This window comes from Drosophila bipectinata, chromosome XL (genome assembly GCF_030179905.1).
Source record: "Drosophila bipectinata strain 14024-0381.07 chromosome XL, DbipHiC1v2, whole genome shotgun sequence".
Lineage (NCBI taxonomy): Eukaryota > Metazoa > Arthropoda > Insecta > Diptera > Drosophilidae > Drosophila > Drosophila bipectinata.
Genome location: NC_091734.1, coordinates 5113210 through 5174524, shown reverse-complemented (window position 1 = coordinate 5174524; position 61315 = coordinate 5113210). Strand labels below are relative to the sequence as shown.

The window sequence follows — 61315 nt, the reverse complement described above, 5'->3', positions numbered from 1 at the left end:
AATCTTTGTAAGTATATCTATATTTATAGTAATATTGACCTTGATATGGGTCATATGTAGTTCAAGTCTGTAATTTGTCTAAAAGATACTCTTTATCTAAAAAATACCTTGCATGTTTGAGATACCCGGTACTTAACTCAAATACTGAGACATTATTAAATACTAGATACCAAAAAAATACTTTCACTTATTGTGAACTTGAATAAATGATGATTTTGGTAAGTATTTGTGTAAAAAATAACCTCATTTTTTATAAAAACTAACCTTAAATGAATAAATTAATTTTAAAACTATAAACTATAAATATTTCGAGTTATAGACTATCTGGTAGGGTCATAAGCTTCAAAGAGAGACCCCATTAAACCCCATACTTCTTCATCTTTGTCTGTAATTTTCGGTTTTTTTTTTTTTTTCTTTTTGCGAGTCGTGTGCCACCGTGTGTCTAGCTTTTAGTTGATGTAATTGTGTGGCACTCGGGCCCCTGCCTGTTGCATAATCCACAGGCAGCCAAGGTCACACCTGCCACGTCGATCGAGTTATAATTTCGCCGATTTGCGACTTGTGCGAGACGCCCAGTAATTGGCAGCAAATTGCCAGAGATCTAATCCATCCACCGCCCATGGTAAAAGTTTGGCCCAGAAAGCCCCAAATATCATAAATAACCACAAAGAGCCGACTCGGTGGGCGAGTAGTCATCATCATAGCGGCATTACACGGTCTAGACTTTGGGGCATTGGGTCTTGAATTCCCAGACCCCCCAGTCGGTGGTAATGGAGGAGAGTGTGTGGGAAGACCTTTCCAATATTAGCAAGTTAAGTATATATTATAATTTTATAAAAAAAAAATATATAAATGTTGTTTTATTTCTGAGGTTTCAAACCTTAAACTCTTGAAAGTAAGTACAAAAAAAAAATAAAATAAGAACTATGATTAAGACTTAGTCTTTAGACCTTTAAGACCTTACTAGATTATAGATATTACTTGGCGATAGATAGACATAACCCAGAGGAGTATTTCCTGATCCTGATCCTGATCCTGATCTCTCAGGCTGAACCCCTCTAGGACTTTGCTCCGATCTCTCTGCCACTCTGTAAGGATGGGCATGGAAAGGAGGTTCTAGCTGTTGTGGATGTTGCTGCTGTTCGGGACTCTCCTGGACTTCGTTGTCCACCTCATCGTCCGTGTAGCCGGCAAAGGGTGATGGCCGGAAGGGCAGAGTAAAGTGTCCTGCCTGGGGTGGAGCGGCCAGAGGATGAACTTGCAACTGCGGTGCAAATAGGCCAAAGAGGACAGGTTGCTGAGGATATTGCTGTTGCTGCTGCTGTGGATATTGCTGCTGATACTGCTCTGAATACTGCGGTTTCTGTTGTCCTTGTTGCTGATCCTGCGGCGCTGAAGGAAACGTCTGTGGACCTGTATAACCCGGACTTAGTTGTGAAACACCACTGGCCACTGGCGTAGGAACTGGTCTAGGCAGGATCAGAGGACGCCAAGGCATCGGATACAGCCAGGCAGGATGCTGGGCCTCCGGGCAACAGAAACAACAGACCAGGATCAAGACGTGGAGGTGGACAACCTTGAACATGTTGCCCAAGATTGTTGGCTTTTGCAAATGTTGGCCCCGACACTGCCGACCCACGACTATATAAGAAAGTAACTCTGATATCCGATATCCCTGGTTCCGCTGTAACTGATATCCAGTTGCCACTTCCTTTCCAGCCTCTTTCTTTTGGTTACGCAACTTGCCAATTTTCATATCACTTTTAGTTTTCAATACTATATAGTCATATTTCTTATAAGCTTAGTATTTTGAAAATTATTTAATGATTTGTTGGAAAATGAAGTTGCAATGTTGCAAGTTTGAAAATTACCATTAATGCTGGAAGAAGTCAACAAGCCATGTAACCGAACCCCAAGTTGACTGCTCTTGGTTGCCCTTCGAAGGTAATATTTTACAGTTGAGGGGGTTTTTATACTCTTCCAAGAGGTATATGGGGTTTTAGGAGTATTTTGTTAAAACTTGTCCTAATTTTTAAAGCTCATGACTTGCTTATCTTTTAAATAGAACTTTAATTTTAGCTCTTGTACTATTTGTAACTTTTGAAAGTGTATTGTAGCTTCGGTTTCTAAGAGATGTGTCTCTTTCTCTTTCATAGACTTTTATACCATCTTATAGCGGCTCTTTTGGTGTGGTTTGGTATTAAATGGTGTTAACCTTAAGTCATTGATACTATATATAGCTTACAATTGTATGACATTATATGGTATTTGATGGTATTGCTTAATCCAAAGGGGGGTTTGACTTTAGGAGAGATTTCTTGAGGAAGTCATTAATATTTGTAGTTCTTTTAAAGACCTCCTTTATAAGCGATATTTTGATAAAGATTTCTTGAGGAAACTGTCATTATAAAGCTATGGATATAAAACTTATAATTCCTAATCATTTTGGTAGACATTTCTTGAGGGAACTGGCATTATAAAGTTTTGGATTCTTCCTAATAATTTCTTATTATTTTGGTAAAGATTTCTTAAGGGAACTCGTTTTACAAGAGCGTTTTTGATAGAGATTTCTTGTGGAAACTCGCTATAAAATAAAGTAATGAATTCTTCTTAAGAATTCTATATAATTTTGATGGAGATTTCTTCAGAAAGCTCTCTTTATAAGGTCATAGATTCTTCTGAACTACCAAAAACTGCACTTTATACGTAATCTCTTCAAAGCTTATAAATTTCATAAAAATAAATACTTAAATTTTAGATTTTAACTGTATGATCCATTCCTAATCCAAAGCTAATATTAAGTACTTAAGTGAAGCTCTTTATAAAGTCTATTGATTCTCCTTGATAACTATTCTATACTAATGTATATCCTTAACCTTTTAATAGTCTTTAAAGCCTTTAGATCTTTTAAATATACATTTTTAAATGGTAGATAGTTATTTTATGAAATTATATACAATACTACTAACAATTTCTTAAAAAAACATGCTTAATATTATAAAGAAATAGCAATTCTCTCTATCAAATACCATACTAGATAATCCTCTTCTCTTTAAAGTATTCAATCTTAAGTTGCAGAATCTATAACTTTTACAAAGATGTCTTTTAAAGTTTAGATCTTTCGTTATAGTCTTTACTATATAACCCTATATATATAGTATAACCCCTGCTAGCTTTCAAGTCTCATAATTTATTAAAAAGCCCATTGACTTCCGTGTTAAAAAATTCGCCCAATGAAAATGAAAGTGGCGCCTCCATAACAATCGGCTATAACAGTTGCCCTCAGCTGTGGGCAGTTGTTGCTGATGTTGCTACTATAGTTGCTGGTTGCTGGTTGTTCGTTGCTGGTTGCTGGCTTTCGAACGACAGCTACATTTCAATTTCGATGACTCGACTTGACTTGGAAACGACTTGGATTGAAGCTTGTGATCATGACAAATAGTGTGCCAAAAAGAGAGCATAGCCGTCTGAATGTGAATGCAATATTTATTTTAATGTTGCTTCCTGCTACTGCTACTGCAGCTGCAATGAAAGTTACTGCTGTTTGTTATCATTTCAGTAAGGTATTGTTTCTGTTTTTTTTTTTTTCTTTTGGTATTTGGTTTGTTGGTTTTACCTTCACTTGTGGGGAGAGGAAGCCAAGTCAAGAACCGAAACGTCTTTAATTTGGGTCTCTAATCGCATTTAATTTGAATCAAAAACACAACCAACAGCAAACCTCATGAGAAAATTACAAAATTCTCGCAATTATCCAACGAAATCGTAATCAAATTAGCTACGATCGCATTTTGGCCAAATTAATGATGGGATTAGAGACAAGGTCATCGCAACTTCCCGTTTTCAAATGATATCATCAAGAAAAGTCTGTTAGTTTTGGATTATTTTTTAAGATTTATTTTATTTTAAAAAAAAAACTTTATTTTTATAAAAATAGGGCTCAGTTTAGATGCTTTTCTCAAGAAATGCAAACTCTGAAAATGAATAATTTTGGATGTAAAAAAAAAAAGAATAAATAATAGTAGTTTGGAATGAAATATTTAGTAATATGGAGGCTGGAACTCCCGGCTGGGATGATTCAAGCTATTGGGAGAGGAGTGGGATTGGAACTCAGACGATGGGTTTTGGGAGTGAGATTGGAACTGAGAAGAAGGGTTTTGGGAGTGAGATTGGAACTCAGAAGATTGGGAGTGTTGGGAGTACGATGGGAACTGACCTGAAGGACTCAAAGAATGGGATTGGGATTGGGAACCATGAAGATACGAAGGCGATACAGCATAGGCATTGGCGGAGTACTGCCGATTACCGGAATGCTGCTGTTGCTGCTGCTCCTGGGGATACTCCCTGTGAGTGCTCTGGGTGGAGGGCAGCTGATACGAATGGGATTGCATTTGCAAGTAACCCGAGGATGTGGATCCTCCCAGTTGCTGTTCATGGCGCTGAGATGCCGGGCCAGAGGGCGAGGTAAAGGGCACTTTACGGTAGGCATCTGGCAGGGATTGGGACAACAGACGAGTGTCCAAGGAGTCCAGGCCAATGAAGCGATCGTGCTCGGCGTCACTGGATAGGGTATAGGCTGGCACTAGTTTCGAGTTCTTGCCGGGATTGGCAAAGGTTTTGTGGCTAGAAGCATGCGCCTCGGCAGAGGGCAGTTTCTCCAGGTCGTACTCTCGGATGGGCTGCCAGAGATCTCCACGATACTGGTTTTCCTGGCCATTGTGGTGACCTTGCCAGGATTCGCCACGCTGCGAGTTCCAGGACTCTCCGCCCTTCTGTCCTTCTTGTCTTTGGTGGCCTTGGTGTCCGGAATGGGAGCTGTAGGATTCTTCCTGGTGGTTGCCTTGGTGTCCGGAATGAGAGCCGTAAGAGTCACCACGAAGGTTGCCCTGATGTCCTTGGTTGGACTGCCAGGATTCTCCGCCCAGTTGGGAGTTCCAGGACTGTCCTTTTTGGTTATCATGTTGGCCAGAATGCGACTGCCAAGACTCTCCCCTTTGGCTGCCCTGATGACCTTGGTTGGTCTGCCACGACTCTCCTCGTTGGGTTTCATACTGGACCTGGTTCGAGGGCCAGGACTCTACCTTCTGGTGGCCTTGATGTCCAGACTGGGAGTGATGTCCATGCTGTCCCTGATGGGAGTTCCAGGATTCTCCTTCGAAATGGTGGGAAGACACAGGTTCATAGGAGTGTTCGTTGTTGTGATGATGTTGCTGCTGGTATTGTCCTCCCTGGATCTGATGACCTTCATGAATCTGATGATGTGACTGCTGTCCTCCGGATATCTGATGTCCCTGAGAGACACCCTGGGAGAAGACCGGCTGCCAGGCCTGCTCCTTGCCGCCCTGCTGCCTCTGTTCCTGGTAGTGCTGGGAGTTATAGGGTCCATTGTAACCATTCTGCTGATGATCCTGATGCTCCTGATGATGTTCTGGCTGCTCCACCGGCAAGTACTTGTGGGCGGGTCCATTGTATCGATAGCCATTCCGGTTATTGTTGTGCAACTGCTGATGTCCACCGCCGCCGGCAACAACTACCGCTTCCAGGGCGTGTATCCCCAAGAGGGCAACTAACACGAATATCTGTGAATAATAATTTAATATTTAAGATGAACTAGCCAAGGATTAGTTAGTAATGTAGTAGGCTTACCTGACAAGCTCTGAGCTTCATGGTTTGGCGTGTGATTGGAGGGCTGAGTGCTGAGTGAGCAATGGCTAGTTGTGGCCAAAACAAATAGTTTTTATACCCAAAACCCGGCCGAACGCCCGGGCAACGCCAACAATGATCTATGATCTTGAATAATCTGTGCGTGAGCGTTGATGGAATTGGAGCCACAAACAAAAAAAAAACTATATATAAGATATAAAATATATATAATTGTATGAAAAAAAAAGACAATGTTGCAGGTGTACTGGCGATAAATCGGCCAAATCTCACGTAACTCTTCATTTGAGGCGACTATTTTCTCTATTTACACACCATTTGTAAGTGAATCTTTAGTTAAATCAAGTTCACCGGAAATGTAATGAACTTGGCATTTAGTTTTGGCTTAGTTCTACTCTGGAAGAGACTTGGAATTAATTAAAATTAAAGTAAAATAAGGTTTTGGTTTATTTTTTTGTTAAAATTACACAATTCGAGGCTGAATCTGTGCATCTTTTTTTTGGGGATTTTTGGTAAGTGTGGGTGGTTTAACATATTTAATTATATCATTTATGTATTTATGAATTTTTTTTATTTTTTGTTTCAATGAAAGCGAAATACAAAGCAAAACAAAAGAGTAATGAGAGTAAAAAATGAAATATAAAATAAAAGAAAGAAAAGAAAACTATCATAATAATGGGCAGCACTTGTTTTTTGGGCCTATGTTATTTGTTTATTAAATTTTTAAAAAAGATTATTAATAGTTATTATATCTATTTTATGATAAATATTACAGGGCAAGTCCTTTCTAAAAGACCAAGGGACGCTTTTAGAGAGAGAGTTCTTACCTAGAAGAAGTATAGAAACTTCTTAATAAGAAGTTCTTATACAGAGATCCTTGCAGTCCCTACCATAAGACCCTAATGATATATTCCTAAAGATAAGGATTTAAATTAAGATTTTAGATCTAAAATTCTATTTTTTTTTGGGAAATAAGTTTCATTATTAAGCTTTATCGTTAAGTCTCTCTTTCCATTTTAAATATCCAACACAAGAACCTCTAATTAAAACTACTTTTTTTTAACTTTATTATTTATTAATTTATTTACTTGTTTAATTGCATAATTTGTTTTCGTTTTTCTATTAAATAAATAATCATACTTAGACTTAGAATTAGCTTCATAACTGACAACACACTGATTAACAACAACAACACAAAAAAAAAAACACAATAGCATATACATATTATAACCAAGCACTTGGACATGTGTGGCCTACAAAATCAGCTATTAGGGGGGGCTATGGGGTTAAGGGTTAATGACCAGGGAGGTCAACTATTTGGGTGGCGGTCTCAGGGCCAAGCTGGCTTCCAGATCCTTGACCTCCGATCCTCGCAGCTGCTTCTTGATAGCCTCCTGACGGGGATGAACGCCACCGCCGCGCTTACCCCGCTTCCCACCCACCACAGCAGTGGCCACGGCCACACTAGAACCTCCACCTCCTCCTCCTCCGCCTCCGCCTCCTTGACCCGATTGTCCTGGCCTTAGCTTATAGGTGTGTTGGTATCCATATCCCTCTGGATTATTATTAAACTTTGGACTATAGCTATCGTATTCCAGACTACTGCCGCCATGTTTGTGGGCGTGTGAGTGGGTGTGGCCGTGGCCATGATGCTGGCCATGGTGGGCGGCATGGTTGTGCGTGTGGGCGTGGTTTAGACGCAACGGTTGCTGTTGTTGTTGTTGCTGTTCCAGCCAAGGATCATGATCCTCTAGAGGTTCCTTTTTCAAAAGGTAATGATAGGGATAACCCTCCTCATTTAGGATTAGTTTCGATTCATTGGGATCCACTTCCTCGACTTCCGGTTCGGCAAAGTATCCGGAATAGCCCTTATAGTCCGGATGAAGATTTTCGTTGGAATTCTTCAACTTGTGACGATATTCCTGCAGAGCCGCCTCTTTGCTTTTGTAGGGCAGTGAGTTGATGTCATGATAGATTTCTGAATTGAAGTACAGCTTGTGGGGCTTCTGATCCTCTCGAGAATCTCGTTCCCTTTCCCTCTCCCTCTCCCTTTCTCTTTCTACTCTTTCGGGAGTGGGCACCACATGCGATAGATCGAATTCTTCGATATTCTTGAGGGCCGCTCCATGATCAAAGTGCTCGGCACTTTTTAGTGGCAAAGTATAGGGCTTGGAGACTGTTTTCACTGTAGCCGTTTGCAGCGGAGCTCTCGTCTTGATTTTATAGATGAATTCCACATTGGGTGATAGTTCATCGACTGGAAGATCTGGAGCCTGATAGGCGGTTTCCGTTTCCGATTGAAAATGTTGCAGGGGCTTCTGGCTGGAAACTGATGGGGAGTTCCTCAACTTCGCAGTAATACCCACATTCTGATGATGTACTGTCTGATGATGATGCTGGGGCTGGTGATAGACCTGCTGATGTTGATGTTGATGCTGATGTTGATGATGGGTCTGTGATTGCTGTTGTTTCTGGGGCGGTGGTGCTGTGTACTTGGGTCTCACTGTACTGCTGCTATAGCGCTTTTCTTCAGAGATTCCCCCAGAAATTCCACCTGAAATCCCATTGGATATCCCATTCGATTGCGTTTTGTAATAGGTCTTGGTTATTTGCTGAACTGGCGAGGGCGGTGGTGGTGGTGGCGGCGGTGGTGTGGCCGGTTCTTGGGGTGTACTGATTATTTTACCCTCCGCCTCCAGCTCTTTCATATACTTGATCACCGACTTCTCGATCTGTTTCATTATTTCCGACTTGGGGATCTCTGTGGAGGCGGAAACTCGTACCTTTTCTTCGGCCTCGGCCTCCAGGTTGCGGTAGATCGTGGGCGGTTGGTAGGGCTGGTAGTTGTAGCTGTTGTACTTGGGACGATAGTGCCGTTCGATGTCCTCCTGAACGGGTATATGTACGTCGCCTTCGGTGGAAGCCTCATATAGCTCGTAGCTCCGAGTCACAGGATCCTTTTCGTAGACGGGAGCCGGTGCCAGGGCGGGTGAGGGTGGCGAGGAATGAGGTGAACCCGGGGACGAGGATGATGCAGCAGCAGAGGCAGGAGCTCCTCCCAGGATCAGAGCCTGGTGTTCTAGGATTTCCCGCTCTCTCTCCCTGTGTTCGTTGTAGCTCCTTTGGGTGGAGGACGAGGGCAGGTCCTTTGGTGCTTGGAGGTGATTTGGCGCAGGACTCTTCACCGGAACCGGTGGCTGCTTGTAGGCCAGCTTGATGGCATTGGCCACGTACTCCGCCGCCGACTGAGAGTCCTCCAGGTTGACAGGACCTGCAGATCCTCCAGAACCCGAGGCTGCCGTCGTTGTGCTTAAGATCAGTTTCGGATGCGACTCATGCTCCGGTCTCACGAGATTCAGCTCCACATGGCCGTAGTTGAAATCTTAAAATAAATATATTAATTATTAAATATTTAACCATTTCATCACATACTTTTGGGCATTTCTGTTTTATATATTTATTAAAACGTGCTTTTAGTTTAAAGTTTTAAAATAAAATGTAGATCTACAAGGTTCTTTGGGGTAATCTGTGGAGTTCCCCATATACGCCCTCTTCGTGTCTATATCTCTGCCAATTCTAATCCGATTCTCAAGAGGAATACCTTAAACGATTTGTGACCTTAAACGATTCTACACTAATCTGCATCAGAATCTGGAGACGAAATATTTTTTGGATTTTTTTCCATTTTTTGTGGGGAGACCCCTGCAAAATCCAGGATTTCCACATAGGGCCCCTCCCGAAGGCTTTATCTCTGCCAATTCTCATCCGATTCTCAAGAGGAATACCTTAAACGATTTGTGGAGTGATTTTGCACTAATCTGCATCAAAAGCTGGAGACGAAATATTTTTTGGATTTTTTTCCATTTTTTGTGGGGAGACCCCTGCAAAATCCAGGATTTCCACATAGGGCCCCTCCCGAAGGCTATATCTCTGCCAATTCTCATTTGATTCTCAAGAGGAATACCTTAAACGATTTGTGGAGTGATTCTCCACTAATCTGCATCAAAATATGGAGACGAAATATTTTTTGGATTTTTTTCCATTTTTTGTGGGGAGACCCCTGCAAAATCCAGGATTTCCACATAGGGCCCCTCCCGAAGGCTATATCTCTGCCAATTCTTATCCGATTCTCAAGAGGAATACCTTAAACGATTTGTGGAGTGATTCTGCACTAATCTGCATCAAAATCTGGAGAAGAAATATTTTTTGGATTTTTTTCCATTTTTTGTGGGGAGACCCCTGCAAAATCCAGGATTTCCACATAGGGCCCCTCCCGAAGGCTATATCTCTGCCAATTCTCATTTGATTCTCAAGAGGAATACCTTAAACGATTTGTGGAGTGATTCTCCACTAATCTGCATCAAAATATGGAGACGAAATATTTTTTGGATTTTTTTCCATTTTTTGTGGGGAGACCCCTGCAAAATCCAGGATTTCCACATAGGGCCCCTCCCGAAGGCTATATCTCTGCCAATTCTCATCCGATTCTCAAGAGGAATACCTTAAACGATTTGTGGAGTGATTTTGCACTAATCTGCATCAAAAGCTGGAGACGAAATATTTTTTGGATTTTTTTCCATTTTTTATGGGGAGACCCCTGCGAAATCCCGGATTTCCACATAGGGCCCCTGCCGATGGGCATATCTTTGCCAATTCTTAACCGATTCTTAAAAGGAATACCCTAAACGATTTGTGGAGTGATTCTGCACTAAATTGCATAAAAATCTGAAGTGGAAATATTTTTTGGATTTTTTTCCATTTTTTATGGGGAGACCCCTGCAAAATCCCGGATTTCCACATAGGGCCCCTGCCGAAGGCTATATCTTTGCCAATTCTTATCCGATTCTCAAAAGGAATACCTTAAACGATTTGTGGAGTGATTCTGCACTAATCTGCATCAAAATCTGGAGACGAAATATTTTTTGGATTTTTTTCCATTTTTTGTGGGGAGACCCCTGCAAAATCCAGGATTTCCACATAGGGCCCCTCCCGAAGGCTTTATCTCTGCCAATTCTCATTTGATTCTCAAGAGGAATACCTTAAACGATTTGTGGAGTGATTCTCCACTAATCTGCATCAAAATATGGAGACGAAATATTTTTTGGATTTTTTTCCATTTTTTGTGGGGAGACCCCTGCAAAATCCAGGATTTCCACATAGGGCCCCTCCCGAAGGCTATATCTCTGCCAATTCTCATCCGATTCTCAAGAGGAATACCTTAAACGATTTGTGGAGTGATTTTGCACTAATCTGCATCAAAAGCTGGAGACGAAATATTTTTTGGATTTTTTTCCATTTTTTATGGGGAGACCCCTGCGAAATCCCGGATTTCCACATAGGGCCCCTGCCGATGGGCATATCTTTGCCAATTCTTAACCGATTCTTAAAAGGAATACCCTAAACGATTTGTGGAGTGATTCTGCACTAAATTGCATAAAAATCTGAAGTGGAAATATTTTTTGGATTTTTTTCCATTTTTTATGGGGAGACCCCTGCAAAATCCCGGATTTCCACATAGGGCCCCTGCCGAAGGCTATATCTTTGCCAATTCTTATCCGATTCTCAAAAGGAATACCTTAAACGATTTGTGGAGTGATTCTCCACTAATCTGCATCAAAATATGGAGACGAAATATTTTTTGGATTTTTTTCCATTTTTTGTGGGGAGACCCCTGCAAAATCCAGGATTTCCACATAGGGCCCCTCCCGAAGGCTATATCTCTGCCAATTCTCATCCGATTCTCAAGAGGAATACCTTAAACGATTTGTGGAGTGATTTTGCACTAATCTGCATCAAAAGCTGGAGACGAAATATTTTTTGGATTTTTTTCCATTTTTTATGGGGAGACCCCTGCGAAATCCCGGATTTCCACATAGGGCCCCTGCCGATGGGCATATCTTTGCCAATTCTTAACCGATTCTTAAAAGGAATACCCTAAACGATTTGTGGAGTGATTCTGCACTAAATTGCATAAAAATCTGAAGTGGAAATATTTTTTGGATTTTTTTCCATTTTTTATGGGGAGACCCCTGCAAAATCCCGGATTTCCACATAGAGCCCCTGCCGAAGGCTATATCTTTGCCAATTCTTAACCGATTCTCAAAAGGAATACCTTAAACGATTTGTGGAGTGATTTTGCACTAATCTGCATCAAAATCTGGAGACGAAATATTTTTTGGATTTTTTTCCATTTTTTATGGGGAGACCCCTGCGAAATCCCGGATTTCCACATAGGGCCCCTGCCGATGGGCATATCTTTGCCAATTCTTAACCGATTCTTAAAAGGAATACCCTAAACGATTTGTGGAGTGATTCTGCACTAAATTGCATAAAAATCTGAAGTGGAAATATTTTTTGGATTTTTTTCCATTTTTTATGGGGAGACCCCTGCAAAATCCCGGATTTCCACATAGGGCCCCTGCCGAAGGCTATATCTTTGCCAATTCTTATCCGATTCTCAAAAGGAATACCTTAAACGATTTGTGGAGTGATTCTGCACTAATCTGCATCAAAATCTGGAGACGAAATATTTTTTGGATTTTTTTCCATTTTTTGTGGGGAGACCCCTGCAAAATCCAGGATTTCCACATAGGGCCCCTCCCGAAGGCTTTATCTCTGCCAATTCTCATTTGATTCTCAAGAGGAATACCTTAAACGATTTGTGGAGTGATTCTCCACTAATCTGCATCAAAATATGGAGACGAAATATTTTTTGGATTTTTTTCCATTTTTTGTGGGGAGACCCCTGCAAAATCCAGGATTTCCACATAGGGCCCCTCCCGAAGGCTATATCTCTGCCAATTCTCATCCGATTCTCAAGAGGAATACCTTAAACGATTTGTGGAGTGATTTTGCACTAATCTGCATCAAAAGCTGGAGACGAAATATTTTTTGGATTTTTTTCCATTTTTTATGGGGAGACCCCTGCGAAATCCCGGATTTCCACATAGGGCCCCTGCCGATGGGCATATCTTTGCCAATTCTTAACCGATTCTTAAAAGGAATACCCTAAACGATTTGTGGAGTGATTCTGCACTAAATTGCATAAAAATCTGAAGTGGAAATATTTTTTGGATTTTTTTCCATTTTTTATGGGGAGACCCCTGCAAAATCCCGGATTTCCACATAGAGCCCCTGCCGAAGGCTATATCTTTGCCAATTCTTAACCGATTCTCAAAAGGAATACCTTAAACGATTTGTGGAGTGATTTTGCACTAATCTGCATCAAAATCTGGAGACGAAATATTTTTTGGATTTTTTTCCATTTTTTGTGGGGAGACCCCTGAAAAATCCCGGATTTCCACATATCGACCATGCCAGAGGCTATATCTCTGCCAATTCTCATCCGATTCTCAAGAGGAATACCTTTACTTAATCCTGAAGCCCAAAGGTATTCAATTCCTTCAAAATATTCCCGTATTTCTTACAAACCTTTGTTGGGAGCTTCTTTGGTTCTGCTTTGAAGTACGGATCCCCTCCTGGAGTAGGGCCTGTTATCATCGGATGCTCGTCGACTGGCAGCTAGGGCCAGTTGATCAGGAACGGATTTATCGCTGGTGTCCTCCAGGGAAGCTGCACTGGCTCCGCCAGCCCGACGCCGGTTGTGGCCCGAAGTGCCAGAGGTCACAGAGACGGCACTGCTCAGGGTCAGGATCTAAGAAACAAGGAGTGTTATGTTTTATAAACAATAATAAATATTTTTGTCTTAATCGGAGAGCCTATTGGCCAATGCTAATGACCACAGCTGGTAGCGCTCGGCCACTTGCTTTTAGGCCCATTTATTTGTACCCACTTTGCAATTAAACTAATTAAACTTAGCCAACTCACTTTCGCTTTTCGCGAGAGAGAGAGAAACGGGAGGGTAATGGGAGGGGATGGCAAGAGATGACTGACGGCTCGATTTTTGTTTGATTGAAGCTGGTGTTTAGTTGGCCAAGTTCAATGGCCCAAAATGGCCGAAAGAGGGCAATGAAACATCAGCATGGAATGCAGCAGAGACTCTGGCACGCAATCTTGTTGTTATAAGGGGAGGTGCAGAGAGGGTTGTTGTTTATTTTTATATAATATTTATAAAATATATATCACTTATACGATTTTTTAAGGTCTATTCTATAAAGTCTAAGCCATTTAATAGTTTTAATTGTGTTTCCCAAATTAATTTACTCCTTTCTGCATCCTTGATCGTTGATTTTATAAGAAAGTGTCCCAATTCTTAGTATATTAAGCTCGTTCTAATGATTTAAATGTTATATCTTGTTTTATTTAAGTTTAGTTGAGGAATATACTTGAATTTAAATTTTTTTAGACTAAATATTAGTTAAAAAATTATATTTTTTGTTAAAAAGTTTCGGTATTTAAGTTCTTAGTCTGAAAAAAATATTTCTCCTAGAGGGAAGTTTCTTGAAAAACGCTGGTTTTGAAAAGCTCTTGGAAAATATTTGGAGCCCAAAATGCAATTTTGAAAAATATTTTTAATATTATATTTTACCATATCTTCTTGAATGAGTAGCTGATTTTTATTATATTTTTCTATATATTGAATTATTGAATATAAGATTAATTTTAGAAAACTCATAGACATTATATTGAGGTAACTTGAAGAGTTGAAATAAAAGTTAAGAAAGAATATTTCTATTCACTTTTGGATCTTAAAACACATCTTATGTGTTTTTTATTATTAGAAGTGGTCTTTAAATGATTTCTTTATATTATTTTAAATTTTCAAAGCAATTTTTTAAATATTAAGTGTTTTAGAAGCACATCTTGGTAGGTTTTGGTTTATTCCTTCAAACTTTAGTTCCCTTATAGCTTAAAAGAATATTTTCAGAATTTCAAAGAAAAGGTTTTTCAAAATAGTAACACTCAAAAAAATAACAGAATATTATTTCCTCTTTTCATATTTTGGAAAATCACTTCACTTGATCACAAATACACAGTAAAAAAACAAACATAAGAAGTAATCCTTTTTTTTTGGGAGCTTTATCCTTTCGGTTTTGAAAGATACTTACGGCTAGCACTAGACAGATGCCCCATTGCAGCCGGTATTGCAAGAGGGGATGTGGCAGCTGGCATCGGGGGGGACGTGATGCTGTTGGTGCGGCATGGTGATGCTGCGGCTTTTTTTTGTGGCAAGACGCGGACATGGTGGCGCGTCAGAGACTCGGATGGAATTGTTGGCGGCCAGCTGGCGAGGTGCGGCTTTTATAATGATGCGGACCGTTGCAGCGGAAAATTTATGCGAATTTGCGGCCCAAAGAAAAGCACCAACACAGAAAGAGAAAGAAAGAGGTAGAAAGAAATAGAAAGAGTGGAGGGGCAATGTGGCAGATCGCTTCACTTTCGATGACAATTCAAATCGTAATAAGACAACACTGCGTATGCGTGATAAGTTTACAAAAAGAGACAGCAACAGACTGAGAGAAAGAGAAAGATGTGGCTAATGTGGAGGGAGGGGACAGGAGGGGTGGACAACTGGTTTAGTTGGCTTTAGTGGCTCTCAGTTTCGATTTTAGCCACTTTGATGGCCAATTAAGCCAACAGCCAGGCCAAACAAACGAACAAATACACACGGCTTATGGTTCAATGAAATGGTTTTTGGCGAGGAGGCCGGAGAGGAGAGGAGCTGGCTGGCAGGTGGTAGGGGTTTACCCGGGCTCGTAACACCCGTAATTGACTTGTAAAATCCTCAATAGCCTCAAAGCATTTATTGTTATAAACGACAAATTAAAATTATGCCCCCAAGGGGCTTCAAGCAGTGAACTAACCCAGTATCGCCACTAATAATTGGGGAAATGTTTATCGAAATGCTTTCTTTTGTGTTACTTTGTTGAGAGTTTGTAGGGGACTAGTGCTTTAAATGTTTTATATTTGGTTTTATTTTGGAGGGTAAGATGAGTAAGATGGTTAGGTTCTGTATAGGCAGGATCTAGATCTCTGTAATTAAGATATACGTAGATAGGAAAAATCTAGTTTTCTAGGATCTAGATTCTAGAAGGTTATAGATCTGAATAGTTAGGATCTGTATATTTGGGATCTGGGTATTTAGAGATCAAGATAGTTAGGATTTGAATAGATAGGATCTATATGGTAAGGATCTAGATTAGGATCTGATAGTTAGGATCTTTATAAATAAGGTTTAGACATTTAGGATCTAGATAGTTAAAATCTTGATAACAAAGATGTAAATAGTAAGGATCTGGAAGGTTATAGATCTAAACAATTAGGATTAGGACTTGGGATCTGGATAGTTAGAGATCAAGATAGATAGGATCTAGATGATTCAAACTTAGAGTTATTTAAGATCTATTGGGATTGGAAGTATCTAAAGTTTTAGGATCTAGATAGTTAAGATCTGGAACATTAAAATCTAGATAATTAGGATCTAACTTCTATAATATGAAAGGTTATATAGATTTTATCAGTTTATTGTTTAGATTATTTTACATATATTATTTTGTTTTCATTATAGAGTTACTAGAAAGAGTTTGTTTAGTGCCTAAAAGAAAGATGATACTTTTAGAAAGATATAATCTATCATCTAGATGATAAAAAAATTCTTATAAAAGGTTTTAACTTATTTATATGTGGTTTATATTTAATTTATTATATTTACCTTATATTTTATGATTATAATCTTTTATAAAAAGCCAAATTAAATACTTTGAGGGCATTACCTGAAGTATTAGCCTGAAGCCCGGGCTAAATTAGCAAAAAACCACTAGAGAAATTCCCAAAACCGCCAAGGGAGATGGTTTTAAGATGAGATGATGATGTTTTTTTTTAGAGCCAGTGGTGGATTTTTTTTTCGGTGGTATCTGTTTCAAAGCCCGATGGTGTCTGTGGCTTCATGGTCACTGATTCAGTGCATAATAATTAACAAGGAGCCAAGCAGAGCTGTAAAAATAGCAAAAAAAAAAAGGAAAAATGTTCACTAGCCAAGATTTATGATCATTTTAAACAGAGTTGGAGTTTCTCAGTGCCAAAAAAAAGCCACAAAAAAACGGATTTTAATTTCGATAAAGAGATTCATACAAAAAACGGGAAAAAAGAAAGGGGGTATCCCTATTAATGGACTTGGAATTGCATTCGCCCATCTAATTAATTTTCTTGACGTGCTTTGGAAGAGATATCTTTATGGCAGACAGCCTGGCTCACAGGGCGTATGATTTATATTTTAATATTCGATACCGATACCCTGAATTGAAACTGAAACCGAAATTGAAACACAAACACTTGCCACACTTAACAAAGCTAACGATAATGGCCATAATAATAAAAGCGAAACAATTTTCTCAGTCCACAAAACAAAACAAAAGCCTATCACAAAACTGAAAAAAAACCTAAAAAAGCAGAAAAAACTAAAAAAGCAATAGCTGCCAAAGCGTTTCGGCCTCTCAAAACATGTATGAAGATCAACAACCTTGCCAAGCAGTCGAATGCGATTGCTATTTTTTGATATTTTTGTTACTGTTGGCTATTGCGATTCATGCCCCGTTATGTGGCAAAAACACTGATAACTGATGCCACCAAATCCACAACGAAATCCACTGAATTTTCAGCATTTCAATCAGATAACCAATGACATTTAATGATAAGCTATTTGAGCTTTAGTTTTAATGAAGTTTCAAAGTCAAAGAGGCGTAAATTATAGTTTTTAATAATATATGTTAAAAGTTTGAATAGTTTTACGAATTAGCGGACAAGAAGACTGGCGGACACACGGTCTCGCGGACAAGAAACCTTATGGAATAGGTTTCTAATAGCTCTAATAGATAAAAAGTCTTAAGGAAAAATATACTTATAGAAGGAACTCACGGTCTATTACATTTACAGAGGAATGGCAACCACAAACCTTTAAACAATTTCTTTACTTTATAAGAATTCCTTTATTTTAAAATATCACCCAAATTTATTTTATATAAATGTACCTAATATTACTCGTATTCATCCCACTGTAACTACAAATGTTACGTTTTGTGGTTCAGACTGTCTGCAGATCCCCCCTCCGCCTTTTGTTTTCCAAACAGTTTAAGTTATTAATTTTCTGGCACAGCAGTTGCAGTTGCAGTTGCCGCTCGTGGCATGTGGCATGTGGTGGTGGTTTATGGGTGCATTGTTGATGCAAGATCATCGTTTAGATCATAAAGCAGTCAGTTTTCACCACTTGATATTAGACGGAAGGGAAGTGAGCCCCAAAATGATTGATAAGATACCGGACAGGGAAGCTTTGTTTTACCTTTCTTTTAGGATGGTTTTTTTTTATTTTTTTTTATTAAGAAATAAACTTGGCAAATATCCAAAGTGACAACAATGGTACTTTCCAATTTCAACTCCAGGGCGGGGCCACAAAAAATAAAGAGTAATGTAATATGGAAAATATATTCCGGGCAGATCTCCAAGAAATTTCAGGTAATTTATTTTTTTTTTTTGGGTAAGACTTTGATAGGATCATGCAAATTGAAATGTGAATGCGAATGCATATCTTTTCAAAAAAAGAAAAAAACTTTGCGGAAGTTGGAGAGTCTCTTGTCTAAGAGACCACTTTTTTAATTCGAGTGGAAAGTCGAGAGAGACGCTGCCGCATTTCAAAATTATAGAAATTGGCACAATTTACCAGCCATTGCGGCAGCTGATTATGCTAATTGTTGGCCACAGTATCTTACTGGGATCTTTACGTAAACATTGCCCCAACATGTGGCAAGCGATGTGGCAAATGTGGCAAATGCGGCAAATACGGCAAAAGGAAGAGACAGCCGACAGCTGATTTGAAAGTGCCTTCTCCCATTGCTCGTTGAGGCTGATAATTTCCTAAATCGCTTTTGGATCACTGGAGCAATCCTAATGGTTAGGGGATTAAAATAACCTAATTTTCAAGGGGTTTGGTTTGGAATATGTTGGGGAGAAATAAAAATTATAGTATTTTTGTTTAAAAATGGATTGTTTCTTTAAATAGTCAAAGTTTAAAAGTCAATTTTTAAAGGTTTTTGTAATATTCTAGGTTTTTTCTTAAAAAAGGTCTGGACTTTTCCCTCTAAAACATTATTTTCTCTTAAAGAGATTATTATAAAGACATTTTTACTTTTGAAGGAGTATGATACTTGTATGATACTGTTTGATAGGAGAGGTATAAAAGTGTAATATCCGCTACTTTTCACTACTTTTCAGTCGTAAAACCTCTTTATCTTATAATACTCTGAGTATAAAACAAGTACTGGGTATAAAAAGTAAGAAATAATAAAAGCCAGCATTTAATATTTATACATAATTATTGTATGATACCTGTATGATACTTATATGATGCTGTATGATAGGATAAGCATAGAAAGGTGACTGTATGATACACGATACTTCTTTCTATACTTACTCTATACCTGTAACTAAATGATAATATATGACAAGGTAATGATAGAAGAATGTTAGAAAACTGATAGAAGAATGACTGTATGACTGATACCAGATCATTCTCTCTTATTCCCCATCGTAAGCCTTTCTGGCATCGTTCACTCTACAAGTATTTGCCATAAAAATTATGAGATAATAAAATCCATCATCTTATTTAAAACCATTGAATAATGAACCTTTTTTTTTTGGAATTTTCCCCTCCCACATTTTTAAATCCAACTAATTGCATGTTAGCATGAGCTTTTTGCCTTTAAAGCCAAAAAATATTTAGTTACCATTTAGCAATCGAGTTATTTTTATGGCTATAATGCGTGACTTCCTGAAAAGCTAAATAAATATTTAAAAAAAAGACTTGATTTTGATATTTTTAATATTATTTTTGTTTATAATTTTACTTTCGTTTTTAATCGTTATAAAAAATAAAAGTACAAGTAAGTAAATTCAAGAAGCACATCTTTCATTAAAGACTAAATATTGCACACATGATCAGCAGCAGCTTTATTTTCTTGGTTAACAATACAAAAAAAACAACACAAAGAAAACAAAACAAACAAAAAAATACACATATATGTTTAAACTTTAAAAATAAATGAAAAGCGAATGTGAAACTCTGCCTAAGAGACATGCCACATTGAATACAAAAATGTGGCATGCTTTCCGGCGTTCCTATTTACACTGGCCCCGGCCCGAAAGTATGCAAGGATCGTGGACATGAGTTTTGTTTCTTTTTTGGGTAATGATATGGAAATGAAGCAAGTAAACCTCTCTCTTCTGCTTTTCAACTTACTTGGAATAAATACTAATGAAGGGTTGGGGTTATTTTTTCGTTTTTTTTAGGCACAAGAAGCAACCACAATTGTGTGTAAAGAGTTAAAGTTTAAGGGGGCTGAGGGGTATTCACTAAAATCAGACTTAACTTAAAATAATCTTAAGTTTTTGTTAAACTTTAAGATCTCTAGGGTTCAAGATAGATCCCTAAGGATAGTAATTGAAGAACCTCCTGTAAGAATAAAATCAATTGCTGTTGCATACTTTTAGGTGAACTTCCTGTAATGTGAATTCCAAAGCCCCCCTTTTCCCCCAGGATTCCTGATTCTAGCCCTCTAACAACTGTGTCGTTTTGTATTCCACCGCAGAACCCATTTCGGCACCCAGCTTCTCCCTCACGTACTCTCTGATCTGCTGGAGTCGCTTATCTCCCCCACTGGTGCCCTCGGATGGCTCCGGCTTGGCCGCCCTCTTTCCGGGCCTCACTTTCAGGGCATGGGCATGGTAGTTGAAGGGACGATCGCCCTCCGCTTGAGATTCCTCCTCCAGATTGGCGGCATGTTGCTCCTGTTCCTGGACATGTTGCTGGTGTTGCTGATGCTGCTGCTGCTGATGCTGTTGCTGTTGCTGGTAGGGATAGGGATTGAAGATGACTTTCGTGTGAGTGGGTCGGGGATTGTTCTCCGTAATGGGAAGGTTGTGTTCGGGTTCCACTTCCGGTTCGGGTTGCTGTTCCGGGGCAGTGGGTGCCTCTCCCTCCGGCACATATATGGGCTCTTGCTGCTGCTGTTGGTGATGGTGATGATGTGGCTGCTGCAGTTGCTGATGTTGCTCCGGTTCTGGCTGGGCCATGGCTATCAAGTAGAGCTGCGGTTGCTGTTGCAAGTGCGATTGCGGTTGTGCGTAGTAGAACTGAGTGGGTTGCTGGTACTCCATGGGTGTGTAGTACTGCTGCGGCTCGTACTGTGGCTGTTGCAGTTGCTGCTGATGGCGACCCTTGTAGCTCTGGTAGACATCATCGATGGGGGCATACTGTACTGGTTGTGGTGCAGCCGTCAGCTGGTGGGTGTAGCTCACCTCCGGCTGATAGGCCACCGGCTCGGGAGGACCGTATTGCTGGGGCTCTGGGACATGTTGCTGATGGACTGGCTGGTGCTGTTGTTGCTGCTGCTGCTGCTCGGCCTCTTGCAACAGACTGAGATACTGAGCTGCCCGAATCTCCAGGTACTGCTGGAGGAGTGTCTGCAAATGGGCGGCATACTTGGCCGGTCCTGGAATCCGCAGCACTATCACTGGCTCCTGGTAGCCACCAGCCTCGGCCTCGTCGTGTGGCAAGTCGATTTGCGGTTGCTCAGGTGCCGTGTGCTGTGGTGCTTGGGTTTCGTAACTGGTTTGGGGCTTCAGTTCGTAGGAGTAGGACGGTTCAATCGTAACACTCGTCACATGTTCATGGTTGTGGGGTTTCTGTGGCGAGTGGTGTTGCTGTGGCTGCTGCTGTGGTGGTGGTGGGGCCTCCTCTTCCAACTCCTCCGGCAGTGGCTGTGGATGAGCAAAGCCCGATGGAATGTCATGCTGGGAGTAGGGATAGAACATGAACTTGGGTGGTGTGTAATCATAGCCAGGATGGGAGTAGCCATAGCTGGAATGAGAAATAAAATATTACACTCTATACAGTCTTATGGAAACAGTCTCCAAAGCTTACCCCAAATCTCCTTCAATAGTCCTCTTGCTATTCTTTCCACCACCTGACGTCGTGGAGTTATCCCTCTCCACCTTGATCTTGATTTTATTTCCATGCAACTTGAACTGCCTGTCCAATTCCTTAATGAATTCCAGATCATCTGCTGGCAGATTTCCGAAACTCTCCGCCAAAGCTGGTGCTGATCCTGGAGCTTTCGTGGTGGTAGTCCGGGTGCCCGCTTTTGTGATCTTCACTCGTGGCTTACTGGGCTTGGTGGTGGTGCCCCGGCTGGTGCTGGTGCTGGCTGCCACGGTGGTGGGGGTCTTGGTGGGTCGCTTTTTCAGAGTGGTTACCTTTTTGGGATAGCCACTGGAGCCTTTGGAGCCGCTGGGCTCCGATTGGCTGAGACCATTGGCCAAGCACAGTAGAGCACTTAGAGTGCCCTGGAAAGGGAAATAAATTTTCAAAGTTTGTAAAATTTATTTTAAATATTTAATTTTTAACTTTCCCGTGAGAATTTCTTTTTAATTTATAAAACCACCATGTTTCAGAGTTAAAACCATAAAAATAATAGAGTTTGCAATGCAATGGATTGTGCAAATCCCCGGCTTTTGTTCAGGCTTGGATCTTTGTTTGATTTTCTTTATTTATTTCTTTAGGTTGGAGTCTCTATTTATGTTTTTTTTTTTGGGGCTCAAGGTGACGAGGCAAAGACAAAAGGGGAGTCGAAGCACAAAAGCTGTGGGCCATCGAATGGTCTCGATTTCGATTTCGATCTCAATATCGATCGTAAAGCCATCAATATAAATACTTGGATACACACGTTGGAGTTTCACATTTGACATTTCATCAAGTAAGTTGTGTTGATGGTTGTGTTTTTGGGTTTTGTAATTGAATCTCTTGTGGTTGGGCTACCATTTCAGTCGCGTTTGTGTCTTGAGTCTTTCGTTTTTTTATTTTTTCTGCAGATGGTGACAGATAATGTTTAATGGCTAATGGTTGTTGGCCATTCATCGATCAGATGCGTCAAATAAACGATTATCTGGGTGATGGTTCGCGATGGGTTATGGTCAATTATGTTTTAATTTTAAAAAAATATTATCCCTTTAAATAGTCTTTAATTTAGTATTTTATTTTATCTTCATTATTGCCGAATACTCGTTGTTAAATAATTAGTAATTGCCACACTAATCGTGGCATTAATTTTTGTGCAACCCATACCCACACCTCTCCCGATGTTCGGCATTTAAATTCGCGTATCTGTCGGATAGTTAACTTTTAATTGCATTTTGTCACTCAATTAAAAAGAGAGTGTGTGTGATTAAAAAAAAGAAAAAAAATAAAAATTGGAAAACTGGGACACTGTGTCAAGTCATTTTAATAGTCGTTGTCGGCTCATGTTGCTTATGTAGCAGGAAGACTTTTTCGGCAGACTTGCCACACAACCACTAAACTAGCAACAAAGCACAACAATTTTTTGTCAAATGTGCTTTTTGCTATGGGATCCGAAACAGAAGAGTTTCCCCCTCCCCCTTCTTTTTTTTTTTTTTGTAAGTTATATAAGCAACTAGTTGGATCTGTCTGCTTTTTCGCATTGATTTATCTCTGCCAACTATTTTGAGTAATAATTTAGTTTAATTGCATCAGTCGTTTGCCTTTCACTTGGGTCACTAAATTATTACAACAAATGACCATAAAACAGAATCTGATTCATTTAAGCAGATTCTGCTAATGAACTTTCTAGATAAAAAAATAAAACAAAAAAAATTAACTGAAATAGTAACAACTTGAGGCAAATGAACGTCACGCAACGCGTGCAAATTAGTTGTTTTTTTATTTCTCAGTCGGTTTTTTTTTGGTTTATTGTTTTTTTTTTTGTCAGTCTTTGATGTTGCTGCTTGGCTTTCATTGTTGCATCATCCGCATCAGAGCAACAGCAACAGCAACATCAGCATCAAAGCAACAATAAAATGTAAATTAGACAACTACTGATTATCCTGCCAGTGGCGGGCACTTTGGCATTTGCTATTCAGGCACTGAGCCGCCTTTCTTCTATTTTTCTAGTTGCCAGTGTAATAACTTTATGTAACCATACGAGTGGGGCACACAAAAGCCACAAAACAAGTTCTGGTTTTAAAGTTTTTTTCCTTAAAAACAGTGCAAGGAAAGAAACTGCAAGTTGAAATAGAATAAGTGGGGGCTTATTCTCCAAATTAAATAAATAAATAGGGTAATAGGTGGAAATGTTAGTCAAGTTTTCCTAATTTTCAAAACTAAAAGTTAAGTTTCCTTGTCTTATCTATATCATGGTCTAAATTTTGGTTTCAAATATTAAGAAATAATACCAAAGGTCTACGGTCTAAGGCTTTTAATGGGTTTCTTTTTTAAATTAGTTCCTCTTTTTGTTTAAAATTGCTTTAAAATATACCAGAACTACTATGAAACTTTGAAGAAGTGGTTTATTTAATTATTTTAGCCTTTAAAATACTAATATTCCATATATATGATTAATTAATATTGTTTGAATAGTTTTAATTATTGGGGTTAAAATACGCACAAGTTGAATGATTTGGTTTGACTAATTAATGGAGTTTGAAGTTTAAAATATAAAATAAGTAAAGGCCATTAATTCTCTAGTTAATTTAAAGAAGGAAATATTAAAAATTATCAAAAAAGCCTAAAGATATATGTTTATTTAAAAAGATATTTAAATAAAACCCTTCTAGCCATTTCCTTCAACAAGCCCCCTAAGAAAAGTTTCCAACCCAATCTTAAGTAATTTTTCTATAAACTTTCCAGCCAATTAAATATTATTTACAGTGTTTTAATTAACATAAACGGATGTCTTTCGCATTTTTCATACCAGAACAAAAAAGCATACTATAACCCCCCGCCACTAAACTACTTACAAGATCAGGTCTTAATAGGAAACCCCTAAGAGAGCTTGAGACTTAACCAAGCCCGTCCAATTAGCAGACGATAAGCGGATAAAAATGCCAGATAGCCCACCAAGAGATTGATGATTAAAAAATAAGAAAAAAAAAAAGCTAGAAATAAAAAACTTGCAACAGGAAAAAGTAAAAGGGGCAAGGGCAGGGTCTACAGTTGTAAGGGCAACCAAGCGTCAAGGAAGAGGTCAAGATTTTCAGGTTTACATGATTTTTTGTTGGTGGTGGGAGGGAGGTATGGAATCTTTCCGGGGTTCATTGCATTTGTGGATCCAACACTCTAAACCAAGGGGGTTGAGTGAACCCCACACATTGCAAGCCACAATGTGCAACATCCAGCCAGCAACTTGCAACAGCTTTCCCAGCTGACCAAGCCGGCTAGGCAACTGTGCCGCCACTTGAATGCAAATTAATTTGTCAGCCAGTTTTGCACAATTTTTTTTTTGTGGGAGTTTTTTTTATTTTTTTATAGACGGGGGAGTGGGTGGAATGATTTCCGTATTTTTTTTTCATTCGGAGATTGTGCAATCTTACCAAAATCAAAGCTAATCTCATGATGTGAACACACTACTGGTTTTTCAGATAAAAATATTAATTTTATTTAAACACTTTCGTTGATTTTTTTTTGGAAGAAAAGTCTTTTTTGGCACAAAAAAAATAATAAAAAAACACTTATTTTTTATAAAAAAATAAATCACAAGAGCCGTGGATTATACGATTCTTTTTCGATCGAGAGGTTTTATTTTGTATGGGGTTTATAGTTTTTGGATTTATAAATTATATAGAAATTAGATCGGAGGAGCGATGTCGGCGTTCAAAAGTCGCGCCTCTTACTGCGGATGGCGCTGACGATGTTCGCGGTTTTTATATGGCGACCGTAGCACCACCCCGACTACATACAGCAACATCAACAACTTGGTCTTCGGTCTTCGGGTTGCATCAAAATGGAATCGGATTTTCAGTTTCAGATTCGTAAACGAAGTTGGAGTTGGTTAGCCAAAAAAATAACTTAAAGAAGAAGCTAAAAATAAAGCTAAAGCTTAAAACTAAAACTAGAGACTAAAAGCAAAAAAATAGAGTTTTTTTTTTCTTTTTGCGGAACGACCAATGACACAGCACGTAGCACGTAGTTGTATCTGTATCTGTGTTTATTGTCTCGACATCTGAAAGATATACGGGCATAACTGAAGGTGTAGGTTGCCTGGGATTGCCCCAAAAAAAGAAAACAGTAAACAAAATGCAACAAAAAAGGGAAATGTTGTCTAAGAGAAGTTTATTTTTCTTTTTGGTTTTAAAAAATTAAAAAATTTCTTAGGGAAATGGTTTTTTAATAAAATAGGGAAGTGTTTATTAATGTTTGTAGTAGTTTTCTGACTAGAATAAGGATTATAAATACAGTATTGATTATGGAAAATTATAAGAAAGAAACTAGTATTCATTAATATAATTAGCTTGCTTTTTTAGTCTAAAGAATTAAGCAATAGACCTAGTCTTCTAAAAACTTTTACAGATATGTATTAAAATCTAGTTAAATAGATTTTAAACATTTTTCTTTACAAAAAAAAAAACGTAGGCAAGAAACTCAAAAACCACTTATGTAAGGAACCGTCAATTCACTTCTAACTCTTAAAAATATAGTTTTTTTTAGACTAGTCTTCTTAAAACTTGCACACGTAAGTATTATGAGCCGGTTTGTTGGATAACAGAATATATATCCCTAAACTCTTAAAAACCAAAAAAAGAAACTAAAATAACCCTTCATATAAGGAACTATTATCCCACTTCCAACTCTAAAGAACCTTATAAAAAATCACTTTTTAATCATTTTAATAAACTTAATAAACTTGAAAGTGAATCAGAAAACCATTGTTAATCAATATATGTTTCACACGATGAGAATTATTTATAAAACGACCTTGTGATGCCATGGGAGAGCTACCTTTCACAAAAGGGCTCTGAAAAAATGAAAGAAAAAAACCAAAAAAAAAACAAAAGCAGATCGAAAAACCTTTCGAATTTCTTCAAGAGACAAGATATAAGTTTTTCCAGTTCAAGTTCAAAGTCATAAAGACAGATACGAAAAATTGGCGCAACTTTTTAAACAAAATGACAAAAGGTATATACGTATATATTTTCTGTTCCAACATTAACTGGGATGTCCGATTCCAGCATTTTTGCCTTTCATTTTGAGTGAATAGATTTAATGGTTGGTCTGCTTTTGTATGTCTGGTCTGGCTGGGGCGATGTTGTTGTGGGTTTCATTATAATGGAGCCCAGCCACCACACAGATCCAATCGAAATAGAAACACAAAATTTGCATGAAAACAATTGCAGATTGCAGATGAGGAACAGGTCGAGGGGGATATGTCGGAGTGAGAGTAGTTTAATTGGCGCATTAACTTGTCTTCGCTCTTGGGCTTGGCTTAGCCCGGGTTTAAAGCCAAAAAGTAGTAGTAGAGAGAGAGAAGAAATGGCATAACAAACTGTGTTTCAAACTCATTTTGTAAGATGTTTTGTCACAAAAACCGATAAAAACTTAAAGATAACTTCCAACTCGTTCGTAATAACAATGAAAGTATTTCGAACTCTGGGTATCTACAGGGTATCTTCAAATCGTTTCAATAATTGCATTTTCTGTTTTTTGCTTGCCTTGATCATAGAAATAAAAGCAATTGCCAGCAAGTTTTTCAATCTTTTGTGCTCTTTTAACCCACAGACTTTCAATCAGAGATATAAACAGATATATATATAGAAATATCCAATCTTTCAATGCAACAATAAACCAAAACGAATCGAAGAGGCAGCTAAGCAAATACCCATAAATTTCACAATCTGGAAGCCTCAACCTTAGTTCATTGTTTACTCCATAAAGCTGCAACAATGTCACTTGGTCATACTGCCGCTTTATTATTATTATTATAATTATTATTATTATTTTATTTATTATTATCATGAGGCTTAAAGTAAAGCCTACGTTTTGTGGTATGAAAGGGCTGACCGTGGGCCGGAACAAAAGGGTCAGATTTATGGCAAAGTTGACACAAACTAGAGCTTAATATTTGACCCCAAAAGAAGGTCACTGGCCTGATCAAGACTTTCGGATTTCTTATAAGGTTTATGTCGAGGTTTCTTTCAGTGCACCGGAATATATTTTGCAGCCAGGAAGCTACCATCAGGTAGCTATCACACCCTTTAAGCCGGGGCAGGGCATCTTCTCTCCCAAGCATACTTAATGGGTGACAAACAATGCAGCAATTTTGTGGCAATTTTGCCTGTGGCAGCTTCATTAACAGCCATGAGATGGCTGAAACGCAACACATTCAGTACACAGCTTCAGCTTCCACTATAGTGATGATCATGATGATGATGATGATGATGTTGCCACTGCAACACAGGCAACACAAACAAAAACATTACATTTTGCAGCATCTTTGCTTCCTACTTGCATAAATCTTCACCAGACGTCTGGCTTTTGGATTTCTGTATTTTTTGCTTCTTTATTTTTATTTTTATTTGGATACTTTTTTTTTTTCTTCTACGGATTTGGAGGCTGCATCTTCAGAGTAAGGCACACTGCCACACAAATCATAATTTTTGTGGCCACTCGGCAGTGGCATCGTAATTGTTTGCTATTGCTTGCTGTTTGGTTTATGGTCGCGATTACGTGAGCAACATCAAAGCTATACATATAAGTATCTATATAGTGGATAGATTCGAGTTGAGCTCATTGACAAAGTCACATATTGCACATTTGATTCGATTGGCTTCGCTTTTGGCCTGGCTCTAAATGGAGAGGCTCTGCCATCTCGAGATGAAGCGCCGGAGATTGGCCACCAAAGATGCTACTGCTTGGCCTGGGTTATGTGATCTGCCAGAGGTAGCTAATTTTGACGGTCGAGGAAGCTAGTTTTTGGTTGGAAAAGCTTTCAAGATTTTGCTTTAATATTTGATATTGTATTCCTCCACTATTTTAGAGAAGATTTACATTCATAACCGAACTAACCCAAGAAAACTCTTCCATAAACTCTCCCATATACCCTTTAATAAAATGGTCTTGCAAATTTCCGTACCCCTTGAGCATATTTGTCAAACCAAAACAGCTTTGAAGCTAACAAGATGATTGGCTACTTAGCCCAGTTTAATTAATCGCAGATGCGGTTAAACATACATATTAAATATTAACACGAGGTGCCTTGCTTAACCTGATTTTTCGGATATCTTCGATCAAAGGCATGGTCTGTAATTAATCCAAGCAGTATTTGGCAATAGAAACCCACTTATGTCTGTTTGCTGCAATAAATATTCGTTTTAATATATTTCGTAATAAAATAAAAAATTATTAAACTATAAAAATAAAAAAAAATAGAAAACAAAACACTAAACATTTTCGTTCAAGGGCCTCAGAGCTTTCTTAACGATTCTCGTTCGGTTGATATCCTGTGGGTCCTTCGAGTCCCTCTTGAATAATCGCAAATGTGGCGGAGCTGGATACGCCAAGGTCTGTCGATGAATGGGTCGGAAACCCCCCGTACTTCCGGTCTCTCCCCGCTGCTCCCGCGTCAACCGGATCACTTCCCAACTGGGGATGTAAGAGTCCAGTAGGGACTTGGAGTTCCGTCCGGCAAACAAGTCCGGCGTGGGATCCGGCTGCGACGGGCGGAATGAGGAGGGGGGCCTTCGGGTCGTAATGCTGACGAAACTGGGGGGATATGGCAGGGGGATACGGGGTCCGTTGGCGTAGTGTCGTTGCGGGGGCGTGGCCGGGGCGTAGGCGAATTGTTTGGACTGCTGCACCACCAGGGGGGCAGCCGGCACCTTCGATGGTCGTCCCTGGGTGAAACCGTATATAAACGGTGGCCTTCCATTGCCGGGCGGTGGCAGGGGGCGTGGCACTGGCAGTGGCAGCGGCAGTGGCAAGGGCAGAGCATTACTTGCCACATATGGAACACTGTTCAAGCCCAATTCCAGATCATAAGGCACTATGGGTTTCAGAAATCTATTCGCCACCGTACTTGTGGCAGTTGTGGGCGTTGCAACAGTGGGCGTGGCAGTGGGTCCCCTAAAAAGAGAAAGAAATCGGGGGAAAAGATTAAGTTAAAAAAGGGAAATAATAGCCGACCATTTGTCGGAAGCCAATGGGCATTGATTGTAAGTGAAAATAAACGAGGCATTATTTCAACACTTTTATTTCCACAGCCACTAACTAATCGCAACTACTAGCAACTAACTAACTAACTAGCTAACTAGTTTAGTCATCAGTCATTAGTCGGTTGAAAGCGGTTGTTTTGCAAAGCGGGAATAGAGGGAATGGGGTGCATGATTAGCCCATTTCTTCCAGTATTTTCATTTTCATTTCCATTTCCGATTCCCCAAGCGCTAATTTGCACGTCAATCGAATGGCCAATCAAGTCGATCATTAGGGGCTCTTTGCATATCAATCAGGGCATCCTGATAATCGTTATTAGCTTTTCACTAAGTGGGGCTTACTAAGGGCTTTAAAATAGTGTTTCTTGGGTTAAGTTAAGGCTTTTAAATAAAAAGAATGACTGTGTAAAGATAATTTAAACTAAAATAGAGAAGGTTTTTTAAAGAAAGATTTAAAGTTAAAAGTTTAAAAGTAAAGTAAGATTTAACCAAAATTTAATCATTTTTAAAACTTGTTAAAAAAACAATGAAGCTTTTACTGCATTAATGTAATAAATATAGACCCATTAAGAGATACAAATCAATCTTAGAAGTAGTAGAAAAAGGTCGTTAGGAAACCTCTAAGTGGTTTTTAAAAGAAAAGCTTGTATTTAAGCTATAATTTATAGCTTTTATTTTAAACTTCAAGCCAAGCTTTAAGTTTTGTACAAAGTTTCAAGTTCGAAACTTAGGTTTTAAGGATTTTTTCTGAAACCAAACTTGGTATTTAATCTTTAAACTTTAAAATTTAATATATAAATAAAATTAACAATAGTCTGAACTTTAATTTAAAGTACTTAAGTAATTACTAAAGTTTAGTAAGTTAAACACATTGTTTTGAAGTAGTTTCAGTTAAAAAACTATAACTAAATTCAATTTAAAGTTCAATTATTAAATTTTTTATAAAAGAAACATATATATTTCAAAGATATTCCCCTTTTAAAAATACTTATCTTCTAATATAAGTCAATATTTTAATTCTCCCACAAGCTCCTAAGCTTTGAAGTTTTCAAAAACCCAAGTTCGTGTCTTAAGTCTTTTGTTTTCAAGAAGCTTTTATTAAAGTTTACAAACCTCAGACTAAAAAGCACTCTAAGCTTTTCAAAGCTTTCTTTCAAAACCAGATTTCACAAAAAATACCAAAAAATCTACTAAAGTTTTGCAAAAATACTCACACATAAAGCACTCCCGGCAGGCGGGCGGGAAAGGCGTAGCCGGCGCTTAGCTGCTGATGCTGGCGCTGCAGTTGCCGCAGCTCCTCCAGTTCCCGCTCCCTCTCCCGTTCTCGCAAAGCGGCATCTTGGACATAGCTGGGCGGCAGACTGGCCGCTACATCCGGTCGCCATTCGTAGTGATTCGGCAGGAGGGGCGGTCTGTTGAGGTCCTGCAAGTGCAGTTGATGCTGTTGCTGTTGTTCCTGCTCCCGTTCCAAGTCCTCCAGACGCAGGGGAAGTGGAGAGCGATCGTCATCATAGCCAGGCGGGGTCAGTACGGCCTGTGCAGTGGCCAGGGCCAGGATTAAGAGGAGCAATTGAGGTTGAAACTGAAAAAAATGGTGTAATAGGTTGTTTATTAATAAAATAAATAAAGTGATTGTCTTGAGAGTTTTTGTAAACAAACTACCTTTTACCAAAAAACATTGCCAAACCTTATAGCTTTTGTTATCAGTTTCCGTTTAAAAACTAAACCAAATTATTGTCCAACAAAAATTAATTTGAAAAGCCATTGGAATGCGACCTTGTGGCCTGAAAATTTGCAAGTGTATTCCCAGTTTCTTTTTGTAATAACTATTTTTGTTCACTGTCGGTTGGTGAAAGGTTTTGGTTTTTTATTTTTTATCTATCTATCTATATATTTTTTAACGCCTTTCGCTGCTTGTGGCTGTTGGGGCCACGCCCCTCAGCGCCTATTGATGCGTTTAATTGAGTTTAGCACAAAATTGCAAAAGGGCGTTGAATTTTAGTGATTCCCCCTTGTTGCCTTTTCTTCTTAGTAGTTTTAAGATAAAAATCCATTTTTTAAAAGCGAGACATATTAAGTGTGAAATTGTTGTGCAGGCCAAGCCCGTGGGTGCGATTACTTTTCGGTTGAAAACGAAAAAACGCCGAAAACGAACTGATCCACCTGTTGGTGAAGGCCACCGCGCCACTGATAAGCCTCTGGCAGAGTAGCCTTTCTAAAATTAAACAAAAAACTAATATATATATATACACTACTAGTTTTGTTGCAAAAATTTTGAGAAAAATCTCTGACCAAACAACTTATGAGCATTTGTCACGCAAAGGTGATGCCAAAAAGAAGCATTCCATGCGATGTTGCAACGTTTGCTCATGAAAACTAGTTGCAGTTGGCAAAAGTGTATTGCGTGCCCCAGTTTCTTGCTGGTTTTTGGGATTTCTGCAAAATGATTTGATGTTTTTATTTTATTTTTTTTTTGGTTTCTGTGGCGTCTAATGATCCCAACCGGGTCAAATGACATAAGACGATGCAAATGCAGCTTGATTGATGATTGAAGACGGCGCTAATGGAGTGCGCATCGTTAACACGCGTAATTTGCGCCTTAACATGAGCTTTTAAATTTAAACTAAAAAAATTGTAAAACCTAAAAAAAAAAAAACAAGATGAGGCGACCACACAATGTGTGAACAAAGGCAAGAGGCAGATTAGAAAAAAAAAAAACAAAAGACTTAAGACACAAACTGGCCGAGAGGGTCAATAAGTAAACTTCAATCAGTGACAAATGTAATGGTCAAGTTTACGAGTGGTAAATTCTAGGGCAATGTCAAGATTTATGTTATAGCTACTAATATTAACTAAATATACTAACTAAAATATTTAAATCTCTAAGCTTCTTGTCTTTAAATCCCTTTTGATAAACAATATATCATTTCTTTTTTATTTTTTATATATTTATATCACCTACCTCACCCTAAAAACTTTCCCCGCCTTTTGTCTTAGGTTTTTTTTTCAATAAATAATACCCTTTCTATACTTTTTCTATTTATTTTTGATCTTTTTTCAATCGTTGACATATCATCAATCAATTCACAGACCATGAAATTGTCTCATTAAAGCCACTTTGTTTTCAAACAACTCACTTGCCTCCGTTTTTTACATAGTTTTGGGTTTAGTATTTAATTATCATTGGTATTTCTTCTGTTTTTTTGTCAATTTCTTGTCAAAGTTGTGTAATATTTAACTTTAACCTCTATTAAGATTTTAATTAATTAAAGTTTTTGGTTTTTTCTTCAAGAAATATTTAGTTCAATGGCATGGAAATTGTTGATTAAATTAGAGCATCTTTAGGTTTAGTTTTTTTGATTAGATCAAGGTTTTTTAAAATGGTTTTTTAATTAGATATTTGAGATATTTAATAAGTTGTTTTTAAACTAATTTTTTAATTTTTATATAGAGTGAGTCTTTAATATATTTCCGATAGGCTTTTAGAGTTGATTGATTTTGGTCTTTGCTTTGAAGTTTTCATAAGAAATATATCTTTCAAATGTTTCTTAAAATAAAGCAAGGAAGTCTATTTAGAATCAAAGAATTTAAAAGCAAAGTAACTAGGAAATATTTAAAATTTATGAATTATGAATTTGAAGCCTAATATTAAAATATTTAAGATTTCCTGCTTCCTCTCTTGTAAGAACTTTAGTTTCAATAGCATACCTTTTTCCTTAAAATTCCATTAATAATCCTTTCTCAAAATTACTATTTAATAGTTTTGTAAGTAAAACCTAATTATATTAAGATCTAAAACCACTCAACCCTCTCTCCACAATTCCCCTGTTATGTCCACAATTTATATTCCATTTAAATGTTGCTTTCCTTTTGGCCATCTGGCATACGCACCATGACTCGTGAGTTTTTTGTTTTTATTTTCGTTAGTGGGCTAGTATCCCGTTTATGGTCTCCTCCGTTGATGATGATAGTAAAAAAGCGCCGAAATTGATGATGATGAGCCTGCTAGACCGCCTTGATCTGATCACTCCTTCGAGCCACCAATCAGCACCGACAACATTCACTTGATTTTTTGGTTTTACGCGGAAAATATATATAATTTTTTGTCAAAAAAATACACAAAAAATAAACCAAAAAAAAAATAATAATAGTTAAACACCCAAATAGTTTAAAGTCCGAAACTAAAAAAGGTGAAAAACAAAAACCAAAATAAAAAGATAAATGGAAAAACTAAACCGAACCGAGCGTGTGACGAGCTGTAAGGCGAATGCAATGGCGCGAAGCTCTGACACGGTGTTTTATACTGGAGGTTGGCCATCGAAATTCTCTCTAAACGAGGCCCAGCAACAGACATGGACTCTGTCTATCTGAAAGATACAAGATTTCGGTAACCAAGAGATGCAGATGAGCGAGGATCGCTCGAAGTAGACAAAGCAGCGTCGATTCGTTACGTTTGGATTGGATTGAATCCGTTTAGAGCTATGGCAATTAATTGAAAAAGGAAAGTAAAACTCTAAATTGAAATCATTTCAAACTCAATCAGCACCGCCCAAAAGCCAAACCAACAAAAGGCTAATTTACGCGCTTTAAAGTGTTATAACAACATCGAAACAAGTGAAGTTCAAGTAAAAAATGTAAGAAATAAAACCAAAAATGAAAAAAAAAACATGACCATTAATCGAGTTGTAGTTTTTCTAGTGAATTTTTTGTGTTTAAATTTCGAGCATCGATAACCGCTCATTTCCGTTGTTGCTCCTAAGAAACAGAAATTCATGGCAAGTGCCCAGACTGACCGTCATCCAAATCCCATTACTAGGGATTCACCGCCATGGGGCGTCTTCGTTCGGCCAGCATCATTATGATCATGCCACACATATGTACAGCATATCTGGGGAGTCATCATCATCGGCATTGGCAGTGCATCGACTCTGATTGAAAGTGAATTGTGGCACTCAGTGCCTGTGCTTGTGCCGGTGCTTGTGCCAGTGCCAGTGTACTAGTGCCCCAATGGTATTGGCCCTCTTGATAGATACTCTTTAAAAGATTAAGAGTATATTGGCTAGGTTACTGGGGATCTAATGGATCTAATTTGGTAGTTTAGAATGTTTTGGGCTTGAAAGGCTTGTCTTGTAGGAAAGGTTCTCATATCTCCCATAAAAAGTTGTATATAAACCCTTTAAGGTTTATATATGTTTTGTAATTTTCAATCTTATATACCATCTACATATATATACATACCTTATCTAATATTTTTTATATGTTTTCAGGAAAACTTAAGTTTAGTCAAGATCAAGATATGTATGATGTTATATGTATATAAAGTCTTCTATATGCTTATAGACTTTTGGGGTAAGTCACTTAACATTATACTACCTTTATTTATTACATTTTATTGATATGTATATCGATTAATATCGATACCATAATCGAAGAAACCCCATACAAATCTTGTGGAAAAAGAGTAAATCGATAAATGTCGGTATAATAGAAATTAAAAGAAACTCCCCTTTTTTATTAAGTATATAACATATCAACAGGAAAACCTTGAAAAGCTAGTGTAAAAGCAAATAAATCGATAAATATCGATAATATAATAAAAATTATAAGAAAACTAAACCTTTATTTGTTATATTATCTTGATTTATAAATAATTCCAATAATATACAAGAAACTATAATTTAAACCAACGAAAACATCTATAAAATCGCACAAATTGATAAATATCTATAATATATTAAAATTTTAAAAAACACCAACAGAAAACAAAATCCTTCAAACCTAAAAAGAGTATTTAAGCTTCGTTAATCTTATCTTCCAAACCCACAAAGATCAAAAGCCCTTTGGCCATTTGCTCCACTTAAGTGCGGCAAGTGAAAGATGTGTAGAGTTGAGACCGAAATGCCGACCGAAAGGCCCCTCCCTATCAAGTGAAGGTAATGAAAGCTCCGATTTCGATTAAAGCCAGTTAATGCCAAATGAATTTGTCAAATTGTGACAATTAGGTGTAGACAAGAGAGATGAAATGGCTTGCAGCACTCTGACGCAACCACCAAGGTTGTTGGTGGGTTACTTTTTCGCTTTTAAGTGAACACTTTGTCCAAGGTGGCCGCATGTCCGATGAAGTCTAAGCCCCAGCTGTAACCCTAGCCATGTGTTATGTGTTATATGTTTATGTACTAAGTCTTTCTCTGTTCCGGTTGGACTTTCACGCCAAAAAAAAAAAAAAAACTAAATAGACAAAAAGGTAAAATCTAAACAATGGCACTGCATTCTGTGTCCGCCAGTTGGTACGCGACCTTGTTGGTTACCAAAATGTGTGTTTACTTTATGTATTTTCTTGTTTTTTATTTTTTTTTTTATTTTCCCGCCATGCAAATAAACAATCTAGATTCGGTAACCGGGTTGCGTTCGGTTGGGTCATCTATGGCTGTGAAAACGAAAGGTGAAAATGGTACTTTTTGAAGAACGACGCCCTCAATTGTGTCAACTCATGTGGCATTATGCAAACGAACCATGAATGAGTTAAAAAAAACTGAGTCAAGACTCTTCAAATTCTAAATATAATAAAGACTATTATACTATTATTTTGTTAAAACTTTTATTTGGATGTCTTTGTAGAAGAGTTAGAGTTGTGTAAGAAAATGTGAGACCATGGCTTGATTCTGGAATGGGTGATCTATGACCGGGCCCTTAAGTACAGATGACTGGCACTGGATCCTGATGCCTCGTGACCCATCGACGAGGCGGGAATGTATTCATTAAGGTTTAAGGAGAAGGCCGGAGGAAAGTGCTTGTCCTTGGCCTCACGATTGATTCTGTAACCCCGGAAAGCTCCAGCGGCAACGGCTGCTTGGGGATTGAGAGCTCCGGCAGCGGCATAGCCCTGGAGAGCTCCGTAATTCGGTGGCAGGGCACTCAACACGGTGGCTGTCCGGCCGGAGAAGTCCGGCTGTCCGCCGGCGGCAAGGGTGGGTGATCCTCCACCGGAGAGATAAGGACTGATGGGCACAATGATCGGCCGGGTGGGTATTAGCTGAAGATACTGAACCGTATTCCCGGTGCCGTCCTGCAGGGTCTGGGCTGGAAGGTACTGCATCAGCATGGGGGTGGAGGGCAGACTTGCCACACTCGGTGTTCCGGCCGTTTGCATCGGCGTGAAGTTGGTTTCCATTTCCGGCATTTTGTAGGATGGCTTGAAGGCACCCTCGCCACCCATTTGATTCTGGGCCGAGGCTTGGGTCATGTCGTAGCCACTGGCATAGGCACTGAGGGAATTCAAATGAACGGCCTCCTGTTGTTGCAACTGCAACTGCTGTTGTTGCTGCTGTTGTTGGACTTGTTGCTGCTGCTGCTGCTGCACTTGTTGCTGTTGCACTTGCTGGTGTTGCACGCTGTTGGGAGATTTGGAGCCTTTGCTGGAGATCTCAGGACTGGAGACTGGATTGGCCAGCAGCAGGTGTGGCAGCATCATCATTAGTTGCCACAAGATAAGATGGCACAACATCTACAAAAAAAAACAGAGGTATTCTTTTCAGTTGAAACACTAAATATTCTTTAAATATTCATCACTTTTTGGAGCATTTCTTTTATAATAAATCCACACTGAAAAAAAAAATGGAAACACTTTTCACCTCGCCGTTGTTGGGATTTCGGTTTTGGTTGCAAAACAAAAAAGTTAAGACTTGCACTTTTCGTGGCCAGCGACGCGCTTTGATTAACTCGACTGTGTTGCATGCCACGCTTTTATATCTCCCCTGATTGTGGCCAATTCCGTTGCAATTGCCGCAGCAACACTGAACAACAAACAACAAACAACAAAACAACTTCCAGAGGCAAATCAGTCTTGCCTGCCAGCCAGCCTGCCTGCCAGCCAGCCGTACATATTGAGGCACATCGAGTTTTTCACTTTTGCAATTCTGTGGAAGGCTGTTTGGTTGTTGCTGCATTGTTGCATGTTGCATGTTGTTCAAGTTCAAGTTTAGCCATCGATCAGGCATCAAAACAGCTAGTGTATTTCGTCTCTAATCCGGTTCCGGTCTTCCGAAATGGCTTTGCTTTCGGCTTTGGGGGGCGTGCCACAATTAGGCTGTGTAGTATGCTCGTATCGCCTCTTGCCACTTGCATCTTCCGCATTGCCACATGGCCATGATATGCTTAAACGGGTTTCATTTCGTTTCTTTTTATGTATTTGCGTCCAGCAGTGGTTGCCGTTGCCGTTTGTTTTATTGGTTTTTGCACTCAAGCTGGCACAATGGGATTAAAGGCGGCTCATTTGTTAACCCGCCACCTCATACGGGTTAAGCTAATGGGCTGTGCCACTAAAACGGAAGGTAAATGATTCATTTGTTAGATTTACTGGCCAAGATATGGCCTTCCCAGGGGGGCTATAAGCCAAAAACGCACTTTTTGAAGGGGTCTCCCCAGGAAAATTTGGAAAAAAATCGAAAAAATATTTTGTTGTCAGGTTGTGATGCAGAATGATGGAGATTTCAACCACAAATCGATTGAGGCATTCCTCGCAAGAATCGGATGAGAATTGGGCAAGATATGGCCTTCCCAGGGGGCTGGAAGCCAAAAACCCACTTTTTGAAGGGGTCTCCCCAGGAAAATTTTGAAAAAAATCGAAAAAATATTTTGTTGTCAGGTTTTGATGCAGAATAATGGAGAATTCAACCACAAATCGTTTAAGGTATTTCTCACGAGAATCGGATGAGAAATGGCCAAGATATGGCCTCCCTAGGGGGCTATAAGCCAAAAACCCACTTTTTGAAGGGGTCTCCCCAGGAAAATTTTGAAAAAAATTGAAAAAATATTTTGTTGTCAGGTTTTGATGTAGAATGATGGAGAATCCAACCACAAATCGATTGAGGCATTCCTCGCAAGAATCGGATAAGAATTGGCCAAGATATGGCCTTCCCAGGGGGCTGGAAGCCAAAATCCCACTTTTTGAAGGGGTCTCCGCAGGAAAATTTTGAAAAAAATCGAAAAAATATTTTGTTGTCAGGTTTTGATGCAGAATGGTGGAGATTTCAACCACAAATCGTTTGGGGTATTCCTCGCAAGAATCGGATAGGAATCGGCTAAGATATGTCCTTCCTAGGTGGCTACCCATTTTTACCCAAGTAAGTCCCGTTTATCTCCACACCGCCCACTGTAGATTAAAAAATAAAAAACCAGATGGCATTACTTAACCCATAAATTTCGCTATTGATTGGGCCGAACTGATATGCATATCAAGTGTTACTTGTTTGGAGATGTAGTGGCCAGGATAGTGGGTAGGATTGGGCGCTTCCGTTTCGAATTTAGTCAGGCGGTGAAGCTCTGGGTGGAACGGAGGTGGGAATAGGCTGAGCGGGTTGAGTGCTTGAGGGGCGGACCGAAGATGAAGGCCATGCCGCGGCGGTAGAGGTTGCGTCGCAGGTCGAGGAGGCCGCAGTGCACCTTGCGGGGCAGGGCGGTGGCCCAGAGGGTGAGCCACAGCAGGCAGGCTCCAATGAGGCCCGTGGTCAGGCCCAGGGTCCAGTATTCGCAGAACAAGAAGGTCTGATCCTCGACGCCCAGCGTTTGGAGGACGCCCACAATGGCGCACTGGCACAACGACTCCACGCGCCTCCACAGCTTGGTCAGGGTGATGTCCAGGACGAGGCAACAGATCCCAGCCTCCAGGAAGAGGGCACCCCACGAGGATTCCGGCGGATTAAGGGGACCGCCGCCTCCGCGGTTTCTGCCTCGCAGCTGAGTGGCCGGCGTCGAGGCGGGAAATATGTGAATGGCCTGAAGGAGAGCCACTATACAGGCGGAGAACAGCCAGGCTCCGATCAGGGGTACTCCGGCGGGTGTCTGGCGGAAGTAGTGGTAGTATGATATTCCCAGAACCGAATGGAACAGCACCGCAAGGCCCAGAGCTGAGAGGCGAGCCATTTTTTTCCTCTGTGCGTGTATTTTTTGGGAATCCGCTAGCAACCAGTTCCGGTTTCGAGCTCAACCGGAAGCCTTTTGAATTTTGTTGTTAAACTTTCGGTTTCTGTCAGTTTTCTTATATATTTTTGTTGATGCTTCTGGCAAAGACAGAAAGCAATCAATCTGCATTTAGGAATTTCAAAGTCATGCCAAGTGGAAATTTTACAAAAAAATGTGGTAGATTGGAGTGTGGGAGTAGAGAGTACTATACATAGGGGATATCTTGAAAGAAATGGTCTTGAGAAAAGCTTTTGTTTTATTAGATATTTGAATAAAAAATTTAATAAATGCTTGTTTTGTTAAAATTTTAATAAAGTTTTATTGCTTAAAGTCTTTAAAAACCAGCTTGAGTGAAAGAGTTTAAAAAATAGAAGCAGACAAGCCTTTATAAGCTGAAAAGTTTTAACTAAAAAGCTAATAAAATATAAATCTTAAAAACTATAAAAAGAACACTTAAATCGTAAGCTTTTTCTAATAAAATTTGTCAATTATTTACCATTTTATTAACTCACATTTTTTATCGTGTAATCGCAGTCACTGTCCCCGTCACAGTTGGAGTCACAGTCACTGCTGTAATTATCGCCACAAGTCAAACTGGCTTTGATGTCAAGGCCTTGTTTTCCTCATTTCCATTGGGCTCATTACGTGAGTGGCAAGTGGAAATGGGAAATGCGCTCAAAGTTGTCCGCTTACTTTCATTTTTCTTTGCTGAGCTTAAGACTTCAAGACTTGAAAGCTTTAAAAGTCAAGCTTTATTCATACGATCACATAAAGTTTTGGGTTACTAAGCTTTCTTAATTAAATCTTAGCCAAAGAATTAATTACAAAATCCTGTCATAAAAGAGAAGTCAGAAAAAAAAGAAAGGAAGTAAAAAAGCTGAAAATGATCCTATAATCCGTGGCATGCAACTGGATGCACAGCATAGCAAAGCGAAAACGCAAGTGTCCTGACATCCCAATCTGGTGCTGCTGCTCTGTCAGCAAGTCATAAATCTTCGGCTCCGACTGAACTTGATACATCAAAATGTTGGTCAAATTAAATTTCTTGCGCCTTTCTCGTCGAGCAGCAGCAGCAGCAGCTGCCAAGTAATTCGTCAAGCTGCTGCTTTGTCCTCCACCAGCGGCAGCTTCAACGTCCTTATCTCATCTTTGGGTGAGCATTGTTGGCTCTTTTCCTTCAGATCCTTGCCTTTTTCTCCTTTTCTGGCCATGTTCAAATGTCTGTCTTTGTTACACTTCTAAAAATTGTATAGTTTTGACTGTAAATTAGGTTAAAAGATGGGTGTTTTTCTACTTATTCGCCATTTTAAGGTTATTTTGAGGTTTGGCAGTGTGACCAGGTTCTAGATTATTACGCCACTTTGAAAAGAACAGAGTTAAATTATGATATAATGAGGTTGTTGGAAATTAGACTTATGTATATTGTAGAGTGTATTATGATTATAATCTTAAAATAATCTTAAAAAATGTCTGTTTTTCTTTTTAGTCGATTTTTTTAGGTTTTTTTTCCGATTAGACAATGTGACCAGCTCCTAACTTGAGGTTAGAAAGTGTGACCAGTTCATGAATGTTTCAAAAAGATGCCTTTCTTGAGAGATGTGAGAGTTATAATAAGACACACTAGCTTTATTTTAACTAAAACTTATATAATAAGTTCTACCATAATTATAACTATATAATCCTGAAAGAAGACCACATTTTCTTCAGTGTAATCTTCCCTTTTCCCCCCGCTCTCCGGCTGCCTTTCATGTCAACTGCATTTTTCTTTTGCTTTGCTGCTTGTTGTGTGCGCTTTTTCACTGCTTTAAACCACTTAATGGGTTTTTTTTTATGCGGACCTGGCTTAGACGGAAAAATCGAGAAATGAAGGCGGGTATAGTACGTCTAGGAGTGGGAGGTAGGTAGGTAGGTCGGGATGGGATGGGACGCCTAGGGGCTATTCATGCTGCAGCTTTCTTGTAGCTTCATTCACAAAGACTTGCAATTCATCAAATCTCGTTAGCCTCGGCTTTTATAGAAAATCTGCAGCTGCTTTTGCTTCTACTGCGATGCTTCTGCTTTTGGTGGCTTTGCTTTTATTTTCGGGGCTTTGGCTGCTCACTGCTCGCATTCAGCTGCCACACCCACAACCCACCGAGGACACGAAGTGGGCGGTCTCCTATCCATTGACTAACCCATAGAAGAAAAGTTGGAGTTGAAAAAGGTGGGTGTTGTCTTTAAGGCAACGTTCTTTTTTCATTCGCTTACCCATCCGCTTAGCTTTAAAGGCTTCAATGCAGTGAAGTATCCAGTCAGTCGCACTCGCAGTCCCAGTCGCATTCGCAGTTGCAGCATTTGTGAGTTCCTTTGTGAGGTTAATGAAAAGTGTGTGTCTCTCTTGGAATAATGTGGAATCCTTGAAGTTGCAAGCCGGGCAAACTTCCATTTCTACTGACTTCTAACTGCTGGATGCTAGATGCTCACATAAACGAAACCAAACGCAGCAAGGAACAACAATGAACGAGGTGGCCAATGCATTTTTAATGCCACCATTGGAAGACCATACCACCCAAAAGGCTACACCCACTTGAATGCAGTCCAGGTTGTTCAGTTTCCTCATAAATATTGCAAGCACACTATTCTTTGTCATTGGAAGTGCGTTGACCAACACTAAACGTATTCTTAGGGGGGGACTATTTTTTGAGAGAAAAGATAATGTCGTGAATATTGTATTAAATTTAGTTATATTACTTTAAAGGTATTGAAATAAATGGATATTGATTGTGGAACTTTTTCTTTAACGAATAATAAGTATGTGCTTTACTGTACCTTTATCAACACTATTTCTGATAATGAGCTGCTTCAAATAGCCTTAACCAATACTAACAATAGTTTAATAAAAGTATTTTAAGCTTTAGATATTTTGATAGTAAATATTATACATTCCTTTTTAGGAAATTGATTTTAAGTAAATTTCTAACCAATATTTAACCGAAAATAAAACCCTGACTATTCCCTGACAGTGTTGGATAGCTAATATTTTTGAGTTTCAAAGTGTCTGTTTGTGTGAGTGTGTTTTCAAATTGGCAAGCACTCTGGTTAAGTGGAAGTCATCCTTTTCACCCATTCTAACGATAGACGTAGCCATTCGCCTCCGTTCCTGTGGATGCTTCATTTGTGCTGCCTCCTGGCAAAGTGCCCCATATCACGCACAGCCAAACACTGCAGGGACCTCCACCAAATGCATTCAATTAACAATTTCCTCCGCTCCGGTCCTGGGCATAAAACTTTTCTGGCAATCCATCTGGCGAAGGAGGTTGGAGCTAGAGGGAGGCTTTTAATCAAAAACTTGCATTTGCGAAGTGGCAAGGGTAACTTTTTTTTTTTTTTTTGGCAGAAGGAAGGACTATGTGCAAGTTTCTGGGTTTCAGAAGGCAACAGAAGTGTGGAAACTTGTGCAAATTGTGACGTCGACAAAAGTCAAAATCGTGCCGACAGCCAGCACCCTTGGATTCATTGGTTTTGAAACTTGCAGGATTCCAATTAAGGAGTTTGAAAACAAAAGTAACAATCTATCAGATACCCAGTACTTTTATTTAATAATAAACTTTTAGAAATATTTTTAGGTCTTTATTTTAAAATCTGCATAAAATCCAAACTAAACTTTCTTCAAAACTATATCCATATCCTAAAGCCTGACTTACCTCAAGCCATTTAGCAAAAGTAATTAAGCTTCGATGCGTTTCATTTGTGTTACTTTTCTGGGCAATTACGGCAGAAAAGTTTTCCAGTTTTTCAATGCGGCATAAAAAGTTTCCTTTTCCACTTTTCTAAGAATACTAAGATTTTTTTTTTTTTGAGGACAACAGGTTAGTTAGTGAGACTTGAGATAATTTTATCCGTCGAGTGTCGAAGGGCGGGCAGAAGGCAGAAGAATTTCCATCATCAGCTTCATTGGGGCCCAACAATTTACCAACTTATCCGGTTATTCCCCGACGGCCACTGCAATGTGCAAAAAGTGTTTCTCATTAAAAAGTTGTTTCACAATTTTATTATCCTGTCGTTTTCGTTGTCGTTGTCGTTGTTGGCGTTTGTGTCCTCCAGGTGCAAGGCTCATTGTCACGAGCTCAGTTGAGCTCAACTGGGGTGACAATGTCAATAAAGCAAACTTCCTCCACCCACCATGAACCGGAACTGGGCAAAAATGCCCTACAGGCGGACACGTACCACCCATCACCCATCACCCACATCAAATTATTTTTAAATTACTTGTAAAAATAGCAGCGAAAAAGAAATAATAATAATACAAAAATGGTGACAAAAGCAGAAGCTCAGGGTGAACAAAATAAATAATAAAAAAAAACTCTGAATTATAGTTTTATAAAAGTGGGTATGTGTATGTATGTATGGTGGTATGTTGGTGAAAACAATTTCCACAGAAATTAAACTCTCCCAGGACGAAGGAGCACATTGTTTGTGACCTGTTTTTTTGGGGCTTTTTTTTTTTGTTTTCTGTTTCTGTTGTTGTTACCAACTATTCAACTCATGAATATTTGAGCATTTCATTAGCCAAAAACTACGAATGCGAAATGGAAATGCAAATGGTTCCTGGCCAGAAACCCGGACTAAAATAAGTATCCTTCTCGGACAATCGTACAGGGAAAATGTGCAAATAAAAGAGATTTAATGGTTGTGTGTGTGGTTTTAATTACCATCTTTTTTTTTGGGCTAATACAAGTAAGAAGGTATGGGAATTGTATATTAATTTAAAGTTGTTGGAGATAGAGGTTTTCTTTAGCTTTAAATTGTTTTGTTAAGATTTTGAATAGATTTTTATATTTTAAGCAGTTCTTTAAATAAATTATGTATGTTGGAAATATTTTATTCTGTTTCTGTGTTCGGTGTCACCAAAAAGGCTTAGTTTCTCGATGGGGTCAGCTTTACTTCCATAGAATGTTTAGCTTTAAATTTTTTTATTTATCAAGGACTAGCTTGCCTTTTGAACTTAAAGATGTTTAGGAGTTTTATGTTTAAGATGGTTTTATTTTGTTAAGAAATGGTTTGCTTTTTAACCTTAAATCTCCTTGTAAGTAAAGTAAAGTTAAGAAATAGTATTCGGGGTCACCAAATAGGAGTAGTTCATTTTTGAAGTCACCTTCAGAGTCTTTAAATGCTTACACTTTATTATTAATAAGTGACTTGCTTTTAAAACATAGCTATCGGGGTCACCAAATCAAAATAGTTCCCTTTTAAGGCCCTTAAACAAGTTCCAATCTTTAGAAAAAAACCACTTCCCAGCATATCTTGATTATTAAAACCCTAAATTACTACACAGCTTTATCTTAGATTTGCTATTATGATTAAAAAACAATGCTGATTAAAATTTAATGGCTCTCTTTATCTTTCTTTTTTGATAAAAAAAATAGAAAGAGCTATAACATTTCAATTGTGAAATCAGTCTTTTATTGAGACTATGTTCAATTTAAGCTTCAAAATCTTGGAAGTCCCCCTATTCCCCTCTATTATGTGTTTTCTTGATGACCAATCGCTTTAATTAAAAGCCTTGGAACTGCTTATGGCCCTTGAACAGTTGACCAGCAAAGTGGATTTCCAGTATTCTACGAAATCGATCGAAGGACCGTTTGTGGGTGACTGGCGATCCGATTGGGCCGAAAGGTAATTACGGGTAATTGATAAAGCCCGTTCCGTTGAAGTGAGAGCCGCTGCCGCACATGGGTCGTACATAGATAATTCAGCGTTTATCGCAGCCACTCGGGAGTGATTAGATTGTCAGGTGGAATATGTAGTGAGACGTTTTGCCAACTATACTTTGACGTTAGTTCGCATCGAAACATAATGACAATGAGAGGTGGCTTTTACCGCCTGGCTCTACTGGTGGTCTCCTCCCTGTTTGCCTTTCTGCTGCTACTGACCGCCCTCCAGCATACGGATCAGTTGCGGATCACCAACATCTTGGAGGATAAATCAAATTCCCTGGCACCTCCACCACCATCACACCTATCTCAAGCACATCCTGTGAAACTTACACCGCCACCAGTCCACCATCTGGAGGAACCGATCAATGAGGAATTGGTGCTGCAATTGGAACAGGAACTACCAGAGGTGGACTATGCCTTCTGGTATTACACAGCCAAGCCGAAGAGCTACCGGGTGAACGCCACATGTGGCTTGTATCCAGATCCATTGGATCTGCAACTCCACAACATCTACTGGCAGACGTTCGTCAATTCGAATGTGACCTTTCGCCTGTACGCCGCCTATTTGGATCGCCGGGATGCGGTTAAGCTGCGAACGGTAAGAATTTTGGCCACGGCCAATCAAATAGGCAACGAATTCCCGGCCACCAAATGCCAATTGTGGTTCGAGGGCTACAAACAGCCGATCTACGTTAATGTCACCGAGTACGTGAGTGTTTGGGTGAAGGCCTGGGGCAACAAGCCCCAACTGAACTACCCCCACCTGCTCAGCTGTCCCGTGCCCAAGGAATTGCCGCCCCCGCTTATGACATTGCTGCCCAGAACTGTTTCCTTGGTGGCGAATGAATGTGATCGGGCTAGTAACTCCTTGAGGATTAACAAACAGGAGAAGCAAAGTGATCCTCCAAAAAAGCCAGCAAGTCAAGAGGATGTCGTGGCTGGCAATGCAACCTCAACAAATAAAACCCTCACTAGAGTACCTCTGAACTTTGGAGTTTGTGTCAAGGGTTTCGATTTTCCGTATGTGGATCTGTCGGAGCGCCTCATCGAATGGTTCGAGATGCAGAGGATACTGGGCGCCTCCAAGATCTATGCCTATATGTACGATGTCCATCCGGCAGTGCAGCGAGTCTTGGATTATTATCAGCGCACTGGTTACCTGGAACTGCGACCCCTGACCCTGGCCAATGGCATGCCACGGTTGAGGCACTACCAGCACATGTTGCTACAGAACCGAAGGCTGGAGAAGCGTCTCAATGAACTGATACCCTACAACGATTGCTTCTATCGAAATCTGTACAGGCACGACTTCCTCGTCAACGTGGACGTGGACGAGGTGATAATGCCGGTCAACGGCAACCGGAACTGGGATCAACTGGTCCAGACCGCCTACAAGATGGAGGAGGAGAAAGGTGGCAAGTGTGCCGGTCGGTTCCCGTCCTTGTGCTTCATCAATACGTACTTCACCAAGGTGGTGCCCGAGCTGCGCAACCACGAGGAGCAGGCCACCACCGGAGAGCTATACATGTTGCAGCATACGTTGCGGCATCGCAACTATTCACTGCCCGGTCGTGCCACCAAATGTTTCCACAACGCTCGCCTATCGCTCACGCTGCACAATCACTTTACTCTCAAATGGCTTCCTGGAGGCTGTAATCCCCGCACCATTGACACCTCCGTGGCCCAGATGCATCACTATCGGGAACCGGATGCCAAATATAAGGAAGAGGATCTGGTGGAGGATCGCAGCGCTTGGCAGTTTGCCAGCGAATTGAAGGCTGCGGTGGAACAGGTGTGGCTGCATATGGACGATGTCCTGGCCCAGGTCAGTGATCCCGAGGAGCAACCAGAGATGGATGTTCCTCTCGATCAGGAGGGCGAATCGGATGTCGATATGCCACCACCAGTTCCGGTTCAAGGCCCTTAGGTTATGTATTATTTTGTATTAGTTGTAGTGAGGTTTGGTACTTTTATGATGGAGATTTTTCCTAAGATTGTGGTATTTTATAGGTTTATTTGGTCGGTTTTCTTTTGAAAATTCACCTTGTCTGTAATGAGTTTATTTTTTCCTTTAAAAGGTGGCCTAAATGTTCGTTTTCTTCGAAAAAGGTTCATTTCTCCGTGGGTTCTTCAACTGTTTATTTTCGTATAAGGTTTATTTCTCCATTTAGTATCCTTCCTGATAAACCAATATCTCAAACTGTACAAGAATAAAACCGCTCAAGTACCAAGCACTTAATAATCGTCACATCGATTATAAAATTAGTCTATAGAAGCATTTTTTTTTGTTGAAAATATTTATTGAAACAAATATACTCACTAATTTAAAAGTCTTGACTCCGTTACTCATTTAATTTATAATTTTATTGCATTGTTTGCTTGACAATTACTTACTGTTTTATGTAATCTCATGATTACTAACACTTCTTTGGAGAAATCCAAATATTTACTCTTGTGACAATAAAAACAAAAGGCGTTGAGTAGCTGAATCTTGATAGGAAAAAATAATGATAATCAGTAGGAAACTTTATTTATTTACTTTCACGCAAAAGTAATGGATATAGAACCCATTCATCATACTTCTTGGTGTCATTTCATAGCTGTGATAGCTCATAGGGGAATGTATAGTATTTATATATTCATCTACTCGGTTGTACGATGATAGTCTTGGGCCATAATCTTATCGGGCAAAGTCGGGGAAGACGTCATTTCATTGGCGGGACTTCAATTTCCCCCCCGGCGGCCAGGAACATTTCAATCTCATTAGCTCAGAACACAGTTCATTAGTCAATTGCAGTATCGATAGGAGAAATTACTATTCCAAAAATAGAAACTAAAAAAAAGTAAACTCGAAAACCAAGACTTGAAAGAAAATCTTTTAAGAGGCAAGAATTTTTTGTAGTAATCTATAATACTGATTCATTATTATCCATAACGATGGCAGAACTTTGAAGCCTTGATTGGGTTATAATTATTAATCAATAATTATACAGATAGAGCCTTTACCTTGGCCACTCTATCATTTGAATCTTATCTATAAAGCCAATTTATTTCTGACGTTGGTATTTGGAAAATCCATCACAGAACTGTCGAAAAACCCAAAAAAGGTAATTTGTCGAAAAAAACAGAAAAAAAGTAAACAAAATAAAAACAAGAAAGTGAGTGTATCTAACTAAAAGTTAGTAATTGTCTATGATAAGCTTGATGGTTATGTTGGTGCTATTAAGATTATTTTTCTCTTATTAAAGTTTATCAGTGGGTGTCGAGGTCTAAAGAAGTCCTAGAAGTATACTCTGCTTTTCGCTATCTAGCCGGAAACTATGCCACATATTTTAAGGCCTACATACATACATTTATTCATTGGGGTTTAGTATTGGTGTTATTTATTTTATTTCGAATATAATAAAAGCTGTTTAAAGTAATACAAGCATTAAGAGTTTATTTTAAAAATATGTAGTACATTGCATAATTAATATAGATATTTCCCGGATTTTAAGTCCGATTGACTGAAACAATCTGTAAACCACTGTATGTTCTTTATGGCATTGGGGAGGATTCATTCTCTATGTAACATGCCGTTCAATCATCTTTCCTTGTGCTTTACGAGTGCCGGTTATAAAAGGTACCGATTAGAAGTCCGATGCCAACCCACACTGCCACTAAAAAGCCATCTTGGCTTGGTTTATTTCCAGAAGCAGTTGTGTTCTGGCCAACAATCGCCTGACAGTTCGTTTCATTCTTCAAAATCTCAAAGATCGACTTGGCAATGTTGACTGGGGTGTTAGCAATACATCTATTTATGAAGTGGAGGACACACGACTCGAACCGTTGCAGGTCGACGCAGAAAGTGGGCGAGAAGAACAGCATGAGGGGTTCGGAGTTGTTCCCGGAAGGGTAACTGGGGAACGACATGTATAGGCAAGTGTCAGTAGTCTCCCTTTTGAAGTTCGGACACATATCCTTTAATTCCACGTACGGAGCGATCTCATCTCGGCTCAAGGAACACTGGAATTTCGCTAGCGATGCCAGAATTCGGGACGACGTCTCTAAATGTTGTTTCCATTTGGGGGTAAGGCAGACTTGTGCTGTGTTGGTCAACTCCTTGGAGTAGTTCTGGACCTCGGTTGCCTTCTTGCAGTTTTCATCGATGTAGGCGTTTAGTTCTTCCCACGACTTTTCATCATTGGCCCTTATCATCTTTTCCCGGATGATCTTCTGCTCGGTGATGCCTCTTCGGATGTTTGAATTTATATCCATGACCCGATCCTTGATCTCGTTTTTTTCCTTTTCTGTTTTTTTCATGCATTGCTCTTCAAATATCGAAAAGCCATCTAAAGCTAAAACGAAAAAGAACAACGTTATAGAATTAATATTGAATAATTGTAGTTAAAAGTAAGTTTAAGATATTCGAGCGGCAAGAATTTTGCAGACCGACTGCCCAACTCACCAAAATCCGGCAACATGGAGATGGGATCAGTATCTGGACTAGCATTAACCTCCAGGACAACAGCTCCCAAAACTGCCATCAGGCAGAGGCCCATCATAGTGCCCTTGTGCATAGCGCTGCAGTTATCCAGAGGAAGAGCTATCCGGTCGTATGGGGTGGTCTCCAATCCGTCGGTGGTGGTGGCTATGAAGCGAATGACAGAAACCCCTCAGCCTCGACACCAAGAAACCTATGACCAGTCTGGACCAGTGGGAATTATTTTCGGGATTTATGTCCACTGCTTGTAGTGGGTTTGCAACCACAAGAATTCTCGTTAAATGTGTCATGAACAGAGATATATTCTTATCGAAATTTTATTCGCAATTTTATTTTATTTCTATTATGAATAGTTTAACAGAATTTTTATCCAAAAATGGGTGTCAGCTCAGGCAGCGTCCGCTATTTTAAAAGGTTAATTTATAAGGCTTCATCGGGCCTATCTTTAGATAGTTTTGGCTCTGAAATGTCTAGCTAGGGCCGTCCTCTCCGTTATCGCTTCGGAATGTCTAGTCGGAATGTCTACGATACAGTCACTGCTTAGCACCATGAACTGGTCTATCATAAACTGATCACCCGGTTTCATCTGCATCCAGAATAAACATTATTATAAAGTTTTTAATGTTTTATTCTGTGTTTTTATTTTGGAGCGGATGAATGTCATTCAAAAGTGAATAGTTTTGAAATGTTTGATCATCTGTTTGTGGGCTTATATAAGATAAGGCATATTATAAAAAAAAATAAAATAAAACATTTAAAAAAAAACTGATTTATTCTAAACCCACGCAAAAGGTATCAGCTTTGGGCTAAGAATAATTTTTAGTAGCACGTGGACTCTAAAATCCGGCATTCCACGGACATTTAGAACCCAAATTTAAATTTTGTGTCTGCTTTATTAAATTGCATTTGTATTAAGTTTTTATCGATTATGTAACATTTTAAAATTAAAAAAAAGTTTTGTTGAATTAAGCTGCATTTTTCATTGTATATTCTTTATGGCATTGGAGGATTTCTTCTCCATGTTACATGCCGTTCAACCATCTATCATTTTACTTCACGAGTTTTGAGTATGAAAGGTACACACCGACAATAACGACTATCCCGATTAGAAGTCCGATGCCAACCCACGCTGCCACTGGAATGCCACCTTGGCTTGGTTTATTTCCGGAAGGACAGTTCGTTTCATTCTTCACAACCTTAAATATCGACTGGACCACTTTGACTGGGGTGTTATCGGAAAAACTTTCAAGGAGGTGGAGGACACACGACTCGAACTGTTCCAGGTCAACGCAAGAGTACTTGTTGCCGCAATTGATAATGCTGTCCATCTTGACCGCCAGACACTGCGGGCCCTGATTGGCCACGAAATGAGCGATCTGATCTCCAACCCTCGAGAAGTGGAATTCCGATTGGCGCTTCTCCTCGTCGGTGAGGCAGACTTGAATTTTGGTGCTAAGCTCCATGACACAGGCCCCGAACTCGGGTGCCTTCTTGAATAATGAGGGGATAAACGTGTCCCACGTCTTGTGCTGATGCAAATTTTTCATGGTCTCCCCAGCGCAGTCAATCAACTTGTTCATGGCCTCTTCGATGACCATGGAGTGGGCCTCCCCTGATACTTCCTCGCAATGATGTTGTAAATTTTTTTTCCACACTGACGAAAAAAAAAAAGATTAAAGCTGAACTCTAAGGAATTAAACTTGAAAGGAAAACTTGCCGATAATAAAGTCACTTCTTTTGTACACCTCGTTGAGAAGCAATTGCGCAGGGAGAGCATCAGTATCTGGACTGGCATTAACCTCCACGACAACAGCTCCCAAAACTGCCATCAGGCAGAGGTCCATCATAGTGCCCTTGTGCATGGCGCTTCACTTATCCAGAGGAAGAGCTATCCGGTCGTATGAGATGGTCTCCGATACTTTAATGTTGGAGGCTATGAAGCGAATGAAAGAAACCCCTCAGCCTCGACACCAAGAAACATATGACCAGTCTGGACCACTGGGAATTATATCCGAGGTAGTGGATTAGCAATCTGGGGAATTTTCGTTAAAAGTGCCATGAGGCAGAAATATATTTTTATCGTTTTTTTTTAGAATGAAGCCTAGACTTTATTGGAAAAGTTTAACTGAATTTTTATCCAAAAATGGACTTATTTTAAATATTTTGAAATATTTTATCGTCTATTTGTATGATAAGGTTAATAAAAAAACATATTTAAAAAGAACTGATTAATACTATACCCGTGCAGGGGCATTATTTAGCTTTCAGCTTTCGATTCTTGTTTTCTTCCAGTCCAAGGTCCAATCTAATAGGTCTCTATGACGTTCGAGTGCGGTCCGATTTAAAACCCCCACATCTTGGTTTTTTTCGCAATATTTCCAAATGGATAATCGCTTAAGACTCATCTGGAATTTTTTTGTGGCACATGAAATGGAGTATATATTTTATAGTTTATTTTAAAGATAAGTGCAGAAATGAAAGAGTAAAAGGCTGCATAATGTCTCCAAAAATTATTGTCCAAAAAACTGGGTGTCTTGTGGTGTCTTTATAGTTGTATGTTGAAGTATAACGTCTCAACAGTGCCTGGAAAATTTTTGAATGAAAATCTCGTTTTTAAAAAAATGTAGAAATTGAAGCCTAGTCCAACCTTGAAACCTATAGTACGTCGTAGAGTAATTAACTATTTTTCGATTGTATATGATCAGAAATGTCACTTTCAAATACTCTCATGTAAAGGTACTTTAAAGCAGACTTTATAATTGTATAAAGGTTATAGACTCATATATAGACACATTCAGAAGCAAGGTATTAAAATGCTATTAAGCGATGGAGGCGCTATAGAAGGTCTTCCTCATCCGATGATAGATTTCAAAAAGAATTAGAATTTTGAACTTGAGAACAAAGATGAAGAAGTTTGACAGCATTTCGGTCATTTATTACTCCAAATATATAATATATAAGCAAAATAAAAACTTAAACCTAATCCCTTTCTGATTCCGCCATTAAAGGGGTTTCCTTTATGCGAAACCCTGCCGGTTGCTTAAATCTAAAAAAAATGGTGATTACAAAAAAAAAAAAAACAAACAAAAAAGTTAAACTGTATATCCTTGAAGGCATCGGGGAGGATTTCTCCTCGATGTTACATGTCCTTCAATCATCTTTCCTTGTGCTTCACGAGTGCCGGTTATAAAAGGTACCGATTAGAAGTCCGATGCCAACCCACCCTGCCACTGGAAAGCCACTTTGGCTTGGTGTATTTCCGGAACTAGTTTCTCCTCCTGTAGAATTTCCGGGTATAACCATAGTATTGTTAACATTTGACCCCGAAGAGTCAGCCACATTGGTGGGACGTTCGCTCGTGGCATTTCCGGTTGTAGTCAAGGTGTTGTTAGCATTTGGCTTTGAAGAGTCGATCACATTGATGGTACCTCCGCCTGCAGTATCGTCGGAAGGATTGGGAGCACCTCCTCCTGTAGAATTTCCGGGTGTAACTATGGTATTGTTAGCATTTAACCCCGAAGAGGCAGTCACATTGGTGGGACCTTCGCTTGTTGCATTTCCGTTTAAATGCAAGGAGTTGTTAGAAATTAGTCCTGAAGAGTCGGTCACATTGATGGCGTTCAGCTCCTGACAGTCGGTTTCATTCTTCAAAGTCTTCAAGATCGACTGGACCATGATGCGTGGGGAAACCTCAGGACAACTTTCTAAGAGATGGAGGACACACGACTCGAACCGTTGCAGGTACACGCAGGAAGTGGGCAAAAAGAACAGCTTGAGGAATTTTGGATTTTCGTAATCGTTCCCGGGATGGTGATTGGGAAACGACTGGTATATGCAATTGTCAATAGCATTCTTGGTGACATTCGGGTAAGAACCCATTTCGTCCACGAACAAAGCGATCGATTCCATAATTCGCGACTGCGTCTGTAAAGTTTGTTTCCCCTCGGCGGTTAGGCAGACTTGGACTCTGTTGGTGAACTCATTGAAGTACTTCAGGACCTCGGTTGCCATCGTGCAGTTTCTGTCCGATTGCATCTGTAGCCTGTTGAGGTCCAGATCGTACAAGCACATTGTAAAGGATTGAAATGTTTCCTTGGCCCGATCCATGACCTCGCTTTTGTTCTCTCCTGTTATTTTTATGCATTGCTCTTCTAATTTCCCGATATTATCTGAAAATAAAACGAAAAAAGGTTAACTTTATGGAATTAATACTGAATACGTGTCGTTTATAGAAACTGACCTATTAACTTGTTACGATCCGTAAACAAGAAGATGGCATCAGTATCTGGACTGGCATTAACCTCCAGAAGAACGGCTCCCAAGGCTGCCATCATGAAGAGGCCCATCATAGTGTCCTTGTGCATGGCGCTGCAATTTTCCAAAGGAAGGAAGAGCTATTCGGTCGTATGAGGTTGACTCCTATCCTTCGGCGATGGAGGCTGTGAAGTGAATGACAGAAACCCCTCAGTCTCGACACCAAGAAACCTATGACCAGTCTGGACCAGTAGGATTTATTTCCGAGGTAGTGGATTAGCAATCTGGGGAATTCTCGTAAATAGTGTCATGAGGCAGAGATATATACTCATCGGAATTTTATTCGCAATACTTCTACTATGAATAATTTAACTGAATTTTAATTAGATATTAAAAATTATTTAAAACCATTTAAAAAGAACTGATTCATACCATACCCGAATCACTCGTGTACTCTGAAATCAGGCATTTTGTAAAATAAATGAATAATCATAATTTTAATTTGGTACCCGCTTTATTAAATTGAATTAAAATTAAGTGGTTATCGTATATATAGCATTTTAAAATAATAATAAAAAAAAAATGTTGCTTGAATTGGTTGAGAATATATTCCACTGTATATCCTTTATGGCATCGGGGAGGATTCCTTCTCCATGTTACATGCCGTTGCACCATCTATCCTTGTACTCCACGAGTTTTGGGTATGAAAGGTACACAACCACTATAACGACTATCCCGATTAGAAGTCCGATGCCAACCCACGCTGCCACTGGAATGCCACCTTGGCTTGGTTTATTTCCGGAAGTGGTTTGGTTAACATTTGGTCCTGAAGAGGTGGTCTTAATGGTGGTGCCTCCGCTTGCAGGATTTTCGGAAGGATTGGGTGCAGTTCCTCCTGTAGAATTTCCGGGTGTAACCATAGTATTGTTAACATTTGACCCCGAAGAGGCAGTTACATTAGTGGGACGTTCGCTCGTTGCATTTCCGTTTGAAGCCAAGGTGTTGTTAGCATTTGGCTTTGAAGGGTCGATCACATTGGTGGTAACTCCTTCTGTAGAATTTCCGGGTGTAACCGTAATGTTTACATTTGTCCCTGAAGAGGCAGACACATTGGTGGGATGTTCGATCGTGGCAGTTCCGTTTGAAGCCAAGGTGTTGTTAGCAATTGGTGCTGAAGTGGCGGTCCCATTATTGTTGTTGGTTACAGTGGCAGTCGCAGCGGAGGCAGTTCCATTGGTATTACTTTCTGTGGCAGGAGGGGCCGGAGGGGCACCTACGCCCTTGCCATTTGCGATAGAAGCCGCGGGCTTGCTAATCGGACTACTTTTAATCGGACTATTTTTTGCAATAGCCTCAGTTTTGTGAACTCCAGTGTTGTTCCCGTTTGCATCGACTCCAAGGATCAGGCCGATACCAAAGGTTGCTATAATAAGAAAGGACACCAACGAGTAGTTCTTCATGGCGGCTATCGTATCCTGTGGATGTTGTGACTTTTGGAAGGCGAATACTGCAACCTGTCGGCGGTGGAGGCTATGAAGCGAATGAAAGAAACCCCTCAGCCTCGACACCATGAAACCTTTGGCCAGTCTGGTCCATTGGGTTTTATTTCCGAGGTAGTGGATTAGCAGAAATATATTTTTATCGTTTTGTTCGACAAAAAAAAATAAAATACAATAAGGTCTCTATGACGTTGGAGTTAAGTCCGATTAGGCAATACTCACATCATAGGATATTGCGCAAAACCTTCCTTTGGGATTTAATTCCGGATAACAGCTTAAGACTCGTATGGAATTTTTTGGGGCACGTGGACTCTGATTAAGAATGAAATCGAAATGGTTTTCAGTTTAGAATTGAGATAAATACCTTATATAAATATTTTAATATAATATAAATATAAATATTTATAAATATACATATTTTTATTTAATTTATTTTTTTTAATTTTGTAATAATACGTTTTAATTTTAAGTGTAGAACAGCAAGAGTTGGGTACAGTACAAGGGTGTATTGTATTCGTGTCTGATCCCAAAAAGTATCTCTGACCCCATGAAGTATATACATACATATATTGTATAGGATTCTGGCAGGAGCTATACCAAATATATATTTTAAAAGGAACGCCTTGAAATAAATATTTCAGGAAAATTTGAAACAATATTTTAGAAAAGCCCTAAACGAGCGATTAAGCTAATACTATAACTCCAATCGGACTAAAATTAGAAGAGCTATAACAATCCAGAAGGCCCAGAAGTATGCTCTGCTATTGTCAGTCCAGCCAGAAACTATGCATATATATTTCCATTGATGTTTATTTCAGATTATTAGCACATTACCTAGGCTTTAATACTGCCAAAACTTTTTTAGAATAAAGCCTAGACTTTATTGGAATAGTTTAACAGAATTTTTATCCAAAAATGGGTGTCAGCTCAGGCAACGTCCGCTATTTTATAAGGTTAATTTATAAGGCTTCAACGGGCCTATCTTTAGATAGTTTTGGCTCTGTAATGTCTAGCTAGGGCCGCCCTCTCCGTTATCGCTTCGGAATGTCTAGTCGGAATGTCTACGATACAGTCACTCCTTAGCACCATGAACTGGTCTATCATAAACTGATCACCCGGTTTCATCTGCATCCAGAATAAACATTATTATAAAGTTTTTAATGTTTTATTCTGTGTTTTTATTTTGGAGCGGATGAATGTCATTCAAAAGTGAATAGTTTTGAAATGTTTGATTATCTGTTTGTGGGCTTATATAAGATAAGGCATATTATAAAAAAAAATAAAATAAAACGTTTAAAAAAAAACTGATTTATTCTAAACCCACGCAAAAGGTATCAGCTTTGGGCTAAGAATAATTTTTAGTAGCACGTGGACTCTGAAATCAGGCATTCCACGGACATTTAGACCCCAAATTTAAATTTTGTGTCTGCTTTATTAAATTGCATTTGAATTAAGTTTTTATCGATTATGTAACATTTTAAAATTAAAAAAAAGTTTTGTTGAATTAAGCTGTATATTCCACTTTGTGACATCGGGGAGGATTTCTTCTCCATGTTACATGCTGTTGCACCATCTATCTTTCTACTTCTTGAGTGTCGGGTATGAAAGGTACACACCGACTATAACGACTATCCCGATTAGAAGTCCGATGCCAACCCACACTGCCACAGGAAAGCCTTGGTTGGCTTGGTTAATTGCCGGAAGCAGTTGTGTTCTGGCCAACATTGGCCGAGCCTCCGATCGTAGTATTTCCAGAGGCGGTAGCATCGGGGGTAGTCAAGGTGTTATTATTAGCAATTGCCTTTGAAGAGTCGGTCACATTGATGGCGTTCAGCTCCTGACAGTCCGTTTCATTCTTTATAATATTAAAGATCGACTGGACCATTTTGACGGCCGGGTTATCAGAACAAATTTCAAGAAGGTGGAGGACACACGACTCGTACCGGTGCAGGTGGGCGCAGGAAGTGGGCGAGAAGAACAGCATGAAGGTTTTTGTGAATGTGAAGTTGTTCACGGAAGGGTAATTGGGGAGAAACTGGTCACAATTGTCAATCATTTTCCTGGTGAAATTCGGACACATACCCATTGTGTCCAAGTACGGAGCGACCTCATTACGGCTCAAGGAACATTGAAATCTCGCTAGCGATTCCAGAATTCGGGACAACGTCTCCAAACTGTGTTTCCATTTGGAGGTAAGGCAGACTTGTGCTGTGTTGGTTAACTCCTTGAAGTAGTCGTGGACCTCGGTTGCCTTCTTGCAGCTTTCATCGATGTAGGCGTCCAGTACGTCCCACGACTTTTCATCATTGGCCTTTATCATATTTTGCCAGATATTGTCCAGTTTGGTGAAGCCCATTTCCAATTTAAATGATACTATTTTCACTTCCATGAGCAGAAATAAATTTTCGGTTTTTTTCATGCATTGCTCTTCAAATATCGGGTCACCTAACGATAGAACAAAAAAGGTGAACTTTGTGGCACTAATATTGAAAACTTACAGTTAAAAGAAAGTTTAAAATATTCGAGCGGCAAGAATTTCGCAGACCGACTGCCCAACTCACCAAAATTCGGCAACATGGAGATGGGATCAGTATCTGGACTAGCATTAACCTCCAGGACAACAGCTCCCAAAACTGCCATCAGGCAGAGGCCCATCATAGTGCCCTTGTGCATGGCGCTTCACTTATCCAGAGGAATAGCTATGAGATGGTCTCCGATCCTTTAGTGTTGGAGGCTATGAAGCGAATGAAAGAAACCCCTCAGCCTCGACACCAAGAAACCTATGACCAGTCTGGACCACTGGGATTTATATCCGAGGTAGTCGATTAGCAATCTGGGGAATTCTCGTTAAAAGTGGCATGAGGCGGAAATATATTTTTATCGTTTTTTTTAGAATAAAGCCTAGACTTTATTGGAATAGTTTAACTGAATTTTTATCCAAAAAAAGGCATAATTTAGTTATTTTGTGAGATAAGGCGTGTTAATAAAATAACACATTTAAAAAGAACTGATTAATACTATACCCGTGCAGGGGCATTATTTAGCTTTCAGCTTTCGATTCTTGTTTTCTTCCAGTCCAAGGTTCGCAATCTAATAGGTCTCTATGACGTTCGAGTAAGGCCCGATTTAAAACCCCCACATCATAGTATTTTGGCAGAAACCTTCCACTGGGATTGGGTTCTGATTAAGACTTATCCGGAATTTTCTGGGCGCGTGGTCTCTGATTTGGAAATAGAATTTCCAAGCTTAGATTTGAGATATATATTTTAAAGTTTATTTCAAGGAATAATGAATGAAAGCAACCAGAAGCCATTGGCCATAATTCTTCTAACCCCTGGTACTAAAGATAAAAAGCTAAGGCTTAAGCTCAAGCCTTCTTCATATTATGGTTCAGTTCCAATAGTTTTGAAATAAAATGTATCGTTTATTTTTATAATAGGGCGTATGAAATAAATATATTTTATAGAGAATACATTATAATTTAATTTTTTTTTGTCAAAACATGATCGGCAAACTCAAACTCGCTACCTTCTACCATCCCATAATCTTGGTTATTACGAGCAATTCCCTATGAGACATTAAATTATATGGATCTATGTATGTAGCTAATAGACCGAAGAAAAAAAACAAAAAAAAAAGAAGCTTATAAAGTAGAGGTAATATATAAGCTTTCGTTATCGCTATCGGGGGCTATTTCGATGGTCAAACACTTGGAAGAAAAAAAAAAAAAACAAAAGAATATAAATTCTAAAAGAACTAACGAGTTTGCCGCAGTCTTTGATAATGTGGGGGGCAGTATTTTTCCTTTTCCTATCCAGTTTTTTTTGGACCGACCTTCTTTGTCGGTTTTTTTTTAGTAGCGATTGAGGATCAAGAATCCGGCAAAGAGTCCAGCTAATAGGGAACCGGAATAGGCCGTCAGTCCAGTGGCACCTCCGCCAGTACTATTGCCGGCAGCGGCCATCAAAATGGGTTTCTCGTTGGCCCGGGCATTCATGTACGCCTGGCAGTCGGTTTCGTTCTTCACAAACTTAAAGATCGACTGGACAATGTTGGCGGGGGTGATCTCGGAGCACCGTTCCAAGTGGTGGAGGACACAGTGCTCGAACCGTTCCAGGTCCACGCAGTGGGTGGGCGAGAACAGCAGCTCGGGGGCGCTCATCAGATCGGGCACCTGTCCGTCCTTGGGAATGTAGTTGTGGAACGACTGGTTGAGGCAATTGGCAATGGCCTCCTTGTTGGCCTCCAGACACTCTGGCCCCTGTTCGGCCACGAACAAAGCGATCTGATCCCCGCCCTTAGTGCAGGCGAATCCCAATAGCGATGCCCCGATCCGGGCGATCGTCTCCTGGTGGCGCTTCTCCTCGGCGGTGAGGCAGACTTGCATTTTGGTGTTGAATTCCTTGACACAGGCCTCGGCCTCGGGCGCCTTTGTACAGTACTTGTGGAAAACAGTATCCAGTTCACCCTGGGGCTTGGCCTGTTCCATCTCCTCCTGGATGGCCGTCAGATTGGCGACGCCACTGATGCAGGTGCTCATCTTGGTGGCAGCCCGTTCGATGTCCTCGTAGAAGGTGGAGTTGTCGGTGCCCGTGACCTTTTTGCATTTCTCGCGATACAGACGTTTGATGTCATCTTTAAGAAAGAATTATCATTAAAGTTCACTCCATAAGCTCCATATAATCGAAAGACCTACCCACACTGACGTTGGTGTTGCGATATTCGGGCGGCAAGAATTGCGCTGAGAGACCGCCCAACTGACTGGGATCCAACTTCGAGGGGATAGCGACACCAGCTGGACTGGCATTCACCTCCAGGAGTACGGCTCCCAAAGCTGCCATCAGGCAGAGGCCCATCATAGTGTACTTGTGCATGGCGGTGCAGTTATCCAGAGGAAGGAAGAGCTATCCGGTCGTATGATGTGGTCTGCGATACGTCGGTCGGCGGTGGCGACTGGCAAGTGAATGAAAATCACCGGTTACCGGCCACTAAGTAAGGCGTAACAATTGACACAACGGTGGGCCGAAACCCAATCAAATGCACCTGAAAATGCCCCATTCGAGTCATTTTATATATTTGCAGACTGACTGATGGGTTGAGTAATATCGATATCTTATCGGCATATGGCTTGCCAACTGGAAATGCATAAACATTTGTTTTCTTGGGATTTCGGCTGAATAATCCATAATTCCCTCTAAAGAGTTGCATTTCTTAAAAACAAAAATTATTTAAAGAAATGAAAATCATTTTTCTTTAAGAATTTGATCTTTATTTAAACTACTTTATAGTTTTAAAATTTTAAATATATTACTTGTATATCTTAAAGTTTTATAAGATCTATAACCACTGTTGTATTGCGGCTCTGCTTTGTCTAATCAGCCGATCATGATATAGTGACATCATTCACGCGACGAATGTCGTCTTAGCTTCGTCCATTACTGGCATTCGTACATGCCTTTGTATGCTTTTTTTTTTTCTAGACGAAGTTCAAAGTTTCTTTCCCACTCCGGAAGTTACAATTTCGCCTATTCTTCACCAGATAAAGGTGAAATGATTCATCAAAAAAAATATATATACTATTGGACTTGAATTTTTAAATGGGAATTCAAATCGATGTCCAATGTTGCCGACATATTATAAATTTTTCGCCAAAAAAATAAAACAACAATTTCATGCATCGATATTATGGGATTGTGTCCTCGGATATCTTATCAGAAATAAACCAATATTTATGTACTCACTATCGCAAATGCCAGTGGTTTCTGCTTTTTATTATGCCCCCATCACCTGGCCAAGTGTGCAGTGTATTGGGTAACCGATTC

At 39.5% G+C, this 61315-nt stretch overlaps 11 protein-coding genes across 12 annotated transcripts; 1 reads left to right on the top strand and 10 right to left on the bottom strand.

Annotated features, from left to right (window-relative positions):
• Positions 1-952: 952 nt before the first annotated feature.
• On the bottom strand, positions 953-1585 carry LOC108124901 (uncharacterized). Its single transcript, XM_043209795.2, has 2 exons — positions 1088-1585; positions 953-1042 (listed from the first exon to the last, which is right to left on the bottom strand). Exons 1-2 carry the CDS (start codon positions 1583-1585, stop codon positions 953-955), a joined length of 588 nt encoding a protein of 195 aa, XP_043065730.2.
• A 2429-nt stretch (positions 1586-4014) lies between these two features.
• On the bottom strand, positions 4015-5737 carry LOC108124911 (repetin). The gene is made up of 2 exons (XM_070279696.1): positions 5644-5737; positions 4015-5576 (listed from the first exon to the last, which is right to left on the bottom strand). Exons 1-2 carry the CDS (start codon positions 5662-5664, stop codon positions 4038-4040), a joined length of 1560 nt encoding a protein of 519 aa, XP_070135797.1. The 5' UTR covers positions 5665-5737; the 3' UTR covers positions 4015-4037.
• Positions 5738-6971: 1234 nt separating this feature from the next.
• LOC108119636 (uncharacterized) lies at positions 6972-14801 on the bottom strand. Its single transcript, XM_017232905.2, has 3 exons — positions 14667-14801; positions 13090-13312; positions 6972-9040 (listed from the first exon to the last, which is right to left on the bottom strand). Exons 1-3 carry the CDS (start codon positions 14799-14801, stop codon positions 6972-6974), a joined length of 2427 nt encoding a protein of 808 aa, XP_017088394.2.
• Positions 14802-20094: 5293 nt separating this feature from the next.
• Positions 20095-25110, bottom strand: LOC108119640 (nuclear transcription factor Y subunit beta). The gene is made up of 3 exons (XM_017232908.3): positions 24991-25110; positions 21530-21951; positions 20095-21466 (listed from the first exon to the last, which is right to left on the bottom strand). The coding sequence occupies exons 1-3, from the start codon at positions 25009-25011 to the stop codon at positions 20155-20157; spliced, it is 1755 nt and encodes a 584-aa protein (XP_017088397.2). The 5' UTR covers positions 25012-25110; the 3' UTR covers positions 20095-20154.
• A 3642-nt stretch (positions 25111-28752) lies between these two features.
• LOC108119634 (uncharacterized) lies at positions 28753-33867 on the bottom strand. Its single transcript, XM_017232902.3, has 3 exons — positions 33493-33867; positions 30816-31183; positions 28753-29515 (listed from the first exon to the last, which is right to left on the bottom strand). Exons 1-3 carry the CDS (start codon positions 33493-33495, stop codon positions 28834-28836), a joined length of 1053 nt encoding a protein of 350 aa, XP_017088391.2. The 5' UTR covers positions 33496-33867; the 3' UTR covers positions 28753-28833.
• Positions 33868-36262: 2395 nt separating this feature from the next.
• Positions 36263-37294, bottom strand: LOC108119629 (transcription factor btd). 2 transcript variants are annotated; one of them, XM_043209793.2, is made up of 3 exons: positions 37233-37294; positions 36938-37105; positions 36263-36892 (listed from the first exon to the last, which is right to left on the bottom strand). In XM_043209793.2, the coding sequence occupies exons 2-3, from the start codon at positions 37103-37105 to the stop codon at positions 36278-36280; spliced, it is 783 nt and encodes a 260-aa protein (XP_043065728.1). In that variant the 5' UTR covers positions 37233-37294; the 3' UTR covers positions 36263-36277. The 2 variants fall into 2 exon arrangements, with proteins under 2 accessions (XP_043065728.1, XP_070138597.1); XM_070282496.1 differs by having other exon boundaries at positions 36263-37105.
• Positions 37295-38784: 1490 nt separating this feature from the next.
• Positions 38785-39664, bottom strand: LOC108119637 (uncharacterized). The gene has a single exon (XM_017232906.3). It carries the CDS (start codon positions 39520-39522, stop codon positions 38908-38910), a length of 615 nt encoding a protein of 204 aa, XP_017088395.2. The 5' UTR covers positions 39523-39664; the 3' UTR covers positions 38785-38907.
• A 5727-nt stretch (positions 39665-45391) lies between these two features.
• On the top strand, positions 45392-47268 carry LOC108119630 (uncharacterized). Its single transcript, XM_017232895.3, has one exon. It carries the CDS (start codon positions 45397-45399, stop codon positions 47182-47184), a length of 1788 nt encoding a protein of 595 aa, XP_017088384.1. The 5' UTR covers positions 45392-45396; the 3' UTR covers positions 47185-47268.
• Positions 47269-52911: 5643 nt separating this feature from the next.
• LOC122321008 (uncharacterized) lies at positions 52912-54104 on the bottom strand. The gene is made up of 2 exons (XM_043209790.1): positions 53981-54104; positions 52912-53909 (listed from the first exon to the last, which is right to left on the bottom strand). Exons 1-2 carry the CDS (start codon positions 54102-54104, stop codon positions 52912-52914), a joined length of 1122 nt encoding a protein of 373 aa, XP_043065725.1.
• Positions 54105-56926: 2822 nt separating this feature from the next.
• On the bottom strand, positions 56927-58290 carry LOC108119639 (uncharacterized). The gene is made up of 2 exons (XM_017232907.3): positions 58055-58290; positions 56927-57938 (listed from the first exon to the last, which is right to left on the bottom strand). The coding sequence occupies exons 1-2, from the start codon at positions 58164-58166 to the stop codon at positions 57184-57186; spliced, it is 867 nt and encodes a 288-aa protein (XP_017088396.2). The 5' UTR covers positions 58167-58290; the 3' UTR covers positions 56927-57183.
• A 603-nt stretch (positions 58291-58893) lies between these two features.
• On the bottom strand, positions 58894-60531 carry LOC108119631 (27 kDa hemolymph protein-like). Its single transcript, XM_017232896.3, has 2 exons — positions 60190-60531; positions 58894-60128 (listed from the first exon to the last, which is right to left on the bottom strand). Exons 1-2 carry the CDS (start codon positions 60365-60367, stop codon positions 59347-59349), a joined length of 960 nt encoding a protein of 319 aa, XP_017088385.2. The 5' UTR covers positions 60368-60531; the 3' UTR covers positions 58894-59346.
• Between the last annotated feature and the right edge of the window lie 784 nt (positions 60532-61315).

Coding starts and splice junctions, on each gene's coding strand:
- LOC108124901 (XM_043209795.2), bottom strand. CDS start 1,585: ATGTTCAAGGTTGTCCACCTCCACGTCTTGATCCTGGTCTGTTGTTTC. Junction 1,043..1,087: donor TCCATGCCCATCCTTACAGA/GTGGCAGAGAGA, acceptor GTTCAGCCTGAG/AGATCAGGATCAGGATCAGG.
- LOC108124911 (XM_070279696.1), bottom strand. CDS start 5,664: ATGAAGCTCAGAGCTTGTCAG. Junction 5,577..5,643: donor TGAAGCTCAGAGCTTGTCAG/GTAAGCCTACTA, acceptor TATTATTCACAG/ATATTCGTGTTAGTTGCCCT.
- LOC108119636 (XM_017232905.2), bottom strand. CDS start 14,801: ATGTCCGCGTCTTGCCACAAAAAAAAGCCGCAGCATCACCATGCCGCA. Junction 13,313..14,666: donor GCATCTGTCTAGTGCTAGCC/GTAAGTATCTTT, acceptor CTTGTTTCTTAG/ATCCTGACCCTGAGCAGTGC. Junction 9,041..13,089: donor CAAAGAAGCTCCCAACAAAG/GTTTGTAAGAAA, acceptor ATTTATTTTAAG/ATTTCAACTACGGCCATGTG.
- LOC108119640 (XM_017232908.3), bottom strand. CDS start 25,011: ATGAGATTAGCTTTGATTTTG. Junction 21,952..24,990: donor TGAGATTAGCTTTGATTTTG/GTAAGATTGCAC, acceptor TTCCCTTTCCAG/GGCACTCTAAGTGCTCTACT. Junction 21,467..21,529: donor ACTATTGAAGGAGATTTGGG/GTAAGCTTTGGA, acceptor TTCTCATTCCAG/CTATGGCTACTCCCATCCTG.
- LOC108119634 (XM_017232902.3), bottom strand. Junction 29,516..30,815: donor CTGCCGGGAGTGCTTTATGT/GTGAGTATTTTT, acceptor TTCTCTTTTTAG/GGGACCCACTGCCACGCCCA.
- LOC108119629 (XM_070282496.1), bottom strand. CDS start 37,105: ATGTTGTGCCATCTTATCTTGTGGCAACTAATGATGATGCTGCCACAC.
- LOC108119637 (XM_017232906.3), bottom strand. CDS start 39,522: ATGGCTCGCCTCTCAGCTCTGGGCCTTGCGGTGCTGTTCCATTCGGTT.
- LOC108119630 (XM_017232895.3), top strand. CDS start 45,397: ATGACAATGAGAGGTGGCTTTTACCGCCTGGCTCTACTGGTGGTCTCC.
- LOC122321008 (XM_043209790.1), bottom strand. CDS start 54,104: ATGCACAAGGACACTATGATGGGCCTCTTCATGATGGCAGCCTTGGGA. Junction 53,910..53,980: donor GGATCGTAACAAGTTAATAG/GTCAGTTTCTAT, acceptor TTTTATTTTCAG/ATAATATCGGGAAATTAGAA.
- LOC108119639 (XM_017232907.3), bottom strand. CDS start 58,166: ATGCACAAGGGCACTATGATGGGCCTCTGCCTGATGGCAGTTTTGGGA. Junction 57,939..58,054: donor CTCCATGTTGCCGAATTTTG/GTGAGTTGGGCA, acceptor TTCTATCGTTAG/GTGACCCGATATTTGAAGAG.
- LOC108119631 (XM_017232896.3), bottom strand. CDS start 60,367: ATGCACAAGTACACTATGATGGGCCTCTGCCTGATGGCAGCTTTGGGA. Junction 60,129..60,189: donor CAACACCAACGTCAGTGTGG/GTAGGTCTTTCG, acceptor TCTTTCTTAAAG/ATGACATCAAACGTCTGTAT.